The following is a 72,089-nucleotide window of genomic DNA, read 5'->3' on the forward strand; positions in this document are numbered from 1 at the left end:
TATAGAGCGCATTTGTGTAGGATTCAGCAGTTGTAACTGTATTGTCCATCTGCATGGGTGTCATGAAGTTCACTATTTCTGTCTTAAGAAGCATGAAGTTGGCTTTGGAGAAATTTCTTACTGTGGTTTCCTTAATGGGTGGTGAGGCTGGGATGTGGATATCAAGGGTGATTAGCTTATGGTTGGATCGGACCAACGAGGAGTTGACTTCAGGTGTGGAACACCAGCCACTCATGTTGGTAATGACTAGATCTAGGATATTGTTACCCCTGGTGGGGGTGTGGATAAGTTGATCTAGGGCATTGGAGTTTATGAATTCCAGAAAGCGTTGCGCTAAGGAGTTAGTACATGAATAGTTTTCCCAATTAATGGTGGGGTAGTTGAAGTCGCCCATTATTAGGGTGTTTGGTTGAACCCTAATATTTTCCAGTACATCAAGAAAAGAGGAGTGGGAATCTTGGGGCATGGTGGGGGATCTGTAGCAAGCTACAATTTGGATTCCAGTTTTGCCAAGAGTTAATTGCACTTGGATAACCTCTGAAGCATTATGCTGAGCAACTAGCCTGGAGGTGTGGATATCCTTAATGAATATGGACACACCCCCACCTTTGGTGTTTTGGCCCAGGTTAGATGGCCAAAAAGTGTGGTATGAGTTATAGCCTGGTAGTGCAGGGGTGCTCTCTGGAGCCTTGAACCAGGTCTCAGTCACTGCACAGATATCGATGTTCTCCATTTTAAGGAGTGCCTCGAGTGAGTGCATTTTGAAATTTAGACTTCTAGCATTGAGTAGCATTACCCTCAGTTTTTGCTTGCCTGTTCCTGTTATGGTGGTGAATTTGTTACTTGAACCCTGCCTAAAAAAGGCACTATAGGGGCAGCAAGAGCCTTAGCCAGTATCCAGAATCCTAGGGGCGACAGGTGCAGGCCATCTGTGGCAAAGCATTGGGGTCTGTCGACCATGTCATCCCAAGCAGACAGATATTGGATCCCCTTTGAATGACACCAGAAGCTTAGCCAATTGTTGAAATCGATCATTTTGTCCTTGTACTGCGGTATCATTCTGGGCGATGGCAGAATGCTACTCAGGGCTAGGGTCATACCTGCCTGGGCTACAAGATCGCAGAGCTCTTCCATGTCTCTTTTCATGTAGTCCAGGGAGGTACGTCTCAGGTCATTCAAACCAACATGGCCAATGACAGAGTCATATTTGTAATTGTTGTGGAGTGACCCGAGTGCGTGGGTTATGTGGCAGATCCTGGCAACCGACAGGCAGCTGACAGTAATCTTCTCCTTGTTTAGCCTGGTGAGCAGGACATCAATGTGCCTGACTATAGAGTCACCTATGACTAGTGTGTTGGGTATGTTGTTTTGCCTTATTGGCTGTGTTTGAGTGGCACACTGAATCTGTGGGCTATGTGTCATTTGGATTGTTTTGGGGGATGGAGGTTGCTTGTGTTTCTGCTTTGGAGGTCTCTGTTGCTTAGTGTAATGTACTTGTAAAAATTGGAATTCATACCAAATGTTATATTTGCCATATTCTACTGGTTTGCTTTCAAGTGACATCTTGGTGCTTTTCTCTAGGGGTTTCTACTAAAAATGTAGATAGATAGATAGATAGATAGATAGATAGATAGATAGATACAAAAGTATCACACACAAGCAAACACAGATATACATAAATTTGAAGCAGAAACATTGTAGCTGTTGTTGTTATGTCACCTGTATATTGCTGCATCAAGATGCAGATGTAATAATTAGATGTCAGCACAACTTGACTGAAGTCAAAGCTTTGTGATGTTAGTCATAGATAATGAAGTACCAATGAGATGCAAATGATGGCTAACATGCAGGAATTGTTCAGGGTACAGCACATTTTCAAAAATGTTCTGAGTGCACCACCTGCTCTTGCATAGAAGTTTAGTCACAACCCTCAGTAAGTGTTGATGTCTCCCTCATTAAATGTTGATGTTTCCTTTTGCAGTGAATGCTGCAGCTACTGGCACATCCTTGAACTGTAGGTTTTATACTGTAAGATTGTCCTCTCCCAAGTGCCTTCTGTACTTAGTATTTAGGGGGCATATGAAATGCTGTTGGGCTTTGCCACCTATCATTTCTTAAGTATAGAGCTGTAGATCCCATATGGATCAACTCCTGCCCCCATTTACCTAACTTAAAAGTAAATTAGAAAAAAAACTTCCAATGAGCACATAGTGCATCAGCAATGTTTGCATATAGTGCTACTGTGATTTGTACACTTTTACTGTTTCTTTCAACAATTGCTCTCTTGACAGAACATTTTTTTATGTCATAAAAATACAATTCCAAAATAAGTTACTAAAGAGAAGCCTTTATAAATGGTCATCGTGCATTACTTTTCAGTTATCTGGTAAGCTAAATCATAATAATTAACTAACTAACTTAAAAAAAGAAACACACCGAATATCGTGAAAACATGATGATCATCAACAACATAAGCATTAATTCCAAAAGAATGGATGAATTATGAAAGGTATACAAAAGGGAGATGTGTGCTCACTCATGTTATACTTTGACATTGACCTTGAGATTGAAGGGCAAGATATCAGAGCAGTCAATAACAGAGAAAGTTACAGCTAGTTCTGTGATTTTACAATCTTTCTCATGCTCTGAATGGTATAGTCTACAGATAGTGAACTAGTGAACTGGGAGGATATGAAAGTTAAATTTCACTTCTTTTTTTAGTGTTCTGCATAGTGTCTCATGAACCTTTGCTCTTTGTAGGTAAATGTCTTTAAGGCCAGCCTGCTAAGGAGAAAAAAGCAAGTATACACACCAGCAACATCTTACAATTTATACAATTACTGCAGCAACAGTTCTCAGAAAAAAATGCCCCCTTAGCCATGTTAACAAAGTCAGAGGATGTGTAAACATGCTTACTACAGGACAAATTAACAAGTATTTGTATGCATAATGTTTTACAGCAATGCATGTTACTTGCCTTCTAGGGGCAACCTCTATACACATCTCAGGTGCAGTGCACTGTCATACTCACTGAAATAATAGATGTCAGTTTCATCTTATTAGCTTTTTCAGTTTTTAATAGCTCATTTGGAATGTTTCCTTTAAGACAAGGGCACTTTTCTACGGTGCTTTTTCTTCCTTCCTTTTGTTTTGCACTTATGTCCATCTATTTAATTAAAAAGTACAGAATAGAAGCATTTTTATGATGCATGAAGACCACAGCCATCCACCTCTCAATGACTATGTAATGAAGTGCTGATAGTTTTCAAGTGCATAATTATTTCGATCATAATTAAATAAAGTACATTTTTCAGACTAAGTTATTATAGATGTGACAACACCAGTCATCAGTTGTTGACTTATTAACCAGGAAGTGCAATGGCAGAATTTTTCATACATCAGGCCTCTGAAAAATGTATTTAATTGAAAGTGCAGGACATTACTTCTATCCAGTTGTCCACAGCCTTCAAAACAAAACTGTTATTTTACAATGTATTTTATGGCATGAAACAGTAAAGAGTGTATTTAACAGAGACACAGCTGCAATTTGCAATGTCAAAATATATTGATAAGAACAAATTCATTATTTAGCAGTAGACTTTGATAGAGAATAAAAGAAAACCAGAACTTGCAAAAGCTCAATGCTGTTTCATTTATAAGCATTAGAAATTGCTGATTTCAGACTACTGATTTATAAAACAGGAGATTCATTCTGTTCAGCAATAAATCAGAAGCACTTATTAAGGAGTAAAGCGACCTTATGATTTTTAGTGCATTTATTTAGGAATAGCTGGTGGAGGACATGTTAACCATTCAGATGAGCTTTGGGTATGCCATATGAATGCTGGAATTTTTAAAACCGTTAAGCATATCCATGAAGCAGATATGAGATTACAATTCTTTGTTTACCATTCACATTTTACTTCAGATGTTTTCTGCAGGAGTTATCTGATCTCCTGATTGTACTGCTGTGTGATCTGATAAGGATAATACTGGGTGATTTTGCTGCCGGGGTATATGGTGAAATAGAAAATGCCACCATGGAATGTATTATTTTTTTAGAATTGTTCAGCTCCATTCAGATAGTTACTACTGAAACCCATAAGTATGGACAGTCCTTGGACATCGGTTCATAGGCTCATAGGTTGGTACTAGGTTATCGGCCCTAGGGCCTATACAAGACATAACAATTCCTTGTCTATTTCTTCCCACACTATTTACTTCCCTGGACCCCTGTCTAGCAGTCTGACTGATGTGATCCTCGGGGTGAATTTCCTTTCTCCCATCCAATTGTCAAGGTTCCTTTTGAAGAAGGCCAAAGAGGCAATCTGCTTGACATGTATGGGCAGTCTATTCCAGAGTCTGGGGAATCTCTGGGTCAGGACATGGGTTTTAGCTCGCGAAACAAATGATAGTCTATGTTCTGAAACACACAATAATGTGACAAGAATGTTGCACTGAGGATTGTGTAAACACAAGAATATACATGTTTCTGAAAAACATTATTAACAGTGATGAAGTTTGGATCACATGGGATCATTCAATACTAGTAACCACAGAGCACAAAAAATTGTCTCACCAAGTAGCAAAAACCTGTTCCAAGAACAATAAAGGTCTTCCTCCCACACAATTCCAAAAGGATAGAATCCACCAGCGAAGTTATATAATTGATTTATTTTCACACCAAACAAATAAAACAAGAAAAATCTGAGCGCTTTCGTCTCCCTTCGGAGACTTCTTCAGAGATGAATTAAAACCACAAAATACATCAGTTTATATACTTTATCTAGTGGGCTGGTCAATAGATTAATTAATTAATTAGCACATTTCTTTCATTTCCTTCTAAAAGTAAAATATACACTGTTTTCATTGTGTGTAAAAAATGCTATTTTCTACACGGAAAACTTTAAACTTTAAATTCAGTTATCAAATATCTGTCTACAAATTCAGTATAAATATGAAATGTATAACATTCTATTAAGTATATCAAAATATGTTACAATATATTAAATGAATTCAATAAATCATAAGTACAATTAATATACTTGTTGCATTGAGGAAAAAATAAATGCAAAAAGGTCAACACGACTTTCAGTACTTGCTCTAAAAAATGAATACAAAGAGGTCAACACAACAGTATATCCTATCAAAACCTTTCTAAACCTTAAGACATTAAACAGTGGGAGAACACTGTTAACATAGTAAAAAGGGAGCACTAATATCCTGATAGATATAATATAATAATAATAATAATAATAATAATATGTATATAAATAAATACACCATAATGCCAACTCTGCAAACCTTGTATGCATATATATATATATATATATATATATACTCTCTTATGAATGTATGTACTACTATTTGCATTAGTACTTCCAAAATTTCCAATAAATACCAGATGGATTAATACATCTATGCAGATCATCCATATGTATAAAAATGTATAAAAAGTGTATAAAAAGTATAAAAATATATATATATATATATAAGTAAGTATAAAATTATAAAATTAATATACAAACAATATATACATATGGAAATGTATATATATATACACACATAAATATGCATACACATAAATATGTACAAACAAAAAACATACATACATACACATGCACATGCACACATATACAAACACATGTACATACATATATATGCTCATACAAACATACACCCATATACCCACGTACACACACACACAAAAGCATACATATATACACACATACATCACGTCATTTATATAAATAAATACACCATAATGCCAACTCTGCAAACCTTGTATGCATATATATATATATATGGATGATCTGCACCTGTCACCACTGGGCTTTCGGATATTGGCAAAGGCTCTTGCCACCCCCATAGTGCCTTTTTAGGCAAGGCTCAAAAGTCAAACCCACCCCCATAGACAGCACAAGGAACAAGAAACTAAGGGTAATGCTGCTAAACGCCAGAAGTCTTAACCTCAAGATGCACGCACTCGAAGCTCTCCTCAGTATGGAGAACATCGATATCTGTGCAGTGACAGAAACCTGGTTCAAGGCTCCAGAGAGCACCCCAGCACTACCAGGCTATACCTCATATCATGCTTTTCGGCCCCAAAACCCAGACCGAACCACAAAAGGAGGGGGAGTTTCCATATTTATCAAGGATATCCACACCTCCAGGTTAGTGGCATTGCACGGAGACCATCTATGTGCAATTAACAGTGGGCAAGACTGCTTTTCAGTTTATAGCATCCTACAGACCACCCTCTCAAAGTCAGGAATCCCATTCGGCTTTCCTGAAAACATTGGAGAACATGAAGATCTCTCCGAACATCATTATATTGGGCGACTTCAACTACCCAAACATTGACTGGAAGCACTACTCAAGCCCCAGCACCTTAGCCCAAAGATTCCTGGAAATTATAAACTCAAATGCTATGGAACAACTAGTCACCACTCCCACAAGAGGGGACAACATACTAGACCTGATCATTACCAACATGGGGACTCTATGCTCCACACCAGAAGTACTTCCCTCATTGGTAAAATCAGACCATAAATTAATTTCACTGGATGTCCACATCCCGACCCCACCCCCAGCCCAGAAAACCACAGTGAAAAACTTCTCAAAAGCGAACTTCTCACTTCTCAAAACTGAAGTGGAATCCTTCAAGGCCCCAGGGCCAGTGGAAACTACAGCCCAAACTGCAGAATCCTATATAAATGCATTCTACGGACATCTCCAGGAATGCATGGATCATGCTATCCCAAACAAAACCAAGACCCAATCATCCAAAGGCAGGCGTCCAGTCTGGTGGACCCCTGCCATAAATAAACTGTACAACAGAAGGAGGAAGCTACTACATGATAGTGCAAAATCCCTAATAGGGAAGGCATCTCTGATCAGTACTAGCAAAAAATTACAATCCCTCATAAAATCCTCCAAGGCCAACTTCGAGAGAAAAATTGCACAGGACACCAAAGACAATCATAAGGCTTTTTCAGTTATGTTAGAAACCTGGGATGCAACTCCCAGACTTGTTCTGAGTTGATTCTAAATGACAAAAAATACACTGAACCCACAGACATCGCCAATATCCTGGAAGACAGGTTCAGTGCAAACTTCTCCACCCCTCCCCAAAAGAGCAAATATCTATCCCGGCAGAGGGCTGCCTCCCAAACATCTCAGATGCTCAGGTGAAGGCTGCCCTCTCCAAAGCAAAACACTGCTTCCATGGGACCAGATGGCGTCCCAGGTTGCGTCCTACATGAACTACAAGAGGAACTAATCCCTCAAATAAAACAGCTATACAATCTCAGCCTCACTACAGGATATGTCCCCACAGAATGGCGTGCAGCAACAGTGGTCCCACTCCACAAAGGTGGAGCATCTACGGACCCTGGAAACTATCACCCCATAAGCCTGACTAGCTTAGTCTGCAAGGCTATGGAGAGGATCATCATGGAGCTCATAAACAAAGACATTGGGGACCTACAGACACTAGATCCTACCCAGTTTGGCTTTGTCAAGGGCAGATCCTGCCTTTTGAACCTGGTTGACTTCTTTGAAACAGTCACCAAAGCCATAGATGAAGGGAAGGTAGTCCACACAGCCTATCTGGACCTTGCAAAGGCATTTGACACAATACCCCACTCGGGCATCATAGATAAGCTATCCAGCTTAAATATAAACCCTATGTCACAAGATGGGTCGCAAACTGGCTCAAAGACAGAACCCACAGAGTGAGAGTTGCTGGAGCCATGTCAGACTCAAAACCGGTCACAAGTGGAGTCCCACAGGGTTCTGTCCTGGGACCACTCTTGTTCGGTATATACTTTTCCTAGGTACAGGCAAACGTGGGAGGACTATGGCTCACCAAGTTTTTAGACGACTGCAAACTGGGTGCCATAATCAACTCTCCAGCTGACACAAACATCCTTCAAAAGGTCTCACAGAGACAGATAACTGGTGCCAGTGCCATGGTTTAAAGCTAAATGCCAAAAATGTATAGTCATACCCTTTGGCAAAAACAATGTGCCCACAAATTACCACATAGGCGGAAACCCATTAAGTACAGAGAAAGTTATTAGGGACCTGGGGACCCAAGTTGATAGCAATCTCTCCTTTGAAAACCACATTGCCAAAGTGGTTAGAAAGACCTTCTACATAGCCCACCTCATCACGAAGGGTTTCACATCTAGATCAAGAGAGGTAATCGTGCCCCTTTATTCATCCCTCATCAGGCCCATCATAGAATACAATGCCCCTTTTGGGATGTACCTTACCCGACACCTGCAGCAATTAGAAAGACCCCAAAAGTATCTCACCAAGAGGATCAAGGGTCTCAAACAGATGCCATATACTGCTCGGTTAAAAAAACTCCAGCTCTATTCAGTTGCATACCGCCTACTTTGAGGCGATCTATGCCTGACATACAAAGCTATGTCAAATCCAGAATTAATGGACATGCTCCACCTCAGTAAATCTAAATCCCTTAGAGCCACATGCTCGAGGGACTTGAACCTCTTAGGTTCATAGGTTCATAGATTAGTACTAGGCTAACTGTCCTTGTGAGCCATTTTCAGCCTAGCCAATTACCCCATGTAAGAATCAAACCCTGCACCTTATGCTTGTAAGGTAAACACCTTAACCATTACGCCAACCTCCCACCCAAAATAGGTTCATAGATTAGTACTAGGCTAACTGCCCTTGCAAGCCATTTTAAGCCTAGCCAATTATCCCCTTTGAGATTCAAACCCTGTACCTTGCGTTTGTAAGGCAAACACCTTAACCATTAGGCCACCCTCCCAACCTCAGCACAGAAATAAATAGAACTTGCTGGAGGGACAGGTTCATAACCCAGAGGCTCCCTTCGCTCTGGAATAGAATTCCATTTCATGTGAGGCAGAGCACCTCACTGAATCTCTTCAAGAAGAATCTCGATAAGTGGATGGGGGATCGTAGGTTTGTCCCAGGGATTACTCCTGTGTCACTATTAGACAGAGGCACAGTAAACTAAACCTTAAAAATGGGCACAGTATACTCAAATCAAGGGGTGGCGTAAGCCATACAGAATCGGGCTAGGCTTATAATTGCCCCAGGGCAGATAGCCTAGTATGAACCTATGAACCTATACATACACACACACACACACATGGAGACACATACCCCCACATGCATATACTGTTCTTAATAATAAATACTTTAATTTAATAATTTGATTTAATTTAATATGAATATCCAATATGATGTTGTAAAATGTCCACCTATCTATACAATATACTTTTATATATTAATATGTTAATATGTTATTATATCTCTACTTTGGAAATAATAAATATATATTATTATTATTTGATTATTGTTTCAATTCCTAACTTTTATTCAACTTTTTTACAGCCCTCTTAGGGTCAGCAGCAAAAATTTTTAAAAACGGGTGAAATAGATATGTGGTCATTTAATCCTTTCCCTCCACATGCATCCAAACGCAATTGCCACATCATTTCCTTATATTCTAACTTTGTTTCCAAGTCCCCACCTCTTTCAGGGTGTCTAACCTCTTCTAATACCCAGAATTTGAAATTAGCCTCCTTGCAATTCATCAGATGCCTATATAATGCATTATTCACATTTTGATTGTTGATATCCCTTATATGTTCGTATATTCTGGCTCTAAAATGTCTCTCAGTTTTACCCACATAATATTTTGAACACACCTTACAAAAAGCCAAATAAACCACACCCTGAGTATAGCAACTACTATAATTCTTAGCTTTCAAAGTAATTCCTACGCTAGCTATTGTCAAATTCTTTTGTTCTGCAATGAAAGAGCACTGGGCACACCGTCCACATTTAAAAGTTCCCTGTTTTCTATTTACACCTATAGCTGTATTGGTTTTATTAGTCTTATAATATTCCAGCATGTTCTTTATATTCCTATTCCTCCTGTAACTATATTTTATATTCTTCTGAAATATATTAGTTTTGCCATACATTCCATTAAACATCCCCCATGTTTCATCTATACATTTTCTTAGCCACCCCATACCTTTATGGTAAGTTAGTGTAAGGAAGGGTAAACCATCATTTATATTACTATTCTTACTAATTCCTTGTCTATTTTCTTGCATTTCATTAACTGTAGAAGTACCATTTTCTTCCAATACATCCGATAGGCCCCTCTTTTTAATAGTAAGTAATGGTAAATATCTGTTTTCATTTCTTCCTTTAAGAACATACTCTGCTACCTTATCAATAATTCTTGATGGATAACCTCTCTCCTGAAACATCTGTTCTACATTTTTAATTTCCATAATAAAATCACTGTCGCTTGAAATCATTCTTGCCATTCTAATCATTTGCCCTTTGACAACGTTCTTTTTTAAGAACTGGGGGTGATCACTACTATAGTGTAGGTAGGCATTAGAAAAATGCTTTTTCCGATAAATATTAGATTTATAACAACCATTATAATAATCTTTTTCTAATTGAACATCTAAAAAGTGGATGACATCCTTCCCAATCTTGAAAGTAAATTCTAGAAAATTAGTAGTATGACTTATATACCTTATAAATTCATCAAGTTGTATTCTCTGCTCCTTCCCATACAATAAAAATGTCATCCAAAAACCTGAAATATTTTATTATATGGTTTTTGTATATGCAAGAGAAGATGAAATTGAAATCCCAATGCAACATCACAATATTAGCATATATTGGTGCGCAAGCTGATACCATGGCAACACTTTCCTTTTGGTGGTAGTACTCCCCCTGAAAGTAAAGATAATTATATTTCAAAATAAGTTCCATGTTTTCAAGGATCACTCTATATTCATCATGTGTAAGACCATCCGTTCCTGTTATAATCTCATCAAACCATTTTAACCCTTCATCTTGTGGAATGACTGAGAACAGATCTTTAACATCAACTGTTAAGAATATATAATCATTATTATATGGGCAATTCACAATTTTCTTTAAAAAATCCCATGAATCAATAAGAATATGTTCAAAATTATTAAGAATATGCTTGACTTTGTAGTCCACATATATAGCCAAAGGTTGAGTTTTTGAACCCTGAGAAGACACAATTGGCCGCATAGGGGGATCTTCAATAGATTTATGTACCTTCGGAATTCCAAAAATAATGGGTATTACAGGTTTAGGAACACTGAAAAAATTATACACATCTTTGTCAATCAAACCTTGAAGGAGATTGTCCTCAATTATAAGATCAATTTTCTTATACGAAATATTAATTTCATTCTTTGATACGATCTCGTATTGATTCTCCTTGTCAAAAATATCCAGCATTTTCCTATTATATTCCCATTTGTCCATTAGTACCACCCCTCCACCTTTGTCTTGCTTCATCACTCTAACGTTATCATTTCTACCAAACTCATTTAATATATTAAACTCAGTGGGTGTTAAGTTACCTGTCATTCCCATATTAGTATCTTTTCGATTTTTATTATATAAATACCTAATGTTCTTCATGACACATTTTTCAAAATTAAATAATTCTTTCTGTAATGGTGGGTTGTAGGTACTAGATCTTTTTTAATTTTAATATACTGCCTTTGTTATCTTCATATTTTTTATCCTTAGAATTATGAATAAAATTTAATTTCCGTGTATATAACTTAATATCTAATAAGATATTGTCCAAAGGTGGCATACTACTAGGAACAAAACTAAAACCTTTTATAAATAAATTAAAATAGTCTTCACTAATCTGAATATCTGTGTAATTAAATACATTAAAATTGTTAAAAGAATTAATAATGTTATTATCATTAGTCTCTTGGTTAGTGCTCTCCTGTCCCCCAATTGATGTCTCATCCACATTACTTAAAACACTATTGGTAATTAATGTTGCGGTCTCCCTGTATACTGATTGTTGTTCTCCGCTATCTGTGCATATGTTGGTTGTACATTCCGGTTTCTTATTCTTTCTGATCTCCTCGGTTCGTCTATCTCTAAAGGGATAACATCCCTCCTGTTAAATCTATTCTCATTGCTTTCATATCTTTGATAATCAGTAGTGCCAGTAGCTTGAAATTCATTATAAAACTGTTCTCCTTCCCTAAATTCATAGTTCCTCTGATATTGATTATTGTTGTAGTACTTACTAGCAGAGTAAGGGTTTTTCTTTTTATAATTCAAATCTGGTCTCCTGTCACAATAATATGCTAGATTTAATTCATATTCCTTTAAATCTCTTTCTATTTTAGACAGTTTTCTGTTCATGTTAATGTTTGTATAATAATCAACATCCTGTAATATTCTATAATATATGTTTTTATATTCTTCTACTGAAAATAAAACATCAGTACTAATACTCAAATACAAGTTATCAATCTCTTTCTTAGTGTTTTCCATATTCACTTTGTTATATTTAATCATTTCCTTTAAAATGGCCAGCCCACAATCATTTAATATACCAGTAACAATTTTAAAAAACTTGTCATACTTCGCATTATTAGGATACTTCATAGGTTCATAGGTTCATAGGTTCATACTAGGCTATCTGCCCTAGGGCATTTATAAGCCTAGCCAGAGTGTGTTTGGCTTTCGCCACCCATTTTAAATTAATTTTGCTATCCCTTTTTTGAGGTTAGTATACTGTGCCTCTGTCTAACAGTGACACAGAAGTGATAGCCGGGGTAAACCTACGATCTCCCATCCACTCATCAAGATTCCTCTTGAAGAGAGTCAATGTGGGACTCTGCCTAACCTGGACTGGGATTTTATTCCAGAGTGAAGGGAGCCTCTGGGTTATGAATCTGTCCCTCCAGCATGTCCTATTTATTTCAGTGCTGAGGTTCAAGTCTCGAGCGTAGCTCAATGGGATTTGGATTTTCTGAGGTGCAGCATGTCCATTAATTCCGGGTTGGACATGGCTTTATACATCAGGCAGAGATTGCCTCTGAGCAGGCGGTATGCCACTGAGTAGAGCTGGAGTTTCTTTGACCGGGCAGCATATGGCATCTGTTTGAGCTCTTTGATCCTCTTGGTGAGGTACTTTTGGGGTCTTTCCAGTTGCTGCAGGTGTCTGGTAAGGTACATCCCAAAAGGGGCATTGCACTCAATTATGGGCCTGATGAGGGATGAGTAAAGAGGCACGATGACCTCCCCTGATCTAGATGTGAATCCCTTCATGATTAGGTGGGCTATATAAAATGTTTTTCTAACCACTTTGGCCACGTGGTTGTCAAATGAGAGATTGCTATCAACTCGGGTCCCCAGGTCCCTAATGACTTCTTCTGTACTTAATGGATTACCACCTATTTGGTAATTTGTGGGCACTTTGTTTTTGCCAAATGGGATGACTATACACTTTTTGGCGTTTAGCTTGAGGCCATGGCTCTGGCACCAGTTGTCTGTTTCTATGAGGCCCTTTTGGAGGATGCTTGTGTTGGCTGGAGAGTTGATTATGGCACCTAGTTTGCAGTCATCTGCGAACTTGGTCAGCCACAGTCCTTCCGTGTTGGCCTGTACCGCCGAGAAATATATACCGAACAAGAGAGGTCCCAGGACTGATCCTTGTGGGATGCCACTTGTAAATGGTTTGGAGTCTGACATGGCTCCAGCAATTCTAACCATGTGGGTTCTGTCCTTGAGCCAGTTTGCAACCCATCTGGTGACATAGGGGTTTATATTTAAGCTGATGAGCTTATCTATAATGCCCGAGTGGGGTATTGTATCAAAGGCTTTTGCGAGGTCCAGGTAGGCTGTGTGGACCACCTTCCCCTGGTCAATGGCCTTGGTGACTGTTTCAAAGAAATCGACCAGGTTTAAGAGGCAGGATCTGCCCTTAACAAAGCCAAACTGGGTAGGATCCAGTGTCTGTAGGTCCCCAATATCTTTATTTATGAGGTCCATGATGATCCTTTCCATAGCTTTGCAGACCAAGCTAGTCAGGCTTATGGGGCGATAGTTTCCAGGATCCGTTGAGGCACCACCTTTGTGGAGAGGGACCACTGTCGCTGTACGCCACTCTTTGGGTACATATCCTGTAGTAAGGCTAAGATTGAACAGTAGTTTTATGTTTGGGTTTAGCTCTTCTTGGAGTTCATGTAGGACGCAGTCCGGGACACCATCTGGTCCCATTGATGCTGTGTTTTTTGCTTTGGAGAGGGTGGCTCTTACCTGAGCAACTGAGATGTCAGGGGGGCAGCACTCTGTTGGGATAGATATTTGCCCTTTTGGTGGGGAGAAGTTTGCACTGAACCTGTCAGCTAGGATGTTGGCAATGTCTGTGGGCTCAGTGTATTTTTGTCATTTTGGACTAATTCTGAGCATATCTGGGAATTCCCACCCAGGTTCCTAACATAACTAAAGAAAGCCTTGTGATTATCCTTAGTGTCCTGTGCAATTTTTCTCTCGAACCTGGCCTCAGGCGATTTTACGAGTGCCTGTAGTTTTTCTAATACTGATCAGAGATGCCTTCCCTTTTGGGATTTTGCTCTATCATGTAGTAGCTTCCTCCTTCTATTGTATAGTTTGTTTATGGCTGGGGTCCACCAGACAGGACGTCTGCCTTTGGAGGATTGGGTCTTGGTTTTATTTGGGATTGCATGATCCATGCATTCCTGAAGGTGTTCATAGAATGCGTTTATAAAGGATTCTGCGGTCTGGACCATATTTTCCACAGGCCCGGGGGCTTTGAAGGATTTCGCCTCGGTTTTGAGGCGTGTGAAATTTGCTTTAGAAGTTTTTCACTGTGGTTTTCTGGGCAGGGGGTGGGGTTGGGATGTGAATATCCAGTGAGATTAGTTTATGGTCTGATCTTACCAGTGAGGGATACACTTCTGGTCTGGAGCATAGTGTCCCCATGTTGGTGATGATCAGGTCCAGTATGTTCTCCCCTCTTGTGGGAGTGGTAATAAGTTGTTCCATAGCATTTGAGTTTATAAATTCTAGGAACCTTTGGGCTAGGGTGTTGGAGCTAGAGTAATGCTCCCAGTCTATGTTTGGGTAGTTGAAGTCACCCAATATAATGGTGTTTGTAGAGACTTTCATATTTTCCAGTATTCTCAGGAAGGCCGAGTGGGGTTCCTGTGTTTGGGAGGGTGGTCTGTAGCAGGATATAAACTGGAAGGCAGTTTTACCCACAGTTAGTTGCACATGGATAGTCTCTGATGCTTCGTGCTGTGCCACCAACCTGGAGGTGTGGGTATCTTTGACGAATATTGATACTCCCCCTCCTTTTGTGGTTCGGTCCAAGTTTTGGGGCCGAAAAACATGGTTTGAGGTATAACCTGGTAGTGCTGGGGTGCTCTCGGGAGCCTTGAACCAGGTTTCTCTTATTGCACAGATATCGATGTTCTCCATGCTAAGGAGAGTTTTGAGTGTGTGTGCATCTTGAGGTTTAGACTTCTGGCGTTGAGTAGCATTACTCTTAGTTTCTTATCCCTTGTGATACCTATGGAGGTGGGTTTGCCTTTTGAGCCCTGCCTAAAAAAGGCACTATGGGGGTAGCAAGAGCCTTTGCCAATATCCGAAATCCCATGGGTGACAGGAGCAAGCCGTCCCTAGAGATGCATCGTGGCTGGTCGAGCATGTCATCCCAGGCTGACAGGCATTGGATCCCCTTTGAATGACACCAACACTTAAGCCAATGGTTGAAATTGATCATCTTGTCTTCATATTGTGGCATCATTCTTGGTGAGGGTAAGATGCTACTTAAGGTCAGGGTCATATCGGCCTGGGCTACATGCTCAGAGATCTCCTCTATGTCTCTTTTCATGTAGTCCAGGGAGGTACGTCTCAGGTCATTCACACCAGCATGGACAATGACTGAGTCATATTTGTACTTGCCTTGGAGTGACCTTAGTGCTTGTGTTATGTGGCGGATCCTAGCGCCCGACAGGCAGCTCACCGTGACCTTCTCCTTGTTCAGCCTGGGGAGCGGGACGTCAGTGTGCCTGACGATAGAGTCACCTATTACAAGTGTATCAGGTGTGTTGTTTAACCTTAAGGGCTGTGACTGTTCGGCACACTGGCTTTGTGAGCTATGTGTTGCACGTGTTTTGTTTTGGGGTAGCGGTTGCTTGGGTGTCTGCTTTGGAGGTCTCTGCTGCTTAGGCAGATTTTTATTTAGAGCCTCCGAGTATGTGTTTGTGTATTCAATCTAAGACCTTTAGGCACAATTTTTTCTTTTAAACATTTCTCAAAATAATTATTTTCGACTGCCCAGGCCTTATACTTCTGTAACAATATTTTAAATGTCTTACAATTGTCTTTAAAAGTAGGGACTTCCTGGTTCTCCTTTCTCCTTACTTTTTCGCTCATATTGTGAAATGAGCGATTAAGCCAAGTTCCGAAGTCCATATCCTTATATGATTCTGCTATTGGGAATGCTTTCCGTTGCATGTCCTGTCCCAGATTAGACCTCAGAACTGTAAAGTTCCTTGTGTTTGCATTTAACAGCCCATTCTCATCACCTCGCCGCTCTTTTCTGGCATCTGACGTCATCAATTCCGCGTCTAGTAGTCTCGGACTGCTTTGTGCACATGGAATCTCGCTGGCTGTACTTAAAGGTATAGCATCTGCTTGCGAATGCGCTTGTATTACCTTAATTAGTTCAGATAGTAAACTACTGGTATCCATGGCAGGATATCCTCGTTCACAGATCAGGTACCTCCCAAAGAGCAACTAGTAACCACAGAGCACAAAAAATTGTCTCACCAAGTAGCAAAAACCTGTTCCACGAACAATAAAGGTCTTCCTCTCACACAATTCCAAAAGGATAGAATCCACCAGCGAAGTTATATAATAGATTTATTTTCACACCAAACAAATAAAACAAGAAAAATCTGAGCGCTTTCGTCTCCCTTCGGAGACTTCTTCAGAGATGAATTAAAACCACAAAATACATCAGTTTATATACTTTAACTAGTGGGCTGGTCAATAAATTAATTAATTAATTTGCACATTTCTTTCATTTCCTTCTAAAAGTAAAATATACACTGTTTTCATTGTGTGTAAAAAATGCTATTTTCTACACGGAAAACTTTAAACTTTAAATTCAGTTATCAAATATCTGTCTACAAATTCAGTATAAATATGAAATGTATAACATTCTATTAAGTATATCAAAATATGTTACAATATATTAAATGAATTCAATAAATCATAAGTACAATTAATATACTTGTTGCATTGAGGAAAAAATAAATGCAAAAAGGTCAACACGACTTTCAGTACTTGCTCTAAAAAATGAATACAAAGAGGTCAACACAACAGTATATCCTATCAAAACCTTTCAAAACCTTAAGACATTAAACAGTGGGAGAACACTGTTAACATACTAAAAAGGGAGCACTAATATCCTGATAGATATAATATAATAATAATAATAATAATAATATGTATATAAATAAATACACCATAATGCCAACTCTGCAAACCTTGTATGCATATATATATATATATATATATATATATATACTCTCTTATGAATGTATGTACTACTATTTGCATTAGTACTTCCAAAATTTCCAATAAATGCCAGATGGATTAATACATCTATGCAGATCATCCATATGTATAAAAATGTATAAAAAGTGTATAAAAAGTATATATATATATATATATATATATATATATATAAGTATAACATTATAAAATTAATATACAAATAATATATACATATGGAAATGTATATATATATATACACACATAAATATGCATACACATAATTATGTACAAACAAAAAACATACATACATACACATGCACATGCACACATATACAAACACATGTACATACATATATATGCTCATACAAACATACACCCATATACCCACGTACACACACACACAAAAGCATACATATATACACACATACATACACACACACACACACACCCATGCATACACATACCCCCACATGCATATACTGTTCTTAATAATAAATACTTTAATTTAATAATTTGATTTAATTTAATATGAATATCCAATATGATGTTGTAAAATGTTCACCTATCTATACAGTATACTTTTATATATTAATATGTTAATATGTTATTATATCTCTACTTTGGAAATAATAAATATATTTTATTATTATTTGATTATTGTTTCAATTCCTTTTATTCAACTTTTTTACAGCCCTCTTAGGGTCAGCAGCAAAAATTTTTAAAACGGGTGAAATAGATATGTGGTCATTTAATCCTTTCCCTCCACATGCATCCAAACGCAATTGCCACATCATTTCCTTATATTCTATCTTTGTTTCCCAGTCCCCACCTCTTTCAGGGTGTCCAACCTCTTCTAATACCCAGAATTTGAAATTAGCCTCCTTGCAATTCATCAGATGCCTATATAGTGCATTATTCACATTTTGCTTGTTGATATCCCTTATATGTTCGTATATTCTGGCTCTAAAATGTCTCTCAGTTTTACCCACATAATATTTTGAACACACCTTACAAAAAGCCAAATAAACCACACCCTGAGTATAGCAACTACTATAATTCTTAGCTTTCAAAGTAATTCCTACGCTAGCTATTGTCAAATTCTTTTGTTCTGCAATGAAAGAGCACTGGGCACACCGTCCACATTTAAAAGTTCCCTGTTTTCTATTTACACCTATAGCTGTATTGGTTTTATTAGTCTTATAATATTCCAGCATGTTCTTTATATTCCTATTCCTCCTATAACTATATTTTATATTCTTCTGAAATATATTAGTTTTGCCATACATTCCATTAAACATCCCCCATGTTTCATCTATACATTTTCTTAGCCATCCCATACCTTTATGGTAAGTTAGTGTAAGGAAGGGTAAACCATCATTTATATTACTACTCTTACTAATTCCTTGTCTATTTTCTTGCATTTCATTAACTATAGAAGTACCATTTTCTTCCAATACATCCGATAGGCCCCTCTTTTTAATAGTAAGTAATGGTACATATCTGTTTTCATTTCTTCCTTTAAGAACATACTCTGCTACCTTATCAATAATTCTTGATGGATAACCTCTCTCCTGAAACATCTCTTCTACATTTTTAATTTCCATAATAAAATCACTGTTGCTTGAAATCATTCTTGCCATTCTAATCATTTGCCCTTTGACGATGTTCTTTTTTAAGAACTGGGGGTGATCACTACTATAGTGTAGGTAGGCATTAGAAAAATGCTTTTTCCGATAAATATTAGATTTATAACAACCATTATAATAATCTTTTTCTAATTGAACATCTAAAAAGTGGATGACATCCTTCCCAATCTCGAAAGTAAATTCTAGAAAAGTAGTAGTATGACTTATATACCTTATAAATTCATCAGTTGTATTCTCTGCTCCTTCCCATACAATAAAAATGTCATCCAAAAACCTGAAATATTTTATTATATGGTTTTATACTTATGATTTATTGAATTCATTTAATATATTGTAACATATTTTGATATACTTAATATAATGTTATACATTTCATATTTATACTGAATTTGTAGACAGATATTTGATAACTGAATTTAAAGTTTAAAGTTTTCCGTGTAGAAAATAGCATTTTTTACACACAATGAAAACAGTGTATATTTTACTTTTAGAATGAAATGAAAGAAATGTGCTAATTAATTAATTCATTTATTGACCAGCCCACTAGATAAAGTATATAAACTGATGTATTTTGTGGTTTTAATTCATCTCTGAAGAAGTCTCCGAAGGGAGACGAAAGCGCTCAGATTTTTCTTGTTTTATTTGTTTGGTGTGAAAATAAATCAATTATATAACTTCGCTGGTGGATTCTATCATCCAATACTAGCCAAATAGATGCAAAAAAATCCAATAGAGTAATGCAAGGAAAAAATACAAAAGTAGTGCTAACCAATGAAATAATTACATCTAGAATTACAGTGTCATGTACTGAGGGGCACAGGTTCATAAAATACCAGGTTTAGAGGGAGAAACTAGAAACATATGGATTAAGGAGACCCAGACAGGTTCAGTACTACTGAGAGCAATAGGGCTAATTAATAATAAAAAAAAATAATAATTTACAAGCACACTTAAATATGCTACCACTACATCTACCCACTTATCAAATATAGAAGGAGGCAGTTCAGGATATATCACAAGTGCTGAGAAGATCGTTATTGGCTTATATCAATGGCTGAAACAATACTAATTTCATGAACTCTAATTGTACTTAGACATAGGAATGAGGTCCATGTCTATCATGGTATTAGAAACCTAAAACATGTGAAGTAATTAAAAGTGAGCAGTATGCTCCCATATATTCCAAACTTGCATCAAGTCCATGGTCACTCAACCTTAGAGAAAGGAGAAATTCCCTGTAATAGTGCACTGCTGTCTTGAGGAATCACACTTGTTGCACCAGTAAGAGTTAACTGTTATGATTCCTGAAGAACCATGGATTGAGGAACCTCAGAACAGAGAAAAGTTGAACTTGGTATCTGCAGATCTAAAAGATGAAGAAGTGAGAGAACACATATTTGTGAGTGGCTTTAATTTGCTCGCAGCTGAATGGACTGTTATTATTTCATTGTTTAGGAAAAAATAAAATGGTTGTGATAATATTTTCATTTTAATATGACTTCACGTTTGCTTCACATGAAGCCTAAACTATTTAAGTGCATTAGCACAATGAGCAGCAGCGCTCAATTCAGGATGCATGCTGCTTATCTCACTTACATGTTTATAAGCACCTTTTCGTGGCCAGCAGAATTATTGGTGGCAATGAAAACGTGCAGAAAAGCTCAAGTACACAACATAAACAAAACCGCCTGCCTATAGACAAACCTATTTTGCGAGCATGAGCAGACAGCTTATACGACATAAGACCAAGTTGATTTAAAGAATTAAAATGCAGGAAAAGTTAAATGGGGGGAATGTACACAGAACATGATGGAATTAGTGCAGAAATAAGTAAGAGGGGGAGGGCAAATGAGCTAAATCTACTCTGAGAATGCAGTGTAAAGAGCTTAACTCACAAAGAACATTTTTAACATAAATATTTTCATATTGATGTAATAATTATTCCTGCTAACAATCCTTAATATATGTACATAAATAAAAACAGACAAGCTAACAAAGAATGTGAGGGTATAACAGGGACACAAAGTAATAATATAATAAAGGGGAGTAAATGTGATATAAATGTTAATAAAATGCTGAGTTGAAGTAATAGTTCTCAAGGAGAGTAGATATATTAGGGGATATTTGCACAGATTGCAGTTATTACATATAATATATATATATATATATATATATATATATGAAATTCCAACAGTATTCTCCATGTCATCATGTGTAAACAAGACGAAATGAACCCTAGAGGTGTCGTGTCGTACACATCAGAAAGCAACATGTTTTTACCATTTGTTATCATTTGCAACCACAGAAAGGGGTACATTATATTAAACTGGCATATGTTGTTTATTCATATAAATCCTAAATAGTAATATAATAATCCTCGAACTACACAAGTGACAAATTACAACACAAATCTGATGACAGTTCATTAGTTCAAGGTCTCCAGTCATAAATGGGACACAGCTACTATGTGATAATACTGAGCATGCTCACAAGAAATTACAGTGAACACTTCCTTAAAAGCAGGTAAACAACACAAACACACAAAAATTTGTCATAACACAGGCTCAGTCATGCTTTATGATGATCTTCTATCATTCCATACAGTAAGAAATATGCAAACCCTTATTGCCTATATAGCTCTACAGTGTGAAGAAAATAATTACAGTAAATGTTTGGATGAAAACAAGCAATACAGATTATTATTATTTGGAAAACAAGTAATGCCTGTGAGCAATAAATAGCATACTCAACATTTACATTTTCTAGACTCAAACACATGCCAGGCCAGATATCAGAAAAATGCAAGTTAATTGTTATAAAATGAATAAAAACATTTTTGAAAAAAAAAAAAAGAAAAATGCATATCAACCATGATGCCACAGAAACAGGCATATCATCTGTGTCATTAAGAACACCCTTGAAGGCCTTACACCACTTTCTTGTTGTAATGGATATGGATCCCCTACCTTGGTGTGTGAAGCCTTAAAAATGCAGCTGTCTGACTGTGCCATAACAACTCTCTTTTCCTAAGCCAATATTCTCTGACACACTTCTCTGACAGGCAGACAGACAGATGTCACCTGATTTAAACCTCAGTGTATCATACTACACACTGTACAGACCTGTATATTGGCTGTGTCTACCACAGGAAACAGCAATGGAGTTTATAACAGATTACCAAAATTAAAGTGTGCAGTAAGAACGGACTTTTGATGATAACTTACTCAATATTAATTTGTCAGAATGACATGGGTGGACCTAAGTTAATGGGTTCATAGGAGGTTACTAGGTCAATAGCCATAAGGGCTTTACATGCCTAACCATGAAAAAAACAGTGTGCTCTAATTGACCATAGTTAGATGGTCAATGTTAGCAGAGCAATTATATGATCAGCAGTGACTACCTTTGTCTGTTTGGGATATAGGTGCCACTCCTGGGGTGAATTTATGGTCACCCATCTAACTGTCAAGGTTGTGCTTAAATACAGTCATTGAGGAACTCTGATTCACATGAAGCAGGAGCTTATTCCAGAGGAGATGCAATCTATCTGTCTCTACAACATATGTTGTTAATATCGCAGGCTAGGTTGAGAGCCCTGGAGTGAGTGACTCTTGTCCCATTTGATGTGCAGATATGCAGCATTTCAGTTAGGGAAGAGTCAAAGACTACTCTGTAGGCCAAGCACAGGTTGCCTCTTAGCAGTCTGTATGATACAGATTGCAATTACAGGGCTTTCAGTCTTTTCTTGTAAGTCACATTTTGGAGGCCCTTCATTGTCTTGGTTAGAAACCTCTGTGGTCTCCCCAGTTACTGAAGGTGTCTGGTGAAATACATAAGGAAGGGCACTGTTCTCAATTAGTGTACTGATAAAGGGTGAATACACTGGAGATCTAACCTCCTTAGTCTTGTACATAATACCCTTATTCATGAGATGCACAAGGTAGAATGTACTTTACTACTATGAACACATGGTGATCAAAGTTTTAGATTGCTATCAACCTGTGTTCCCAAGTCTCATACCACTGGTCTTGAGCTTAGAGGAGTCCTATTTATATCATAATTAACAGGGGCTACTTCTTTGCCAAAGGAAATAATGAGACATTTTTGCATTTAGTTTTAATGTGACTTTGGCAACAATCATTTTTCGTCATCAGTCCTTTCTATAATATGTTTATATTGTTAGAGGACTCAGTGGTTGCACGCAGTTTGCAGTCATCTGCAAAGTAAATCAGCCACAGGCCCATATTCTTTTGTCTCAACCTCAGAGAAATAAATTCCAAACAGTAGAGGGCCCAGCACAGATCTTTGTGGTACCCCACTGGTAACTGGTCTACTGGTGGAGATGGACTCCCCAACTTTGACTGTGCGCTCTGTCTGTAAACCAGTTGGCTACCCATCTAGTGATGTATGGGTTAATCCCCAGCTGGGAGAGAGTTTGTCAATAACTGTGTTAAAAGTCTTGGCTAAATAAAGATAGGCAGTATGTACTGCTTTGCCTTCATCCAGAGCATTGTTGACATTCTCAAATAAGTCCACCAGGTTTAATAAGCAAGATCTGTCTTTGACAAAACCAGATTGGGTCAGGTCAAGAGTATGAAGGCACCTGTGTCCTTTTTAATAAGGTCCATGATGATTATTTCCATAGCTTTGCAGATAAGGCTGGTTAGGGTTATGATTCGATAGTTTCCTGGGTCGGCTGATGGACCGCCTTTGCGCAATAAATTTACTGGAGCAAAGCCAATGCACAGGCTATAGTTAAAAAGATTGACAAGTGGTTCCCCAAGGTCTTGATTTGGACTGTTTATTAAGCAACCTTTGATGTAATCTGGTCCCATAAAGGCTGTGTTTTTGGCTTTGGAGAGCACTTTTATGACCTGTACTTTGGAGATACTCAGTAGAGGACTGGTGTCAGGAATGCTTTGGGGTATGGCTGGTGGGGACAGGAGGGGTGAAGTTATTGCCAATTCTGTCAGCTAGCAAGTTGTCAATTTCCTCAAGTTCAGTGTGAGTGGTACTGTCTACTCTAAGTCTGGCACCCTTTTAGGTTTCAGATGTAGCTAAAAAAGTCTTATGGCTTTCTTTAGCTTAATTTAAACTCATAACTAGTGGTAGAGGACTTTACAAGATATCTGATTTGCTTGTTCAAGCTGGGGAAGGTATTCCTCCTCTGTTAAGTAAGTTCCCTCTTGTTCTTAGATATCAGTTTCTTTCTTTTGTTGTATAACTTGTTTGTACTTACAGTTCACCATGGTGACTTGTTTTTCCAGGACCTAATTTTAGTCCTGTGAGTTACATCCGAGTTAATATATTTTTTTGCTCCTGTGGGGGGATGTCATATCTGATCTTTGCTTCAACTGAGACTGATTTATGGTTTGATCTTACCAGGGAGGACAACACTGAGAAGGTAGTGCAGTGAGCCCCATGTTGGTGAACACTAGGTTTGGGACATTTGAGGTCCTTTTGGGAGTTCAGGCCAACTGTTCCAGGGCATTTGAATTAACAAACTCCAGTAACCTCAGAGTGATCATGTTTGTGCTCATGTAAGTCACCCAGTTGATGGAAGGACAGTTGAAATCTTCAATGACTAAGGTGTTTGGCTGTATACTGATTGACTCTAGCAAGACCAAGTAGGTGGTGTGCTTCTACTGGTTCATGGTGGGGAAACTGTAGCTAGCAATGATGTGGTAGGGTATTTTGCCTGTAGTTATTTGTACCTTGAGTTGCTCAAGAGAGTTGCACTGTTTTGCCAGTTGAGGCGTATTTGAATTTAATGAAGATGGATACACCTCCACCTTTGGTTCTTTTACGCTCATTTTAAGGTCTGAATGTGTGAAAGGCTTTGTAGCATTGTATGGCTGGGATGCTCTCTGTTGTCTTGAACCAAGTCTCAGTGACTGCACAGCTGTCAGCATCTTCCAGGTGAGGAGTGCTTCTAGGGAATGCAGTTTACTGTTTAGGATCCTAGCATTAAGCAACATGCTCCTGAGTTTGTCTCTAGATGATTTCTTTACATCAGAGGTTTTGTTGTTTTGACATTGCATAAAAAGGGCACTATGGGGAGGAAAAGCATCTTTGCCAGTATCTGAAAGCCTTGAGGAGACAGGTGAAGGCCATCTCTGGCAAAGTACCATATCTTCCCAGCCTGTCAGATACTGGATCTCCCTGGAGTGGCACCAGAAAGTAAGCCAATTGTTGAAATCAATATTTTTGTGTCTGTATTGTGGCATCATCCTATGTGAAGGTAGAATGCTGCTTAGGGTAAGGATATTCCTGCCTGTGGCACATAATCTGAGAGTTCAATCATGTCTCTCTTCATATAGTCCAGAGACGTACATCTCAAGTCATTCACTCCAGCATGTACTATGATGGAATCATAATGGTAATTGTTGCTGAGAGAATTTAATGTGTGCACGATATGATGGATCCTGGCACTTCTCCTTGTCCATCCTGGTGAGGGGGACATCTGTGTGTCTCACTGTTGAATCACCTATGACTAGGACATTAGGTTTTGAGGTGGTTTGCCTGAGGGACTTAATTGCTGAGACACTGATATGTGTGTTATGTGTTGTGGTGTATTCTGTTCATGTACCAGTATATGTAGACTGTTTGCTCTTGCGAGGCCTCTGGTCTTTTGGTAGGCTTTTAGTGAGTACCTCCACATATGTAGGTTTATGTGTCTTGACCTTATCTTGTGTAAATGCAGAGGTGTGTGTGCTGCCAACCTGTTTGTTGTATTGTTTATTATGTGAAAGGGCAGATTCTAGTTTCATGGTAGAGTTACATCCCTCACATACTGTATTTGTTTGCTTTAGGAGCAAGTGGTTGTCAGTATACATGAGGCAATTGTTACATTGCCTCAGGATGCCCATGTCAATCAGGCTGGCTGGAAAATGTGAGAAAACTGACTGTCCATAATAGCAGGTAATACTTAAGCACTCATTTGTGAGAGGCAAATTAGAGCAGCTATTGCTCTGGCATTAACAATGGCACTTATTTTATAGAAGTTCAAGGATAAAAAGTGGGGCAACACTGCTCAGTGATCAGCTGAATAGCCTGCAGTGGAGAATTGCACAGCTGTGTTGCCCAGGGAATCTGGGAGGGTTTCACTGACTGGTATCTAGGAAAGAAATAGTTTTTAGGCATTTTTGTCTATACAAGGCACAGCTAACCACTGTTGTGCGGTGCTCAGGCTTATATGCAAGTGAAATTATACTGTTTTAAACTAGTCTGCCAATAGGAAATCACACAATGATCCTTCCTCCAACAATCCCCAGTGCAGACAAGGCTATAGCCACAATCTTCAGCCTCAAGGGTGCAGAGGATCCCTTCTTAATGTAAGACAGCTGGATTTGAGTTCAAGTGTTTGAAAAAGAGGCTAGGTTCAGGCTGTTCAGCATGTCTGGGTCTAGTCTATGCTAACTTGACAATATTTTAATGAAAAATAAATGTAGACACAAACTGTAAAAACAGTCAAAAAGACACAAATTGATGCAGTAAAACAGTGAAATACAGATGAAAAAGTACAAATCAAACTCAAAATAAGCTTAATTTGTTGTTAGCTTTGCATGGCTTGGATTCAAGCAGAAATACTCTGGACCTCTGGCAAAGAAATGCCAAATTCAAAGCAGTTACATTTAATTGAGCTTAAACTGGAACAAAGACAATAGGCACAATAACCCTTCAACCAGAAAATCCCAGCTCAGAAGGGCAGAAGCTACCTTCTCCTCCCAGAGGGTTGCTATCTATATCATAATTAACAGGGGATACTTTTGGCACCAATCATTTGTTTGAGTCAGACCTTTATGTAATATGTTAACGTCATTTGTGGACTCTGTGATTTCAGCCTGTTTACAGTAATCTGCAAACTTAAGTCACAGGCCATCTACCTTCATCTGGACTTCAGAGAAATACATTTCAAACACTAGAGAGCCCATCACAGATCCTTGCTGTACCCTGCTGGTAACTGGTCTTCTGGTAGAGGTGGACTTGTCTACTTTGGCAGTGTGCATTCTGTTAGTGCACCAGTTTACTACCCATCTAGTAATGTATTGGTTGATCTAAAGCTGGAAGAGCTTCTGCATGATATGCAAATGTGGGAATGTCACAAAAGCCTTGGCTAAATCAAAATAGGTGGTGTATACCATTTTTCCCTCATCCAGGGCTTTGATAACATTCTCAAAGAAGTCCATCAGGTTTAATAAACAACATCTACCCTTGATGAATCCAAACAGCATTGGGTCAAGCGTTTAAAGGTCACCTATGTCTCTCAGCATAAGGTCCAAAATTATCCTTTTCATGGCCTTGCAGATAAGGCTGGTTAGGCTTATAGGTCGATAAATCCCAGGGGCAGTTGATGGACCTCCTTTGTGCAAGGGGATTACTTTTGCTCTTCTACACTTTCCCAGGACAAAGCCAGTTTTCAGGCTATGGTTATAAAGAGTGCCAAGGGGTTCTGTAAGGTCTTGTTTTAGATTGCTGAGCAGCAGCCAGGGATGATTTCTGGTCCCATGAAGGCTGAGTTTTTTTCCTTGGAGAGAGCTTGTATGATCTGTTATTTGAAGATACTGATTAGAGGACTAGTGTTGGGAATGATTTGGAGTATGTCAGGTGGGGATAGGGTGGGTGATGTTATCCCCAAATCTGTCAGCTAACAGGTTGGCAATTTCCCCAGGTTTAGTGTGAGTGGCATCATTTACTATAAGTAAAGTACACAGCTGGGTATTCCTTCTTCAGTTACTGATGTAGCTTATGAGTGCTTTGCATTTGTCTTTAGCTACGGATGCTAATTTAGACTCATAGCTAGCCTTAGATGACTTAACAAGATATCTGATTTGCTTGTTCAAGCTGTGGAGGGTATTCTTCCTCTGTTGGGTTAGTTCTCTCCTGTTCTTAGATATCAGTTTCTTTTTTTTGTTGTTGTATAACTTATTTATACTTACAGTTCACCACACTGGCTTTTTCTTTAGGAAAGACATAGTTTTGTTCCTGTTAGGTATGGCCAAGTCATTGCATTTGTTTAAGTGGCAATATAGGAACATTGTGTATTTCTCTGCAAAGGAGACATTGTTGTGTATGTTGGCAGATACTCTGAAACTATTTATACCATTGTTTAAATGCAATAGTTTGCTTTGGAGAAATCTTTAAGCTTTTTTTTCCTGTGGGGGTGTCAGGTTTGATCTTTACTTCAAAAGAGACTTGCAGTCTGACCTTACTAGGGAGGGCAACACACAGGGGCTAGTGCAGTGTTGCCCCCTGTGTGGGTGAGCACTAGGTCCAGGACATTTGAGCCACTTATGGGGGTCTGGTCCAACTGTTCCAGGGCATTTGAATTAACAAAGTCCAGGAACCTCATAGCAATCATGTTTGTGCTCGTGTACATCTCCCAGTTGATGGAGAGATAGTTGAAAACTCTCATGACCACAGTGTTTGGCTGTATGTTGAGTGACTCTAGCAAGTCCAGGTAGGTGGTGTGCTTCTCTTGATTCATGGTGGGGGCCCTGTAGCTAGTGATAATGTGGAAGGGTGTTTTTCTATTGTTAATTGGACCTGGAGTTGCTCCAGAGAGTCATACTGTTTCACTAGTCTTGAGGTGTAGTTGAATTTGATGAATGTGGATATACCTATACCTTTGGTTCTTTTATTCATGTTTTGGGGTCTGCAAACATGAAACACATGGTAGCCTTGCATGGTCAGGGTGCTCTCAGTGGCCTTAAACCAAGTCACTGTGACTACACAAATGTCAGCATCTTCCAAGGTGAGGAGTGCTTCTGTGTTTAAGCTCTTAGCATTAAGCAGCATGACCTTTGTTTATATTTAAAACATATAAAACACATCACTGTCAGAACCTCTCTAAACTAGGATGGCTGGAATTACCCCACCTAATTCAGTACTATCAGCTTACACTTGCCCACAAAGCCCTTTACCACCCTGAAAACATACCCATGCTCTCCACCCTTATAAAACCCTACAACAACTTAAAAGCCCTACGCTCTTCTAATAAACTACTGATTCAAACTTCTCTTTCTAAGAATACAGCAGGTGATTCAATATTTTCAAACTCAGTTGGTAAGATCTGGAACCAACTTCCTCCAGACCTTGCAGCCCACACTTCTTTTACACTAAGACTAAATTGAAACTCTTTCTTACTAAACACTGGCTTTGTTCTTGCATCAATCCCAGTTGATCTAGCTCCTCTATGACCTTCTATTCTCCTCCTTCATTCCGCTTAAATTCTCCCAAATATATTTCTTCAATTTATTTTCTATTTCCTGTCGACTTAATAACTATACTTCTCTAATAACACTCATCTTAACTTTTTTTAAAAAAACTTAATTCTTCTCTCCCTTCTCTTACCACTTCTGTACTTAAATAATTTCCTTGTCTTTCTATCCCCCTCTTTGTAAACTTCCTGAAATTGTTGCTACTGCCTTTCTTACTTGTGACTTATACCCATACTTGACTTATAACCATTGTGATAATTTTGTATGTACTGTTTTTGTGACCATGTAGTAGATAGCGGAGCTTTTCTCCTCGGGCCTCCACTGAAAATGGACTTGTATCCAGTTGGACTAGCCCGGTTAACAAATGTAAAATAAAATAAAATAAAATAAATTTAGTGGGTTTCTTTACCTTGAAAGTTTTGTTGTTATGACATTGTCTAGAAAAGGCACAATGGAGGAGGCAAGCATCTTTTCCAGTATTCTAAAGGCTTGAGGAGACATGGGAAGGCCCAAGGATTGGTCTTGGGGCCTCTGCTGTTTGATATATACTTCTCAGAGGTGCAGGCCAAATCTAGTAGGCTATGGCTGACCATGTTTGCAGATGCCTGCAAGCTGGGTGCTGACTTCAATTCCCCTAGTGATATGGACATCCTCCAAGCGGGTCTTACCCAAACAAATGACTGGTGCCAGAAACATGGTCTCAAACTGAATGCCAAAAAATGTATCATCATCCCTTTTGGGGAGAATGACATCTTCACAAATGATCACATTGATAATAAGGTAATAAGCATGCAATCAGTCATGAGGGACTTGGGAACCCAGGCTGATAGCAAACTGAATTTTCACCACCATATTGCCTCCATTGTACAGAAAGCTTTCTACATAGCCCACCTCATTAGTAAGGGTATCTCGTCAAGGGACAAGGTGGTCATGATATCCTTGTATTCTTCCCTTATAAAACTGATTATTGAATACAATGCACCTTTCAGCATATACCTCACAAAGCACATGCAGCAGCTAGAGAGACCATAGAGATTCCTCACCCAGAGAATCCAAAGCCTCAAACATCTACCCCACACATATAGACTAAAAGCCCTGTCCCTCTACTCAGTCTCCTACAGACTCTTCAGAGGTGACCTCTGTCTGGCATAGAAATCAATCTCAGACCCCGCCCTGATGGGACTGGTGCATATCCACAAGTCAAGCTCTACTCTAGTAACCCACATGCAAGACCTCAACCTGGTCTGTGACATCAACAGGATTTATTGGCAGGACAGACTTGCGTCCCAGAAACTCCCCCTTTTGTGGAATAGACTCCCTGTCCACGTAAATCAGAGTACCTCATTAAACCTTTTTAAGCGCAACCTGGAAAACTGGATGAGGAACAGAAAATGCACCCCTGGGATTCCACCTATGTCCCTGCTGGACAGTGGCATAGGGTGCTGAGTTGTTGGAACATGGGATAAATTCTTGGCTAGGCTTGTAAGGGCCTCAACACCAATAGCCTAGTAACTTCCTATAATCATATGATCCTATAACTATCAACCATGTAATCCTAGGCAGATAGATACTGGATCCCCCTGGAGTGACACCAGAAGCTAAGCCAATTACTGAAATGAATAATTCTTTTGTCTATATTGTGGCATCATCCTCAGTGAAGGTAGAATGCTGCTTAGGGCTAGGGACATACCTGCATGGGATACATAATCTGAGAGTTTGGTCATGTCACTCTTCATATAGTCCAGGGTGGTACTTCTCAAGTTATTTACATCAACACATACTGTGACAGAGTCATAGTGATAACTATTGCTGAGTTATTTGAGTGCTTGCATGATGTGATGGCTCATAGTCCTTGAAAGGCAGTTGACCGTGACTTTCTCCTTATTCAGCCTGGTTTGGGGGGGCATCTGTTTGTCTCGCTATTGAATTGCCTATAACCAGAACATTTGGTTTTGAGGTGTTCTTCCTTAGGGGCTTAATTGCAGAGACACTGACATTTGTGTTGTATCTGATGATGGATTTTGTTTGTGTACAGGTATGTGTATATTTGCCCTTAGGAGGTCTTTGGTCTTTTGGTAGGCTTTTAGTGAGTACCTCCATGTATGTGGGTTTTTGTGTCTTGACCTTCTCTTGTCTGAGAGGGAAGATGTCAATCAGGTTGGCTGGAGAAATGGTGAGAAACTGAACATCCGTTAAGGAAGGTATATATTACAGTGACTACTGGGGATGGGTAGAATGGACCAGGATTTGCTTGTTAAGACCAACAAGGCTGGCTAAGTATGGAAGACCATGTCAATGCCTTAGAAAGTGCATCTGGGTTGCTCACTGAGTAGCGATGCACAACTGCATATCTCACAGAGAGGCAGTGCAGCTAAGAAGGGTTCTCTAGAAGGTATCAAGGGAAAATGTTTGATTCTAAGCATTTGTGTCTATACACGGCAGCACTAAACCCTGTTGCACAGTGCACAGCTCTGTGCAAATGCTGTACTTAATTCAAATAAAATGAAACAATTGCGACACTAACTAGCCAATGGGAAGCCCAAAACTGAGCCTTTTACTAACAATCCCTGACTCAGATGTTTCCTGGGGTGCAAACTTCTGCCACAAGAGGTGCAGGAGGGCCATCTTAATGTAGGATGGCTAGTTTTTAATGCTTTGTATATCCAAATAGCCTAGGTGCAGCAGATGTGAATCTAGTCTATGCTATGAGATACAGCAGCACTAGGATTTCAAGGTGCAGAAAATAACAGTCAAAGCAGCAACAACAGTAAAAAATGGAACTGCAGTTAAGCAGAAGACAGTTCAAAAGTGTAATTCAAGCTTTAAATATGTATGCCTTTGATTTACCTTAAATTCACTCCAGGTCTCTGGCTAATTCAACAAACTTTGAACAGCTCTGCCAAAGCTGAGGCAAGCAAGCTAGTCAAATAAGCACTCCAGCTAAACAAATATGGCTCCAAAAATTTATTTTCTAGGTAAAGAGGAATGCTGCTTCCTTGGTATTTGCACTATTTAGCTGGATGTTATTCACTGTCTGCAAACAATTTTTATTTCTAACTTTTCTAACTGGCCATAGCCAAGACATTTTAAAACTCCAACAGAACAAAAAAAAAACTTAAAAACTTAAAACACAACAAATATGATACAACTAAAAGATAAAAAAACTAAACCTAAAAAGAAAAACTGCAATTCAAAATCAAATGCAGAGATCAGCAATAGTCAGGCAAGAAAGCAGGTCAAATAAGCACTCCAGCTAAATAAAGATGCCTCCAAAAATTTCTAGTAAAAAATGAACATTGTTTCTTAGCTTATCCCACTAATTAGCTGGATGTTATTCACTGTCTACAAAGGAATACTTTTCTAACTTTTCTAATTGTCCCTAGCCAACACCTGATGCACCAAATGCAATATAAGGAAAAAGATAAAAAAAATGGAAGCAACCAAACCTTAAATGAAAAACATCAATTAAAAATCAAATGCAGACAGAGATCAGCAATAGTCAGGCAAGCAAGCAAGTGAAATAAGCACTCCAGCTAATTAAAGAAGACTCCAAAAAAAAGTCTTAGAAAGAATGCTGTTTCTCAGCTCCTCCCACTAATTAGCTGGACGTTGTTCACTATCTGCAAAGGAATTCTTTTCTAACTTTTCTAACTGACCCTATTGTTTCTTGGCCAATGAACATTTTTTGAGTTGTTTTGTTGACACATTGTCCCAGAATTGAACCATAATCTATCAGTGATGATATCTTGCACAGCTCACTACTCAGTCCATGTGGAGAGCAGAACTCACACTGCAGCATTTACAAAACAGCTGTGTCACTGTCATGAAACTATATAATGTGTCTACATTTGTTTCTCCAACGTAAAAAGGTATACTAATAGCTTAATGCAGTGCTGTTTGTGGAATATCAGTACATTCATATAACGTTCCCTCTGCTGGAATCGAGCAGCAAACTAAATAAATACAATTATGGGCATGTGTATGAGTCACATGCTGCAGAGTGGAAGTCTTAGCACAACTGTTAGACTCCACCTATGCGAAGTCATTGCATCATATGACTGAGTTGCAAGCAAACTAATATGAGATTAAAAGGATGGGAGAGACTTCCAACTGTAATTGTACACATTATAAGTGTGTACTACATCATTAATGCAAAATAGTATAAGGATACATTGTGCTTACCGTCACTCAATGTGTGTTATGAACACTTGACTATGTGAAGACAGAAGCTACATGATATTGTGACAGATGAATACACCATGGTGCAATTTTTGCTACAGCTATGAGATATTTAGGTATTTGAAGGCATGACATCATATTACTGTGGCAAGAGATATGTGCATTTGTAATTTGTTTAAAAGAATGTTTCTATATGTCTGTTTGTCACACAAATTTGTTTGATGCCAGGTATTCCCAAACATTTGTGATGCATAAGTCAGCTGTCACTGTGATGGTAGAATGTCGAGCATGCACAATGTGTAGACAGTTAAGGATTTCAACACATGCCTAAGCCAAACAGTCAAAAAAAAAATTCTCATTTCCTCGCAAAACAGTTGAAGCCTTATTTATTCTCTAAGGAAAGCCAGACTTCATAAAATAGCACCATTAGTATTTAAAGGGGAATTTCTCTGTGAAACATGAACAGAAGTTCGTGTAAGAGGAATCACCAGCTATACATGCAGAAAGCAGGTATCTTGGTGACAACAATGTTACCTACCTGCACATTCACAGTTATACTGACAAAAATGAGTCTAAGGATCAATGGCTAAATTTAAACTGACAACTTAAGATCACAAGTTACAGAACACTGCCTGAATTGCACACTCCACATGAGATGCTTTGCAATTGTGACAGTGCACATTTGAAAGGATGCCATCACCGTTGTCTAATAGGGTGATGTTTCTGCTAAAAAGGAAATAAAGTGGTCGAAGAGCATAATAAAACAAGACTGTTACACATCCAATATGCATTAAACGTTTTCTGCACACAGCACTACAGAGAAGCACACAGACAGTAGTCAATCATTGCTGCATTTAAACCACCTGTCTACTTAGTTACACACTGTCGATACTGGAGTATTAACAGGCACTGCCACAGGGTAAGTCATATTACAATTGTGAGGTAGTTCAGTTTAGAATGCATGAGATGATCATTGTGTTTCCAAAACTGGGTTTTGCCTGGGAACATTTTAACTTTATATTGTACTCCTCTGCCAGTGAAATCATGTCTACTAAATGGCAGCTTACATAAGGGGTGTTTGTACAGAACCATTTGTATGTTACATTACAGTACATGCAATCACACTATTTAAGCACTGTTGGATTTGTACCCCCTGCTTGTCTAATGACAGAACCTAGAGAACCCAGTATTAACCGCTTGTGCCACAAGAGAAATCTGATTTTTATAGTGAGAGCTATATGAAGAGATTAGATCTACTAGATACAGTGCATCTGTTGAATAAGCTATATGCACCTGACATTTAAACCATGTGTACAAGTTCACCACTGTGAGACTTGAACTCCTCCCTACTTACACAGTCTAGAGAACACAGCATTTAGTGCAAATGCCACAAGAAATGTTTGACTTTTATATTGAGAGAGTGCACTTATGAAAGGATGACATCATCAGTGCATTGCAGAGAAGATGGTGTTAAAAGTGGGATAACGTGCAGAGGGAACTGTGCCCAAAATTAAAAGTTTTCTCATGAGTGGAGGTGGACACTGCACATCTGTTGTTAAAGCTTTACTTATCCAACACTAAAATCAGACACACACTTGCAGACAAACACACACACACACACACACACACACACACACACACACACACACACACACACACACACACACACACACACACATATGTTTACAACTGTCAGATATGAACTGCCTATCTAACTAGTTATACAATCTAGTGAACCCTGTATGAATTGCAAGCTACACAGGAAAAGACTGATTTTAATGATGTGAAAGTGTACATCTGTAAGAATTAAAACTTCACTGAAGTGTGGAAACTGTGAAAAAGTTACACACAACTTCAGCAAAGTTCTGCATATAACTGTTGGAGTACAGGTACACATTAACAGAGATTGAGCAGCATCACTGTTGAATCCAGAGACGCTGTTTTCAAAATTCCATTAACTAATACAGAAACTGTACAAGCTACTCATGTAATTCTTTTTTGTAAATTTTTTAACTCTTTTCCCTGGAGTACTTCTTCCAAGCTCATTTGTGCAGATAATGACAAAGGATTTGCACATACATAATCATATTTTGAGGTATTGATGTTAGAATGGGACTTAGCAGTAGTCCACTGTGCTCCATATCAGCCTTCACACTAATCAGCAGTATAGATGTACAACCATAAATTAATCTATTAGAATACAGAACAGGCATGTGTTATGGTCATGTTTCATGAGTCATGGTTTACACATTTGTCATGGATGTTGTATTCTTTCACTCCTTATATGTATGGTATATGTCTATTCTAAAACATATGATGGACCAAGCATCTTACTGCTGATGGAAACAGGGCTTATGGAAACAGTATTGAATCAAGGAGGTTAATCTGATGACACAGAAGTGTTGGAGAGGCATATGTTTGGAAACAGGGATACACACATGCATACTAAGAGACTAATATATGGTTCAGTTCTGCACACATTTGTGTTGTGTTATCCTGCATTTACTGACCTACATAAATTTACAAAAATCAAATTTATGGCTTTTCCTAACACCACAAATTGTTAGTGATTCTCAAAATAAATTGTAGAGATGACTACAACAAACATTAAGATACAGAAATGTGTACATCCTTTGAAACTATGTCAACTTCAGACTATTGCTGTGTACAATAAAGTATTTGCAGTATGGATGAAGATGGTGTAGGAGAGTAGAAATATGGTGAGAACATAAGGATGATACTGTCGCTTGTCAACATATGCAGCATAATTACAGACATAATGGTAAGATGTGAAAACATTCTATAAATATATATACATGGGTACATCTGGATTTGAACCCTTAAAAGTATACAGACAAGAGGATTATCTCAGCTCAACACATAAGAACTCAAGAGTTGCTAAGTTTAACTGATTCATTTCAAAGGGCATTGACAACAGATTCAAGCAAGGGAAATGTAGACATCAGCCTTCATTACTGTAAGGACAGGTGTAACATCACATAAGGTGTATATGACATGTATCAGCCAAATACATATGTTACATGAACTGTCTCACAATAGAACTATCAGTCTATATTTCCCTGATGCAGCAGAGATAAGCACATTTGCAGAAGTGAACCATTATATTGTGGTCAAAATTAAAATCTAGAGTTTTTCCCATAAGATATGACATGACATTTGCTGTCACTCAGCATTTGTGCATGGTGCCAAGCTCATTACAGATACCGAAGACAAGAAGTGCAAGCTTTTCTATGGGCTATTTCTGGTCATGTGCATTGTATGTTCTTTTATTTTTTACTAGATTAAATGTGTGAAAAACAGGTTGCTAGGACAGTGGTGAAAATGGGAAGCAGCAGAGGGTAGTACACAGGGTAAAGAATACATGCATTTGTAGGATGGTGGTGGGACAGCAGCAAAGGTATCCACTTCTTCACAATTTAAAAGTAAAATTGTACATGGACTTTCAGTCACTTCACAAGGGAAGGGTAACAACAACAGAATAATGTTGCATAGCCAATTTAACCAAATCAAGTGTGTCAAGATGACACATAGGCAAAAGGGAAAGATATGTATGTGGCTTCATATTTTTTGGTGAGACAAGTGTCCATTTTTTTTTTTTTTTTGAAGAGAACGAAAAGCTGAGGAAGTTGCTTAGAAATGAGAGGGTCAGATATGTAGGTAGGGGAGTTTAGGTAGCAGGTACAGACATACAGGCCAAACAAGACAGGCGTATGATGATGAACTCAAAACACTGAAGGACACTATGATTGTTCATAGGTAGGGGGACATTGGAGGCACATCAACATCCAGCCTGAGAGCAAAGAGAATCTAGTCCTCACCCTTAGAACTGCCAGCATTGTCTCCTGTGTTAGTTGTCTGGGTCAGTGCTGGACATGGCATCAATTTGGCAATACGACACAGGACTTTTTCAACTCTGCCAATTCAGGCACTGAGGTCCCTCTTCATTATGCCCTCCACCAGACCTGTCAGCTCCTGATTGGTAGCAAAATCACCACCTCCACTAGTACTGCTCTTGGAGGGTACTGCTGCACCAGCAGCCATGGCAGAGTTACCTGATGCAGGCAGAGCAAATAGGGTAGGAGTTGTGGGGACAACTCTGACAGGTTGTGACCCCGATGTCATGGGTATCTGCACTGCCTGTCGTGGTGCTGCCTGAGCCACATGTGGAGGTATGGTGGTGTGAAATGCAAAGGTCAGTCTGGTCCCCTATGATGATGGTCATTTTTAAGCAGCAATGTATTAAAAATAAATAAATAAATGTATTTAAAAAAAAAGGGTGAGGAGAAAATTAGATCAGTGGCATATCACATGATTTTATTATTTCAGTACATAAAGAAATATGAGTGCTAAATGTGTACACATTTTCCATATCCAGATATGATTAAAAAAACTTGGGGTTCAGGCGACTGAGTTGTTGTGGGTTCCTCTAAAGCTACATGTCCATGGGTAACAAGGTGCTGCCAGGTGCCACACCAGAATGAAAACTCAGGAAAATTCAGAGGAGAACCAATGTCCAAACTATTATGGTAGTTGGCCAATGTTAAGTAATATATTACTTCCAATGGAGATTATGCGATTTAGAATTGTACCTTGTGTGGAGGTTTCCAATACCATTTAAATCAACAGAGAATAAAAGTGAAATCATTAAGTTAAACAAATGAAATAGAATGTTTAACTTGGTATACTATTTCATTTATTGAAAAAAATGTGAGGCAGATGAGTGCTTTGTTACATTCTGAACATAATAAAAAGCTATATTAAACCCACAAAGCAACAATTTATGAGATGTCTTCGAATTCATCAGTCTCTGTGAATATGTGTTAAAATATTGATAATATTACACATACCTTTTTTTCCTAGATCCCATGCACGAAAAAAATCTGTCCTATTATGTTAACCCCGTATGTGATTTATCTATTGTATTAACAGCATCCAACTGTTGATCTGACTGAATGAAGTCTACTCCTCTCTCTAAAGTTATCCCTCACAGACATGATACAGGGTATATGTGGAGCCTACTTGGTCAATTAAATGGCATCAAGTCCAAACAAGAAGTAAAACCAAGAGATCCTGAGGTTCACAAAGCACACATCATTCATAGGATAGATACATTAAAAAAATATCCATCTGCTAAGTGAAAATATTCCAACACTGACAACCCTACCACACATAACATGTCATGAGAAAGCACTCAGTCTCTTCAACCCTGAAAGAAGATACCTCATACTAATAAGCACTACTGTGACACCTATCTAAACATCTACATTTTTCAGTCAACCCACACACACACACACACACACACACACACACACACACACACACACACACACACACACACATGGACATGTGCATGGCATACATATGCACAATGAGAACAGGGAGCAGCAACGCTCTTTAGTTTCTTAAAACTGAGAAACATCTGAGCTCTGTTGTACTAATCACATTTTGGTGTGTGTGCTGCACATCTGGTTGATTTTTCTGGTCCAGTAGACATATGGAAATGTTTAAGAGAATATTAACACAACAGTTATTGATACTTTGGAAAATGTTCTAATTTCCACCTTTAGCAGGCTACATCATACACACTGCTAGAAGAATGCTGTATTTTTTTTCTAGAAAAGTGTTTGTTCACACAAACTGTCAAATCACTCTTTCAAACAGAACTGTGCAATGGTTCTGACATATTAACACATGAGGATCTGTGATAAATATACATAAAATTTGACTGGAATACTTAGACAATTTAAAAAACATTTCATCATAACTGCCAGTTTTCAAAACATTGTCCTGAAATGTAGAACTCTCATTTTGTGGATTCTTTTCACATAAACCACCACAGCTTAATTGTGCAGTTCTGCCCTAATGGTTAGCCTCAATGGTATTAAAATGGATATCTGTCTCCCCAAACCTGTGCCACTGGGATTTAGAACTCTGACTGCTGCATCATTTATGTTGATCTGAATAGCATCTGTAAAGTGGAAGAAGACACAGATGAGCAACCCATGCTGAATCACCCATTTCAGGACAATGAATTAAAAGGGGACTGCTATGGGGGCATCCTCTCAATGGAGGTCAGTAGGTGATATCTGGAAGCAATGAGGAAAATTGTAGGCTGAGCAGCATGACCCAGGCAGCAGAGTCAAACAGGAAGAAGGATGTGAGCACTGTGCATCTAAAATGCATATTATTTTCCAAACACAAGGGGTGGGTACTTAAACAGATATCAGAAAGTGAAGCCAGCAGTACATGAGGGCCATCTAGTACCTGACTCTTGCCTTCACTCAGGACAAAGATGAGGATGATGATGATGATACACTTCAATCAGCCTTGAAGGAATCACACCACCTCCCTCTACCACATACCTCTCAAAATTTTAGAGCAAGAAATCTGTACAAATCCATAAATAATGGGGGGGGGGGGGCAAAGGACCGAAAAGTAGGGACAATTGTTAAATATTTCTCTTACAAACTAAAAAAACTTAACAGAATAGCTATTTTTTTTCTGAAGGGTATGAAGCCTGAAATTCATATGTATGTCAATATTTTCTGACTTCAATTGTCAATAGTTTGTCAACGATTTGCCAGAAAACTACAATTTTATATAAAATGGAAAAAAATTAGAGTGAAAAATTGGGACATTCTGTGAAAAATTGTACAGCTGAGAGGTATGCTCTACCAACATACCATGGGTGCTGATACCAGATAAGATAGTGTAAGAAATGTAGCATTACAGAGTCAATGGATTTATGATGTGCTTAAGTTGAAAAAGATAGTAAAAGTATTACCTCCACCAAAAAATTCTCTAATATCTCTGCTATGGTTTAACTGTTAGGACTCTAGCTACATAATTTTGATATCTGATTGCAATAAATTGAAAAGTGTCAGTACTGTAAAACTTTCTTTTTTACCTAATAAACAGTATCATGTAACTGTATATATTTGTAAACTGAAAAGAGGAGTGATTCCAATGAACCACTTCTAAAAAAAAAATTAGACATGAAATAATAGAATAAAATGTCATTGCTAATAAAGAAATCTTACACACAGCTGAAACATTCCTTTTTTTTTCAATAATTTTTCTTTTTCTTTTTACATTAATAAATGTCACAGATAAAAACCATCTTACAACATAACCGTATATATATGTTATACATTGATGTCAATACCACAGGATATAAGTCATCTAACATATCTATTTACGCTATGTACTTGTTGCCTCACAGTAAGTCGCTGTCCGGTTCGATTCTCAGCTAGAGCATCTTCTGCGTGGAGACATGCGTGAATGGGTGTACCTTCATTGAAGGTTGTGCATCAGGGCTGGTAACTCGGCATGTAAAAATCAACTGCCAATCATTAGCAGACCGGAGTTCCACTGTGGCGACCCCTAACCGGGAAAAGCCGAAAGACGCAACAACATAGATGCTTTCACTGTTAATTCCACAGGTATACAGACAGTATATACATTCGTAATATCCAAGTTATTATTTAATATCTGAACTTGTATGTGTTCTTCGGTTCCATTAGAGTGTATTTCTAAGTTGCTGTGTGATGAATTATGCTAATGTGATATTAAAGGTCTGTTCCCAAATTACTCTGGATTTCATGTTTTTGTTTCTATCTATTACTATTTTATGAGCTAAAAGGTGTTGTATATTTATCGTATCTAGCCATTTAAAAGCTATATACAGTTTCATTAGCAAGAAGATTGTTAAAAGTGTATTTGCTTGTTTTCTTGGTATGTAGGGTGGGGGAATGTGTAATAGAGTGAATTCCCAAGTTAATGTTGATGTTTGATAACCCCTTTTTTGTAATTGTACCTTGAGAGAGTTCCAGAGTTTATAGACACATTTACAGCTCCAAAATACATGGATTAAGTCAACTATCTGGTCCTTACAGTGTGAGCAGAAAGGTGATTTTGATGTGTTAAATTTGTGTAGGATTGCAGGTGCAAAATATGCATTACTATTGATCATAAGCTGAGTGTATGCTAACTTTTTTAAGGGTATAATCTTCAGTGTTGGATCGATTGCCTGGCTTATTTGCTGATCATCTATGGATGGTTTATTTTTTCTCCAGTAGTTAGAGAAGAGGAGGTCTTTCTGGTATTTGATTTCATTTATCATTTTATATGAATTAGTAATCGTTTTCTTTGTTGTGATAATAGTTTTCCAAAACCTGCTACAAGTTTCTATGTCACTATTGGTCATAGTAGCATTTTGGAGGTAACTGGAACACAGTTCTTTGATTTGTCTTAGGATTATTATGTGTGATTTAGGGAGGTTTAAGTTGGTTCTTATTTCTTGTATTGAGCAGTTAAGGTAAGGATAAATATCTTGGATTGATTTATCTTTCAGTCTGGGAAAAGGGACTAAGTACAGCATCTTATTGTGGGTCTATATTAGATCAGCGAACGTTTAAACAAGCGAATGCTGATTGTTTGACCTTATTTTAGCAAATGTTCAAAATATCGAAGCAACAGAAACCCAATTTTTTTCCTAGGGAAAGAATTTGGTTGTCTGTTTCTGTTGGTTCGGTATTTTCAGTGCTGTGGTGGAAAGTTACGGGTCGGATTCAGGTAAGTGTACGATTGTGTGGATGTGAGTGTTAGGGTGGGTTAGGTGAGTTAGGGTTAGGGCTTGGGTTAGGTATGTGTGCGATTGTGTGGACATGAGGGTTAGGGGGGTTTAGGTGAGTTAGGGTTAGGGAGCGGGTGAGGTGAGTGTGCAATAGTGACGGACCTTAGGGTTATGGTTTGGGTTAAGGTAAGTGGATAGTTAGTGGTGTGTGCATAGTTTAGTGTAGGGTTAGGTGTCAGATTTTAGGTGTATGTGTGTGGATTTCTGTTTGTTTGGTGTGCTTGTGTTGTGTGTATGTGTTTTGGATCAGTGGTTTTTTTTCCCTAGGAAAAAAATCACTGATCTGACAGTTCGAGATTGTAAGCTTTCACTTACATAAGGTCAATCAATCAGCGTTCACTTTTTTAAGCATTCACTGATCTAATATAGACCCTCATAGTTTATTTTTAAATTTGGGTTTTTATGAAGGGGTTGCAGTATTGTCATGGCTAGTCCAAGGTTCAAGAATTGAAAGAGTTTTTGAATATTTTAAGGGCTCTATAATGTTATACATTTGTATTTCTTTCTGATTCAGGAATGGAAGTGCTTTGGGATTAAAACCTAGAACTTTAATATATCTATAATAGATTGTCACCCAAAGAGGAGACCAATTTTCCATTGATGGGTTATGTTCAGCTATTCTTAACATTCTGTTAGTGTTAATGATCGAGTAGTACATTTTAAAATCTGGTAAATTTAGTCCTCCTTTGTTTTTGGGGAGTGTTAATTTTGGATAGTAGATTCTGTTTTTTTTGGGGGGGTTCCCATATAAATTTTGCTAGGAAGGTATGAATTTGTTTGAAGAATTTATTATGTATTATTGTCTGTGATGTCATGAATATATACTTAGTCTAGGTTGTTGTTGTTGTTGTGTCTTTCGGCTTTTCCTGGTTGGGGGTCGCCACAGCAGAACTCAGGTCCGCTAATTATCGGCAGTTGATTTTTACGTACCAGTTTAGTCTAGGTAAAATGTTCATTTTGATTATTGATACTTTGGCCAAGAATGGTAGTTTTAGGTTGTTCCATCTTTTACAGTCTTGCATTATGTTTTGCCATTTAAGGCTTACATTGTGTTGGTAGAAGTTTTTATTATTCTGGAAAAAGGTGATTCCCAGGTATTTAGTTTCTTCTTTTATTTTTATTGTGTTTAACAATGGTATTAGTGAGATGAGTTTGGGTGTTTTTAGGGGAACAATATTAGTTTTGTTGAAGTTTAGTTTGTAGTTAGACATAGCTGAGAAATGTTCAATTGTAGCTATTATTTTCTTTATATCTGAATTTGGTGTAGTGCAGTATATGTTCAGATCATGCGCAAATGCAGTGAGGTATATTTTGAAGTTGTGTGTTGATGGAGGATTGTGGTATGTGTTTTGTTTAATGTATAGGAAAGTGGTTCTTGGTACAGCTTAAACAGGAAGGGTGATAAAGGGCATCCTTGTCTTGTTCCATTTTTTATTAGAATCCTATTAGACCAAGTTTTTTTATTTTATAGAGATGTGTATGGGTTGCTATAGAGAGTTTGAATGATCTGAATGAAGTTATTGGGTATATTAAAGTAGGATAGTATTTGGAGTAAGAATTCTAGGTTAACCCTATCAAATGTCTTGTGGGCATCCACTACCATTGTGTAGATGTTGATATTGTATCGGTTAGCCGAGGATATTAGTGCATCTAATGTTAATGTACTGTCACTAGTCTGTCTATGTGGCATAAAACTGGATTGTTCTGGAGATATGATTTTCTCTATCAGATTTTTCATTCTGTTTGCAAGTATAGAGGTAAATATTTTAGTATCTATATATAAGAGGAAGATGGCTCTGTAGCTGTTGGGGGTTTGGGGGTCTGTGTGTTCTTTTAATATAAAGATGGTTTTAGAGGCATTAAAGTGGATATCATTTATTTTATAGTTTATTATGTAATTCAGTGTATAGTATAGTAGTTTGGCTATAAAGTGGGAAAATGATTTGTAAAATTCTGATGTGAGTCCATCCGGACCCGGAGCCTTATGCACTTTTAAGTGTTTGATTGTTGTAATAATTTCACTGATGGATATCGGTTCAGTTAGTTTTTTTTGTTGGTCTAAATCTAGTTTAGGGAATTTCAGTTTTTGAAGGAAAAGAGTTCTATCTTCCTTTGAGGTTTGTAGTATTTGTGCTCCATATATTTGAGAGTATATTTGTTCAAATGTTTTAATAATTTTTACATTTTTGTGTAGTTTTTGTCTCTGTAGTTTATTTCTGATATATTAGAGGCATTTTTGTGTTGGGAGATAATTCTGGCCAGAGCTCTAGATGGTATTTGAGCTTCTTCTGCATAAGTGGCTAACATTCTGGCTTCATAAAAAGATAGGTTTCTGGTTTCTAACATATATAGATCCCTTTGCAGTTTTAAAAGTTCTGCTTCTGTTTGGTTCTTAGGATTATTTATTAGTTCTTTTTCAAGATGCTCTATTTTCCCTTTCAGTATATGTTCCTCTTTCAGTTGTATTTTTTTTATAGTATTCTGCTTTTTTGATAAACAATCCTTTGATTTTTGCTTTGGTTGCAGCCCATTCTATGTCAGTTGGTACTTGGGAGTTAGTGATATTTGTAAGAGCTATTTTTAGTATTGCTTGTTTCTTTTATTACATAAATTTTGGAAAGTAAATTAGGGTTTAATGACCATTTATGACCCCTATTCTCTAAATATATATTTTTGTCCCAGTTAATGTTCAGTGTGATTTTGGAGTGATCTAAAAAAACCTGGTATGTATAGTTATTGTTGGGTCCATGTTAATGAATATGTCAAAGATTAAGAAGAAGTCTAACCTTGACCACATTTTGTGGCATTGCGAATAGAATGCGAATTTCCCTGTTTTATCTTCACTGTTCCCATATTTAAAAGGGTCATATAGTCTGAAATCCTGTTTGAGTTCATTAAGGGCTAACGTGGCTTGTTTACTATGTGATTTGGTCAGATTAGATTTATCCTTTTCTGGGTTTCGATATGTGTTCCAGTCACCCCCATTCACTAGGTAGTGATCTTTAAATTGGTTTAAGGTTGGGTATAATGATATAAAAAAAGTGTTGTTGGTTATTACAAGGTGCGTAAACATTAAGTACCATTACAGGTTTTGGTATTGTAGGACTAGTAAATGTTATTTAACACCATATTCCCTCCTTATCAGCTTTGGTTTTAAGTATTTTTTCCTTAAATATTTTTTTAATTATTATGACAACCCAGCACTGTTTTTTTTCCCTTCTGAAGCTATGAGTTGACTTATCCATTTCTTTCTGCTAATTTCTGCCAATTGCTCTGCAGTCAAATGTGTTTCTTGTATTAGTATGAGGTTGGCTGTGGTTTTTAATGTATGGTGTAAGAATAGTTTTCTTTTCTTCTTGTTTTGGAGCCCTTTAACATTCCATAATTCTATTTCCCACATTTATTCATTAGGTGTAATCCTTAGATATGTCATGTATATTAGTTTTGTTTTGTTATCATTGTATATACAATGCGGACAAAGCTGAACATACTAGTTTCCCTCAACAGAAACTGCTACTTAATGTCCCTAGCCTCTTCCAACATACTATTTATACAATTATGGCATTGCATTTAAGGCACAGCTTGTATTGTTTTTGTCTTGTGACTTATTCTTTCTAATAGTATTTTTTAAAACAGCATATTAATATACATTCCTCAGTAAATTATAACAATATATGTACCATAGTAATATCGTTAAACAATCAGTCTTGTCATTTTTACATTTTTCTTTCATTTGACTTCTTTTTCCTCCCCTTTATTTATTCAGATTTTGGACTTCTTTGGTGCCTGTAATGTTTTTCCACATCAGTCTGTGAGAGTTATAAAATACATACTTGACACCTATTTATCAGGGGTAGGAAGTATGTATATAGAGGGGAAAAAAAACAGCTTAGCCAAACAGTCCTTCTGCTATAGTTAAAATATTAAGGCTATATTTACATTATCACAAGATTGTTAGGTTATTTTACTATTTTCCTGAGATTACTTCTCTCCAGGATCTTTTAACACATTTAACACATTTCTAGTATTTACATAAAACATTTAACATTTTTTTCCTTTTCTTCCCAGTATTAATCTATGAGCTAGCCTGTTTCTGACAGTTTATTTTTTGCCTATTATTTAAGGCTGGATTTTCATTCACCTTCATAGTACTGGGTGTACTGTTTTAGTGAATGGCTCAGTTCAACGGTACCTTATTTCTTATTTCTTCAAGGTTTTGCTTGCAGGTTGGTTGACATATATGGTGCAGCTTTCTTCTTTTAGCTGGTGCAGATCCATTTTTGTTTTTCAGGCAGTAAAATCATTTGGAGCTTGCTGAGATCCATTTTGTCTAACTGTTCTTCTTAATGGAGCCCTCAAAATCATTGGGGGACCGATTTTGCAGACCAATGACCCAGGAGGAGGTTCCTTCCTATATTCGTGCATCAGAAATGACAGTTGATTTTTCCTACCCAGGTTGTACTTCCTTTTCCTATATTCCTGATGGCCCACATCATGGATTTAAGGGCCTAGACAGCAAGGGAAAGCTTTCAGAGTTGGATCCCAGCTAGAGTGCTCGTGAATGGGGTTGTTTATCATTTTTTGTGGATTTATTTTGTTTCTGAAGGTGGAATTTGCTTGAAAACAGCCAGGAATGTCTCTTTTGCCTCTTTGGGGTTAGCGACCATGTATTTAACCTCTTTGATGTAGATGATTAGCTGATTTGGATATTTCATCTGGAATTAGATTTTTTTTTTCTATTAGGAACCTGCAGTATGGAGATAGTAGTTGTCTTGCTTGTCTTATTTATATTGGGAGGTCCTTAGCAAAGGAGATTGTATTATTATTCCAGGTGAGTTTGCCTTTTTTCTTTGCTGCCAGTATGATTTTATTTACATCTTGATAGTTTCATATTTTAATATAGACAGGTATTGGTTTCAGTGGTGTTTGCATTTCCCTCAGGTCTCTGTGGGCTCTCTCTATTGTTATTTGCTTCAGGTTCCTCTAGAAGGGAATTTATTATTTGCTTAATTGTTGGTATTAGGCTGTAATGAGGTACAGTTTCAGGTATTCCTCTGATGATGATATTGTTCCTTCGAGATCTTGCTTCTAGGTCTGTTATTTTTGCTTGTAAGTTTTGTATTTCATTGTCATGGGCATCAGTTCTTTGAGAAATAGAGTCTATTTTTATTTAATTTTCTATTATTTTGGACTCAGATTTTTCCATTCTGGATATTATTTGGCTGAATGAGTCACCAATGGTTTGAAATTGTAATGATAAGTCCTTTATTGCTTGCTGGATAGGTAATAAGGCAGTTTTTATGTCTTCCAGATTAGCTGTCAGGTCTGTCTTGGATTCATTTGTAGTTTTAAAGTTGTCAGTTTGTTTAGTTGTCTTTTGTCTTTTTGAAGTTGTGTCTTTCTCAGGTGAGGCTACTACTGAGAATTTGGTCTTAGTTGTTGTTGTTTCCATATTATTTTCCTCTTTTGACATCTTGCTGTATAGTGTTTTATCAATCTTGTGGTCAGATGCAGGGCCTTAGTAGCACATGGCTTAAGCTGTTATTCATAAATCTTAGTTAATCCTGCTGTTTCTGAGCTGAATCTGTAACTTTTTCTTCCTCTTTTGTTTGCTGGATGATATTAGCAGTAAATATCTACAGTTATTTCTGTATTATTAATTCTGCGTTTGTTTTAATCCAGGGTACATCAGAGAGCTAGGTGATAGCAATGTTCACAGAGCAGTGGCCATTTTGAACCCAGCTGAAACATTCTTAAAATTAAAGAAGAGGTAGTTGTATCTTACAGTACAACTACAACGGTAGAGTTAAAAAAGTTTAACTCATTTGGAGTGTTCATTGATTAAATGACACCCTATGAATCATATGACAGTCACCAAATCAAACAATACTGTGCAAAAAGGATCCAATCAAAATTCCATTGAAGAGCTACACATGACAGTTGCATCATGCTATCATGCTATTGATGGAGGTAGAACTTATACAATGTGTTGCTGTTTTATGCACTTTTTTGTAAAATGTATTTTAAATATATCACCCACTGGACCAGACATGTCATTGATAGTGCTGGATATCTGAATGAAAATGCTTGGCTATTCATTTAGCCTGCCTCAAGTTGTACAAATATGCACAGTAGGAAATAGCCAGTTATTCTTTCCCTCACTATAATTGCTCTAGTAGTTTATATTAACACTATTTGCAAATTTCTGTCAAGAGTTTCTTTAGTCAACAGTTTTTTTAACAACAACCGTTTTAAAATTTATTGTGTACTACCCACTCTGTGCTATTCATGGTGGTAAGGGAGCTAGAGCCAATCCTATTAAGAAATGTCTGACTATTTTTTAATGCCTGATCAAATTCAAGCAATACAATAAATATAGTATCGAAATCCAAGTTCTTATTTCTGATGTTATGGTTTGGAAGGCGATATACATGATACTTTATATAGATAGACAGATAGATAGATAGATAGACAGATAGACAGACAGACAAATGCATGTGTTTAGATAAGATATAAATTTAGGTAATTACATGACATGTAATTGATTGATCATTTGGTTGGATCCTAAATAAATAAATTCAAATGTCTGAAAGACAATTTCATTGAATCATCTTTTATTCAAATTCCAAATAACTGAAACCTCCATATAAAGTAAACATTGCCTAAGGGAAATTGTTTCAAAAATATTTTTTGCTTAGGGTTAAGCCCCCTCTGCACCCCCATGTAGAAAGCTTTGCCCATCCTTACTTAAATATACTAATTCTATGGTCAAATACTAGGAAGAAAAGTAAAAAAATCTTGCAAATAACCATTGTAAATGCACAAATAGAAAACATACCAGAAGCAGTAATGTTTAGGTAACACAATCAACAGATAAAGATTCTTCCTCTATTTCTACATACTGTACTTCTGTATTTCAGAATTAGGCTTTAGTATTTTACATTCAACAAAGTGGAATGTCAGTCCAATTGTAATCATCTAAATGTTCTTACATTCATTTCAACACACTGAACTGCATTTTAAAGAAAAAGTAATTTGTGCTAATAAGATACATCTAAATTTAAATCTATAACTATATATGTCTATTTATATCTATCTATTTATCTATTTATGTATGGAAAGAAGTGTGTGTGTGTGTGTGTGTGTGTGTGTGTGTGTGTGTGTGTGTGTGTGTGTGTGTGTGTGTGTGTGTGTGTGTGTGTGTGTGTGTTTGTGTGTCTGAAAACAAGCCACTCTCTATTCTCATGTCAGCTGTATAAAACTCAATAAATTTCCCTCTGAATAAGTCATGCAACTACTTAGAATTTAGATGACTTTGCTTTTTAACTCTTCTGCTTTGAAGTAACTTTTCTCACACTGTTAATGTCAAAAATACGTCAGCCTGCTGTCAAGTATTATTGTCTAGAAAAGCACTGAAGTTAACTTCAGTGACATCCAGCAGTTCACGCCTACCACCCACTTTTAGGTACTCTGTTTTTTTGAATTCAGAACTGCAGTGAAGGGTCCTTTTCTTCCTGGAGGATCCTAGATCAGTACTGTAAAGGCAGTTCTATTAAAGCGTGTGTATTCGTTTGTGTTCTACTTATGTCGCTCAGTCATCAGTTTGTGTTCAGTGCATAGCTCTCAGTTTGCCCTTAAAGCTTAAAATGGGCAATTACTAGAAAATAAATTAATGGATGTAGTCAAGGCTTGATGTTTTCTTTTTGTTTTTCAATCAGTACTTAACTTATTGCTTTATTCATTGCAGCAGCTTTATCTCACGAAATGTTAATATACATAAAATAACTAAAGTTCTTTCTGCTGTAAGAAGTGCACTTTCCATCTGAGTATGTAATTATTAGTTTTTATTATGTCTGCTGCTTGATGGTGTCTCTGTTCTGCAGTACTTTCAAATCTTTAATTTTTTTGCATTACAAATTACACTGGATAGGAAGTCATGAATATTAGCCAAATGCCATCAGTCAGTGTACATAGAATTCAGTAAAACATCCATTTCTCTTTTATTTCTTTAAAAGCTGCAATGTGTTTAGTCTTAACTGCACAATTGTTAATGATTTCAGTGTTTGTATAGGCCTAGTGACACAACCCTTAATTACTGCCGTTACCTGAATAATCACATACTGCCAAAGCTTTCCTTCCTAATACAAGCACTTTGCTGTAATTTTATTCCTTATTGCTGAAAGGATCACCCAAGGTCATTGTGGTTCACTGAATGATTATTTCGTCTATGTATGTAGACCATAAAACAGATCAGGAAGTTTTAAAAGTAACATCATACACTGAGCTCCCATTACAGACAATATCCAAAGATGATAAATGAGCTTCATTTTTAAATAAGAGCATTTGGTTTGCCTCAACATATATGTAAATTAAAAGTTTTCTTTATCTTGTCTTCACTGACTAGTGATAACGACTAATAAATCTTTTATTTACTTCTTGTATACAGGCACTTAAAGAACTATCCTTTGGGTAGCATGTAACTAAACAGCGGCTTTATGATTCCTCTTTAAAATGTGTTTTATATATCTATAGGATTCAGATACTAAGAGCAGAGCTGAGCCCCCATTATCGAAGAACGCAGTACTTGTGTCTTGTCATGCATATAGGCAGTTCTAGGACAGTGAAGAGATATGCCTGTCAGTGATTATAGTAGTGGCTTGTCTAACCTTCTTACAATGCAATGGTTAGTAGGGATGCCTCATAGCACTGTGTTCGTTAGTTTGATTCATTGGTGGTGCAACTTGTTATTTATTTATTTATTTGCCATTTGTTAACCGGGTTAGTCCAACTAGCCATTTGACCCATTTTCAGTGGAGACCCAAGAAGAAAAGCTCAAAAAACTACAGAAACTTTACAATAATGATTAAATTATTGTTACAATACAGTAAATGATAAGAGATTAACAATATTTACACTAGAAAAAAATGAAAAGAGATATAAAAAATAGAGTGATGTAGATATACAGTAAATGTATAAAAGAATCATGTATATGCAAAGAAAGTTTAATAAGTTAAATGTTTTTTTTTTGTTGAAGTCTGCTTGGCCTCCTGCATACATATAGGCTATACCTTTACATCTGGTTTCCTCCTATATCTCAAAATGTCTAAAAGCAGGTGAACTGGTAATTTCCTCTAGAAACACACAGATGTGTGCATAGCTTGGATGTGAATCTCTCTCTCTCTCTCTCTCTATATATATATATATATATATATATATATATATATATATATATCCTAAGATTAACATGTATCCCATGCAGAATTTGTTCACTGTTTTACGTCTGCTGCTTCATAGGGTAGACTTCATGTGTTTCATGACCCTCAACAAGGTCGTTAGGAAATGAATGCACAGTTGCTATGAATTTAAGTGTCAGTATGCTAGTGCATACAGTTTGATGGATTGCAATTATTATGTCTTTTAAAAATAAGGCATTCATAAGTAGCACGGTGTTAGCATAACAGAAGCGAAGTTTCATCAAAAACACATTACGTTATTGCATGTAGTAATAAACATAATGCATGAAGTATGGACAAGTATGTTGAGGGATGATACACTTCTTTGTCTTAGCAATGTTTCATCTTTGTTAGAACAATTATTGGCATGGTTCTTTTCCACATTTATCCAGAAGTTAGTAAGTCCTTGGCTGGACTTTACCTGCCAATTGAAAGAGACAGAGGTTGCTGCTTCAAGAAATCTATTTGTCATTTACACCTGTTTACAGCTTTCTCACTCATTTCACCTTAATGGATTTCTGAAGTCATATACATCAAGGCTCATTTGTGAAAGCAAGCCTGTACTATCAAATGATTTAACTATTTCTGATATTTGATTATTGCTTACATATCTTTCCTAGGTCATGTATCCGTAGCAATCATCTGATGAAATATGCAGTTACATGTCTCCTTAGCAAATGATAGTTACTTTTATATTCAGTTTTCTATCATTCTTTCATGTCATGGTAAAGTCAATGATATGTATTCTTTATCAGCTTGTTGTAAATTTCATTCAGTGCAAGATGTAAAGTCTCAGTGTTTAAAAGCTTAATTCAAACAAAGAATATCAACACTTCTTATTTCATAGTATTTATTCCTAAAATTCAGGTCACCAGTGAAGTCTCTAGAACACCTCAAGTCACTGTTGTTCAGCCTTGACTGGGTATATAACCAGTGATTAAATGATTCAAGCTATTAGCCTTGCTGTTAATACTGCTTCTGCATATATCTAACCTTGTAGCCAGTACACCATTAAGCACACTTCATAGTTTATTATAACTTGAGAATAGAAAGCCAGATGCCTTTAAAGTTTAAAAAACTAAAATAGTTGATCTAGGCTTAACTGGGGCATGATATTAATGTTAGAGACTGAATCATACATGACAGAAAAAAGACACACACACACACACACACACACACACACACACACACACACACACACACACACACACAAGGCCAGATTCATGAATGGCTACATTTAGTGCTGCTATTTCATATTCATGAAACAGCAGACCCTCAATACAAGGGTAAGTGGCAGAATATGCTAAAGAAGGCATAACTGGCCAAATTACATGCTAATTAAGCCAACATGGCAAAGCTATTGATGAGTGTATAAAGTGACCATGTACACTTAGTGCTCCTTTTTGCCCCAAAATCCAAAACTCTTTAGAATTCAGACATGATTACACTTAGAAAAAAAGTGTTACGAGTTGCTGCTGCTATCATTATTCTGCATGTGCAACAGGATTGAATCAAGGTACTGCTGCTGCTGCCAGACCTTACCATCGACTACAAACACAGAAATGTAGAGAGATACAGGGTGGATAGGGAGACATTGGAGAAATATGTAATCTTTGCCGCCCCCACCTGAGGCAATGGGGAAATTGTGGAGAACCTATCTCAGTAGAAACAAAGGTATGACTAGCATTATGTAAACCAGCTACTGGTACTTTTCAGAGAGCAACAAGGTGATATATTAGGGGTGACACAGGCCTCAGCTTCCAGAATATTACATTAGTTTCTAAATACAATGCTGCAACATGCAAGGGATAATATATGTTTCTCACTAACTCCAGGGAATAGAGCAGCAACCATGCAACAATTTTATACAATGGTACACTTCCCTGAAGTTTTTGGGGACGTAGATTACAAATGCATAGACAAAAAAGCTGCACCTGCTGAAAAGGAAAGGAGGTAAATTAACAGGAAAGGACACCAGTCTATAAACTTTCTGTTTGTCTGTAATGTCCAAAGGGCATCTTCAATGTGTGTGCAGGTAACCCAGGCAGTTTTATAACTCATGTATACGGCACACTTGTGAGCTCTAGACAAGGTTTGCTATGAGCGATTTTCCACAATGGCATCTAATAGTGAATGTAGGTTATGACATGGAACTATGGTTCATGACAGCCAATTTTACCAAGAAAGGATAAAACAATTCCCATGTTCAAACCAGGAATATTATAAAACGTATTTGTTTGGCTCAAATCAAGGCTCTGGTGTCTAGACACATTAGGAGGTGCCCTGCAGTACTAGCCAGCCTCCTCTGCCCAAATACTTAGAGTATGTGCCATGTTGCACAGTATAATTGTGAGGAAACAGCATCAGTGAGGACAACAAAGGGTAGGTCACAGTTTACAGGACCCCAGGCAAGATCAGGGTTTCCAGCAGATACAGATGAGGAGTCTGAAGGACAACCACTAGTTGCATATAGTGTTGGCAGACATAGGTGGTCACAGTATACCATGGTTCTGGCATAGAATCAAGAATAGTACATATATTTATTACCCAAGGAAAAATCCTAAACACATACAAAGATTAATTGAAACTGATGCTTGCAAACATCCACAACCTTAACATAACCATGTAATGGCTGTGTGTTGGCATCAGACAGAGCTAACCCCACTAGGAAACATCTTGTAGCAGCATTATTAGCAAGGTACATATCTCAGCTTATGGACATAAATACATTCACATATAACAATAATCAGTTATGTACCTGTATGAAAAAGGTATATAACTGACTATTCTCATATGTGAATGCATATATGTCCATAAGCTGAAACATGTCTCAGGTCTACAGTAATGTTAGACTATCGTATGACTTATGGATGCAATATACAGCTATGGATTTTGACCAGTATTGTGCCTCACTATTTCAGTTGACCAATGAACATAAATGAACAGTGAGCAGGTCAATGTTAGCATCATTTGTGCGAGTATAGCAATACGAAATAATTAACTATCTACTTTCACTGCATTGCTAAGAATACTAACACAAATACATTGAGGGTCAACAATTACATAACCAATAATTCACAATCCAGTATTAACAATAAGGCAAACATTTCTTCTGCAATACATTAACATTAAAGTAAATTTCTGAGTAAGGAAGCATTAGCTATCCATTCTGTGCATCAAACCTATGGGCAACACCACCAATAAAATTATCCAGAATCTTCTGGTTGCCGAGCACTAAATAACAGTCTACACAACTATGTTCATAGTCTGTCATTATGATCCAATGACTAAAAACACCTGTCTGTTCACCAACCATTCAAATCTGCTGGGCACTCTCTGTACTTATACATGTTTCTAAGGCATGGAATTCCTTATCTCTATCCATCAGGTCAATACCCTCTCTCCCATCCTTCCAAACCATTCTGATATACTTCCTAGCCAAATTCTGGCTCCATTCTTGCTCAATACCAAGATAAACTGTACCCTTAAATCTGAATAAACATCTATTTTTATCTTACATCTCCTTACTCTATCTTCTTCATTTACTTCCTTACTTTTATCTATTTCTCTCCCCTGGCTTTCTATCTAAATGTACCACAAACCTGCTTTTCTCCCACTTCGTATTGCAGCGCCTGTTTGAATTATACTAACTTACCTTAAATTTCTCTATAAACGTTTCTCTACCTATGTAATCGTCATATAGCTTGTATCTATTCTTAAATAATGTTTTCATATTATGTCTAATTTGGTATAATATTTTAAACTGCATTTTTTGTATTATTTTTAAAGACTTATTATTGTTCTTAAAATGTTTTATAATAGTTTGGAGCTTTTCTCCCAGGCCTCTGCTGAAAATGAGCTCATAACCAGTCCCACTTTCCAGGTAATCATGTATCAATAAATAAAATTAAATGAATAACAACTCTAAGTCACAAAGAAATGTGCAAGGGGCAGGGCACAGTAATCATCACTAGCACTGTTGATGGTGAGGATACAGGAGGGCAACCCTGACATCAAAGAAATGAGTATGTATAAGTTAAATCAATTTATTCTACAGCCCAGCACTTGCTCAAATTTCTCAGTAAGCACTAACAAACCTTAGCACTACACCCCCTTATACTACCCAGAAGTACAAGGCTCCCTATTTGTCAATTCTGGACATTCAATAAATCAGTTCTTTAAACCATCCAGGCATGTCCAAAGCGCAGTTTCAGGTATACTCTCCAGTCCAGCTGGTGAATCTGGGAATCTTAAGGCAATGTTACAATTGCCTTATGTACACAGACAACCCTCTCCTCCTTCCAACAAACTGAAATATATTTGAGAGATGCAACTATACAGCCAAACTGGAGGCCGAGCTTTCTCAACCCAAGACTGGCACAGTCAGTCAGAAGGAGAAGGAAACCACTCGCACCACACAACCAGTCTCACATAGACCAATCGCACCAGCAAACAAGACACATAAACTCACAAAAACATACTCAGAGGTGGCTCTAAATAAAAATCTGCCAAAGCAACAGAGACCTCCAAAGCAGACATCCAGCCAACTGCTACCCCACAACAACTTTCACGTATCACATACTTCACAAAGTCAGTATGCCATGCAGTCACAGTCCCTAAGGCTAAATAACACACCTAATACACTAGTAATTGGAGACTCTATTGTCAGGCACACTGACGTCCCACTCACCAGACTGAACAAGGAAAAGGTCACTGTAAGCTACCTGTCGGGTGCCAGGATCCACCACATAACACAAACACTCAGGTCACTCCACAGCAGGTACAAATATGACTCTGTCATTGTCCATGTTAGTGGAATGACCTGAGACATACCTCTGTGGACTACATGAAAAGAGACATAGAGGAGCTCTCTGATCATGTAGCCCAGGCCGGTATGACCCTGATCCTGAGTAGCATCTTGCCCTCACCAAGAATGATGCCACAGTATAAAGACAAAATGATCAATTTTAACAATTGGCTAAGCTATTGGCATCATTCAAAGGGGATCTAGTGTCTGTCAGCCTGGGATGACATGCTCGACAAGCCATGTTGCTTCGCCAGGGATGGCTTGCACCTGTCATCCTTAGGCTTTCAAATACTGGCTAAGGTTCTTGCCACCCCCATAGTGCCTTTTTTAGGCAAGGCTCAAAAGACAAACCCGCCTCCATAGACAATACCAGAAACAAAAAACTAAGGGTAATGCTACTCAACACCAGAAGTCTAAACATCAAGATGCACGCACTCGAGGCACTCCTCAGTATGGAGAAAATTGATATTTGCGCAGTAAAAGAAACCTGGTTCAAGGCTCCAGAGAGCACCCCAGCACTACCAGGATTCAACTCATACCATTCTTTTTGGCCCCAGAACTCAGACCTAAATACTAATGGTGGGGGAGTATCCATTTTCATCAAGGATACCCACACCTCCAGGTTAGTGGCTCTGCACGAGGCAGCGGAAACCATCCATGTGCAACTAACAGTAGGTAAAACTGCTTTTCAGTTTGTAGCCTGTTACAGATCACCCACCTTGTCTCAGGACACCCACTCGGCATTCCTGAGAACATTGGAGAATATGAAGGTCTCACCAAACACTATGATATTTGGGGATTTCAACTACCCAAACATTGACTGGGAAAACTACTCAAGTCCCAACTCTTTCGCCCAACAGTTCCTGGAGTTTATAAACTAAAATGCCATGGAACAACTGTTCACCACTCCCACAAGAGGGGACAGCATGGGAGCTCAATGTTCCACACCAGAGGTAAACCCCTCATTGGTAAGATCAGACCATAAGCTAATCACAATGGACATCCACATCCCGACCCCACCCCCAGCCAAGGAAACCACTGTGAAAAATTTTTCAAAAGCAAACTTCACACTTCTCAGGACCGAGGTGGAAAGTTTCAAAGCCCGCGGGCTAATGGAAAATGCTACCCAAACCACAGAATCCTTTACAAATGCACTCTATGAGCACCTACAGGAATGCATGGATTGTGCCATCCCAAGTAAAACCAAGACTCACTCCTCCAAAAACAGGAGACCAGTCTGGTGGACCCCAGCCATAAATAAGCTATACATCAGAAGGAGGAAACTATTACATATTAAGGCAAAATCCCAAAAAGGGAAGGCATCCCTGATCAGTACTAGGAAGAAACTTTGATCCCTCATAAAATCATCAAAGGCTAGCTTTGAAAAAAAAATCGCCAAAGACTCTAAAGATAATCATAAGGTGTTCTTTAGCTACATCAAGAATCTGGGTGGCAACTCTCAGATCTGCTCCGAGCTCTTGTAAAATGGCACAAAATACACTGAACCCACTGACATTGCCAACATCCTGGTGAACTGGTTCAGTGCAAACATTACCCCCCCCTTCCCCCCCAAAAGGGCCAGTGTCTATCCCAGAAGAATGCAGTTCCCCAGACATCACAGACACACAGGTGAAAGCAGCCCTCTCCAAAGTAAAAAACAAAGCATCAATAGGACTGGATGGTATCCCGGGCTGCGTCTTATATGAGTTCCAAAATTAACTAAACCCTCACATAAATTCACTGCTCCAACTCAGCCTTACCACAGGTTATGTACCCAAAGAATGATGTACAGCAACAGTGATCCTGCTCCACAAAGGTGGTGCCACAAAGGATCCCGCGAACTATCACCCTATAAGCCTGACTAGACTGGTCTGCAAGGCTAAGGAGCACATCATCATGGGTCTCATAAACAAAGACATTGGGAACCTCTAAACACTGGACCCTACCCAATTCGGCTTTGTTAAAGGCAGATCTTGCCTCTTAAACCTAGTTGACTTCTTCAAAATAGTTACCAAAGCCATAGATGAGGGAAAGGTAGTCCACAAAGCCTACCTGGACATCACAAGGGCCTTCAACACAATACCCCACTTTGGCATCATAAATAAGCTTACCAGTTTAAATATTAACCCATATGTCTCAAGATGGGTTGCAAACTGGCTCAGGGATAGAACTCACATGGTCAGAGTCACGGGTGCCATGTTCGACTCTAAACCGGTTACAAGCAGTGTCCCACAGGGCTCAGTCCTGGGACCCTTCTTGTTTGGTATATATCTCTCTGAGGTACAGGCAAACACGGGAGAACTGTGGCTTACCAAGTTCACAGATGATTGCAAACTGGGAGCCATAATCGACTTGCCAGCTGACAAAAGCATCCTCCAGAAGGGTCTTACGGAGATGGATGCCTGGTGTCAGAATCATGGCTTCAAGCTAAATGCCAAAAAGTGCATAGTTATCCCCTTTGGGAAAAACAAAGTGCCCACAAACTACCACATAGGAGGTAATCCACTAAGTATGGAAGAAGTAATTAGGGATCTGGGGACCCAAGTAGATAGTAACCTCTCCTTTGACAATCACATTGCCAAAGTGGTTAGAAAAACCTTCTATATAGCTCACCTAATCACAAAAGGGTTCACATCTAGATCAAGAGAGTTCATTGTGCCCCTCTAATCATCACTCATCAGGCCCATAATTGAGTACAATGCCCCATTTGGGATGTACCTTACCCGACACCTGCAACAGCTGGAGAGACCTCAAAAATACTTCACCAAGAGGATCGTGGGCCTCAAACAGATGCCGTCTGCAGCACGACTAAAGAAACTCCAGCTCTACTCATTTGCTTACCGCCTACTCAGAGGTGATCTCTGCCTGATGTACAAGGCCATGTCTAACCCAGAATTGTTGGACATGCTCCACCTCAAGAAAACCAAAAACATTAGAGCTACACGCTCCAGGGTTTTAAACCTTAGCACAACAATAAATAGGACATGCTGGAGGGATAGATTCATATCCCAAAGGCTTCCCTCGCTATGGAATAGAATCCCATTCCATGTTAGGCAGAGCCCCTCGCTGACCCTCTTCAAGAGAAATCTTGATGAGTGGATGGGAAATTGTAAATTTACTCCTGGGATCACTTCTATGGCCCTGATGGACAGAGGCTCAGGAATCTAGTCTAAAAGGGAGGCGAAAGCCAACACATTCTGGCTAGGCTTATAAATGCCCTAGGGCAGATAGCCTAGTACCTACCTATGAACCTATGAACCTAAGAATACAGTTGTCAGGGCCATTGGCAAAATATTTATAGCAGTTTACATTTGTGTTTAACTTCTGAGTGTGTGTGTGTGTGTGTGTGTGTGTGTGTGTGTGTGTGTGTGTGTGTGTGTGTGTGTGTGTGTGTGTGTCTGTGTGAGGTAGTATGGGTAAGTTATTTTTCAATGTGTGTGTGTGTCTGTATGAACACAATCAAGCACTGTGCTAGCACTACTTTTACATCTGCAGAATAAGAAGCATCTAATACAAAAGTCTACTATCCAGTTTCATTCAACCCATCCTTCTCACTCTCTGTGTCTCTTCTCCCCTACCTTTCTCTTTCTCTCACTCTCTCTCTTTCTCTCTCTCTCTACACACATATATATATATATATATATATATATATATATATATATATGTGGTTGTGTATAAAATGTAAATTACTGTATATTATTTAATTGTAATGCATTCCTGGAAGGTCAGCAGTAGACACACACAGGCTGTCCTCCACATTAGCACCAAGAACAACAATTCTGTGTCAACCCCTGCAGAGCTATCTGGATCTCTGACAGTAGACAGAAACTACTCTGTCTCGGTTAGTAGTGGTGGTGTTGTAGCAGGGCCACCCACAGTAGTAATTCATTCCTTGGCAATTGCAGCCAGATTACATTTCACATTTTTTTATCATATCTCTGTCCCAGTGTATGATTTTTTTTTTGATAATTTTGGCCATGTCCACTGGATGAACTGACATGTTTGACTCCCAGATATAGTCACAGGAGGGCATATGGCTTCTGACTTTGTCTAAAAGGAACACACCATGTAACAGTAGTGCCTGGATGACAACTTCATTCTCAGCAGTGGTGTATAACATTTTATGGGGTCCAAATCTTTTGGGCAGCATAGCCCTCTATGAGATGAAACATAAGAAAACTAAAAAAGGAAATTAACCAAAAAATGATTGTTAGCAAATGAAATGTGTATGAATGTATGTAGCCAATATGAAAAAAATAATGTAAAAATTAAGGCACCCTATGAGTTCACACAAGTTAACACACCCACCCCCCCCCCAAAAAAAAATAAGGAAATGAAAAACAATGCTGAATGTTTCTTTGGAGATTTACTTGTGTTTAGGACAAACAGATATATATGACAGAATTAAAACAGTTGTTGGGCTACACATATAATATCCCTGCCATTGCTAATAAGTTATATAACACTCTTCTGCAATATCTGTTCATATTTCCAAAGAAAAGTTTCCATAATGGCAGGTAACATTTACTTTACAAAAGAATTTAACGCAAAGAAATAACTGATATAAATGGTTATGCAACTGCAATGGACAAGCAATGCAGTCAGTAAACAAATGGGACATTGTGCAACATAATCTATCAATAAGGTAAAAATAAATAAATTTGGAAAGAAACAGCAGCATGCATGTAAACCAACAATTCAGTAGTTAAAGATGAAAAAAAGCTTTGTAATTCAAATAACAGTATCGAACTCTGTGCAGTCTCCCCTACAACTATACAAGGTCCTTGCCAACACACTTAGCTTTATATAGTACAGATTAAGCCCTCTGTGCACTACAAATCTACAACTCAGGTGTGAACCCATTCACATTCACAAATTCCATAATCTGCATTAAGTGTTGAGCAAGTAAACATGGTGTAAGGTCCTAGATGGTTGTGTCCACATGCACTAGCACTGTAAGGATGATCTTTGAGAATTATTACTTGCAAGTGGGAATCATTAGTTTGATATCAGAAATAATCAGTGTTTCACACACTTTCCTCTTTGACATATATTAACTGAGGGTGTGTCAGGGAGAAGAGGCTTACTGAAAAGCTAAGGATTACATTGATCGACTTAGGAGACAAACATTCATATAATTTTTATGAAGTAGTTATGACCACAATGTTGTGCCTCTGAGTTAAAATTTGTCTGGAAGTCTAAGTACTTTATTCATTGAAGCAGGTATCAAAAGCAATGCAAATGAGATTGCATTCATGCTAGGAAAGCATAAATAAGGGAATTATGTTCAAATAAAGAGAATGAAACAACTGCAGTGTTGTAAATATTTGTTTAATTTTGTTGGAGAAAATATTAGCTTAACTGTTGCAAATATCTCATTCGTCCACACATCTACTGGCAAATTGCAAACGACAACTTTCAGAAATTGGTTATCTTGCTTCTTTAATGTGAATTGATATAATGTCATATCTTGATTATATGTAATCTGATTTTTCTTCTTCCTAATATATGTTTGTGCCTGTGGCAAATAATGAAAATAATCACAAGTTTGTGTTGATAATATCCTGGTTTGATGGTTCAAATCTACAGATAGTTCTGTTTGTGGGAACATAGTGATGTTTAAGGAGTATATGTTCATGTTACATGACAACAAAGATGAGAAAACATCAGAAAAATATACTTTACACAGTTATTTCATAATGTTTCTCTTTTTTCCTCCCTTCTTCATCTTTTGCATGCTGTTTGGCATTGCACACTGGTCAGTGGTCACTAGTAATGAACCCCAGTCACATTCTAAGGTAAAAACTTACAACTTTAATTTGGAATGCCATCAGTAGGACAACTGATACTCTTGCCAGTGTGCTGCTGTCAGCACTATTGGACAGTGATGTGTGAAGACATTTCACCAGACAGCTAACTACCTCTGTGGCATAAGGTGTAGGTGAAGTAAGCTTAGAGAAAGAGGACACATAATGCAGGGTTTAAATGCAATTTACAGACATTTTTGATTAGGTTCAGAATAAATATTGATACACAATGGGCAGGATTCACAAAGCCTCTGTGTAAGAGTTATAACTCATACACGGAGGCTGCAGTTAAACGGAGTGATGTCAGCATGCTCTGCATATTCATGAGAGCATGCTGAATCACACCAAAGGCTAACATGGTCCGTGTAAGACAGTAGGGGGCATGTCCGTAGGCCGAGCCCTGTAAGCGGACACGCCCCCAGAAGAGTAAAAGTGCCCAATGTAAACACCCACGCCAGAGTCCATGGAAATGTGAATAAACACAACACAACACATGTCCCCACAGACTGCGAACATAAAATGTACAAATGAACATCACATAATTTTTTTTTTAAATTGTAAAGATGTTTAACCGTGAGTGCGCTCGTTTGCATGGGCTTGCCCGTAGAGCAGCTACAGTTAGCAGTCAGTGGGAAAGCATATAAGAACTAAATATGCAAAGTAAACCAAGAAGCAATAGCGTAGCAGTAGAGATGTTGGATGAAGAGCAGGCATTCAAGGTTCGAGCCCCCACAACACCCATTTTTATTTTTAGCAAAATAAGCACGAAACAAGTCCCTGACAAATATGTACACATAAAATCACATTTTATGTAAAATGTAATGAAATATCCCATTTATATTGAAGAAATGTGAGGTAACAAAGCAATAAAAAATGCCAGATGTGCACATAGCTGAGCTACAGTTTAACAGAGTGAGTGCATCTGCCCATAGGTGAGCAGTGGTTTAACTGGTGCAAAATGAGTGCCCATAGCTGAGCAGTGGTTTAACATGCTGAATCTATCTGCCCCTAGCTGAGCTGAGCGTAATATACATGTCGATAGCCAAATGAGGCTTAAACCAGCGTACCCCGTTTGCGTGGAGCTGCGCACCGCGCAAACAAGCTAACCGACGGGCAACGTTGAGCAAGACGTATCAAAACTGCCTTTACACAGACACACCCCTCAGCTTGTCTAGACAGTCATAAAAAATAAAAAGTAGTGGCCAGGTTCGAACCCAGGATACTATATACCATAGTCAAGGTACCAAACCACTAAGCCATGACAGCAGTACCTATAAATGCAATAATAGCTAATATATAGGAATGAATACAAACTGGAGCATGACAATGCTGGTTTACTGAAGTTGATACAATTCCAAAATGGCCAATCACAGATATGTGCGGGAAAAACAGACTATATAAGCCCCATAGGTGGGAATACACAGCATAAACGATTGTAGAACTGAACTGCAGCCAGAATGACAGGAGTAGGAGAGGGTAGTTGCTTTCGAGCACAGAGGTGGGGCATTGAGGAGTCCAGGTACATGGTCTGGCTCCTAGTCCACAATCATGAGGCCCAACTCACGCAGGGCCAGGTCCTCTGGGGAGCATACAGGGCTGAGGCGTGGGACCGGTTGGCTCATGATCTCACCAGTGCCACAGGGATTCCAAGGACTGGTGAGCAGGTCCATCACCACCATGCGGACCTGAAGAGACACAAGCAGGACCAACTGAACCTTTGGATCCAGGAGGCCCGGCAAATGCCCAACGCCCCACTACTGAGTAAGTTACATTTAATTATGTAAGTAAGAAATTAAACTAGCTGATATTATGGAGATGTGTATTCCAATATTACTTCATTTATATTACAGCTGCAGGTGTCCGTTCTGCGAACCGCAGAGCCTATGGCGATAGGCTGGTGCGGTTGCGCCACCAGGCAGTCCAGTAATCCAATACCAGTAACTGTAAAGAAATATAAAAGTATGACAGTCAGCAAAAGAGTGCAGTGTAGTCACTAAGGAATAAAATGTGCAAGTAACAGTGTGAAAGTGTCTGCAAGTATTGCTTGATTACAAAAGTGTGTTGCAGCCTGTAAGCCAAACAGAAAAATGAAAATGTCTGACATAAATTCTGAAATAAAAATGCCCCACCTGTAAGAAAATAGTACACAACCTGCAGCAGGCTGAAAAGTATAGCTGCAGAAGATGATGAAATCACATGTGTGAAATATATCCCTGTTGAAATACTGAAACATGACAAAAGTGAGACTGCTGGAAAGGATTATAATAACTACAGGTAAAACATGTCAATAAAGCCTAGAAGTAAGTACCATCCTGAATAGTAAAATGACAACAAGTGAGAGAGTGTGAGAAAGTGTCATGAATCCAGCAATACAGTAGTAATAACCCCTGAATAAAGTATACTGCAGTCAAGACAGAATGAAATGCATGTGAGAATCCAAACTAAGCAGCAAAATCTGTTCAAAGTGTTGCTGCATCTGGAATGTGTATCCCAAAATCTGGATATGTTGCTCTCAGTCTGCAATATGCAGATAGTATGATTGTCTGATATACCAAACATCCACACTTGTCTACAGCTATATAAAGGAAATGTAGCAGGATGATATAGCTGAACAAAGCTAGATATGAAAGTGTATGAAGAACAATAAAATGTATATTGATGTTGCAGTAACAGTCCTATCACCAAGATGAAATAGTTATCATATAGGAAACTGTAGTTAGAACAGTAGTGTGTATATATCTGTAGCTATTAGAAATGTACAGCATATGTATTGGCATTTGAAGGTGTTAATATTATTTTGTTCATCCCACCCTATAACCACATATAACCCATTCCACATGAAAATGGTATGTGCAATCACAATTATCACCCCTGGACGTTTGTCCTGTTGGGTCATATATATTTGCATGTCCGTTGATGCATCTGCCCTGTTCATACATCCAAACCTGATGGCCTGTTGCCATCAATTAACCCTGCATGTTGTTGGACTGTGTATTGCTGTTCAGATTATGCATGTGTTATGCACGCTGTTCAATGGTGTGAATATCTGGGTGTTTGGTTAATGGGAATACTAATGCATGCTGTTACAACTAATTGTGAATGGTATTATATGTCACTAACCCAAACTGTCATGACATAATGCAAAACATAGGACGACAGGGAAGGCGGGTTCCAGCGGACCCACCTCTCCCACCTCAGCTGGCGAGTGCACCTGGCACTAGTGCCCAGTCTGGACCCTCCACCGGTGGCCCTGTGCCACCTGCGGGTGGAAGCGCTGCAGGGGATGGGGCTCGCCCCCCCCCTCTGCAAGTGTGGCCGGAGGAGAACCACCACTCACCCTCCGTAGCATCCGGACTGAGGTGAGTAGGGAGATTCGGGGCTCTGTTCTTGAGCCCCTACGCCAGCTTGAGGCACGGGTGGCACAACTTACGGGCATGCCTGTTGCCCAGCCTACACTGCCCCCAGCACAGCCCCATCCTGGGCAGTGAAGGAACAGTGGCAACTGCCTATGGGTGGGGATATCAGTTCCACTGTTGCCATCTGTGGGCTCATTGGCTCTGGATATCCAAACCTCCATCCCCGTCAATTGTGTAACCCCCCCACACGTGTCATACACCGCCCCTGTATGCATCTTGTTTGTCTTGTCTGTTTACCTACCCAACCTACCTCCCCAGCTGTACCGACTTCCTTCACCTGACATACCACTCTCACCTGAAAAAAAAAAAAAAAAAAAAGAGCACTCTGTACCCACAAAAAAATTACGCCCCATACATAGCTGCCCATTCCGCATACATGTCTGCTGGACATGGAAACTATCAATTACAATTGACTGTACAACAAGTATTATTGTTGTCCTGACACCTCTCTCAGGGGTGGAAGGTTTCAAATGTCACACCAAATTACATACATATGCACAGCTGTTGCTGATGAAGAAATGGGCAGCTAAGGGCCTTACCTACATCCCTCCTGCAAATCCCAAGCTTGTTTCCCTACTGTCTTACCCTCTTTCTGACCCCTTTTTCACCACTTTCCTGTCTCCCCATTTTCATTTCTTTCAAAGAAAATAGCGCGGGTGTGCGCCAGAGTAAGCACTGTTAAGCGGTTGTAAGCGGGTGTGCGCGTATGTGCGCGGAGCTAAACGCCAGTGCGCATGCATGACTCCGCGCAAACCAGCGCTAACCCGGTTACAACTGCTTAAAAGTGCCTTAGTCACTTTGATTGACAGGTCCTGTACTCAGTTCAAAAGCAAAATAAAATCCCACTGTCAGTCCCAAACCCAGGACCTTGGAAACACTAGTCTGTTTGACCTACCACTAAGCCATGACTCTTACGCAAGAATATTGTGCTAAAATAAATATAACATGTAATAGTAGGGATGAATGTAAAGGGAATATAGGATGTGTAGTACCCAAAGCATGTCATGTAGAATTACTGTCAAAACTACTGGATTCCCATAATAGTAGTGTGTGAACAGAAACAGCCATGCTGGTTGTTAGCTTGTAGGTAATAATGTCAGTTAATGTACATATATAAATGTATGTATATGTACATATATATATATATATATATAAATATATATCTATATATAGTTGTAGGTGTCATTGTGCATACACACTTACTACAGGGAACAGGAGAGAGGAATGGAGAAATGTGAATCTACAACACAGCCTGAATCATGAGAGAGATACTTACCTTTACACTCACAGAACAGTGTCCACAGCATACCAGCATGGTCCCTGCCCTTACAATCTGAAACGGCAACGCCTATCTCACATACCCTTTTATAGCACTGACCTGTAATCACAGTGAGAACTGCAATCAGTACACAACTGGCTGTATGCAATTAGCAAATGCTGGCTTACAATTGGTGCAGAGGCCATCACATGGACCTATGCAGATACCTACAAAAGCATCCAGTACTAACACTCCACACATGTAATACATTCATTGCACTGTCTGGAAGCAGACAGAGGGAGAGAAAAAACTGAGAGAGAGAGAACAAAAAAAAAAAAAAACCCTACACACTGTGACTCTGTGACTCTAAGCTGTCAGCAGTGACAGTAGCAGCAGGAATCAGAAGCAGTGGTAACGCAACCAGCTGCAACAAACACAGGTAATGCAAAGTAGCAGCTTAATAGTGTGCATACTGTGAACCCTCCAAATGTGTCATAGGTCTGTATCTATAGGTATGTCCATGTGATATGTTGTGTGTACGTAGTTCCACCAAAAGGGGATGACCATACATTACATGTCAATCAGTGTTATGCCATGATCCTGGCAGCAGTTGTCTGTGCATTGCCCTCAGCAATGGCTGTATTGACTGCTTTGAAAGGTCAGCCAGGTTCAAAAGGCAGGATCAGCCCATCACAAAGGCACACTGGCTGGGAACAAGTGTCTGCAGGTACCCGATATCACTGCATATGCATCCTATACTGCATAATTCCATAGCTTAGCAGACCAGGCCGGTTATGCATATGATGTGGTAGTTCCCAGGGTCAGTCAAGGTGCCTCCTTAGTGGTGTGGGACCACTGTCACTGTATGCCACTGTCCAGGTACATATCCTGTAGTGGCCAAGATAAATTATCAGTGTTATATGCGGTTGTATGTCCTCTTGGAGTGCAGGTAGCACACATCCAGGGATACCATGAGGTCAAAGTGATGCTGTGTGTTCTGCTCTGCTGAGGGCGGCCCTCACCTGGACATGTGAGATGATAGGGAGGTTACATACAGCTGTGATAACTATTTCAACTGGTGGGGGAGAAGGAGGGGATCGTGCACCGAACCTGTCTGCAAGACTGTTGCCAATATCTGTGTGTTTGGTGAATGTTAAGTAGGTGTGTATTAACACAGAGCATATCTGAGGCATTTGGTCCATATGTGTAACATAACTGAAGAAGGCCTTGTGGTCACCCATAGTGTTTGTGGCCATTTCCGTCCCAGAGTAGGCCGTCGCCGTTGTTATGAAGGACCGTAGCATAGTACCAATGCTGACCACAGATGCCTTCCCTTAATGTGAATGTGCTCTGTCCTGCAGTAGCCCCTGCTATTGTTATACAATCTGCCTCTGTCTGGGGTCCACCGGACAGGATGCCTAACCTTTGTGCATAGGGTCTGGGTTAGAAATGTGTGTGCAAGTTCCATGCAATCTGTGGCATGTCCATGGTAAGCATTTGCAAAGGTGACAGCAGTGTGGGTTGTGGCTTCCACTGGCCCAGTGTGCTGCATGGATACCATCTCAGTCCTAACAAGTGAATAACTGTCTAATCACATACATATCAAAGTAGTCTACTGTGCTGGTGGTGGTGGTGGGATATGTATATCCAGGCTGAGTAACTTGTGTCCACATCACACTAGTGGATGGCGTCCCACATACAGTACCTTGGGATGAACCCCCAGAGTGAGGTTGTGCATTGGATCTGTCAGTGTGTGCTGACCGATGGGGCATGCTACTATGTTGTGTGGAATGTGGCAGGTATTGTTGCACAGGTGTTGGCTGAGCACTGATATCTGGCCATGTACCTGTGTATCCACCACAACACACACGCATGCAACATATGGGAGTAGTAGTATATCACTACACATGAGTATCATGTATAGTATGTGTGCCATATATTGCTGACATAGTCTGCTGATATCCTGTTTGTGTTCTCTTTCAGGGAGATGGTGCGTCAGTGTAATCCCACCTACTCTGCAGCGGAAGATGAGGAGATCCACCAGAGGCTGGTGCGGGAGTATGACATCCTGTTTTCCTGCACCAGTCAGAATCAGCAGGAGAGGGCTGCACTGTGGCAAGACCTTGTCCGTAGGGTAAATGATATTGGCACGCATAATAGGACATATGAGCAGGTACGACATCACTGCAGTGATTTAATCCGGTGTCCATCAGCGTGCATCAGATATCCACAGGCAACAGGTTGCCACAGGAGTTGGGGTGGCCACACATCCCCCCCTCACCAGACTGGAGGGGCTACTCCTAAGTGTTGTGGCTCCAGCCCCGGAACAGCAACAGCAGTACACCTGCATCATGATGGAGGCTGGATCCACACAGCAGCATGACATGGAGCGTGCAGGTAATATGCCATATGTACACTTGACTGTTCTGTACACTGTTAGTTTATGCATGTGTAAGGTGTGTCCGTGGTATGTATCTGTCATCATAGTATGTAATTGTGCATGTGTGATACTGGCAATATCAGCAGCTGACGTGTGAAAGGCAACTGGTGTACTACTGCACTGTATCATATGCAATATCAATGGCACAGTTGTGCCCACTGACATTAATCTCATCATTTCTGCAGGTCCCTCCGGGGTTACAGCAAGGCAGGCCATCCATGCTGGTGAGTGTGTTTAACATAACCTATAATAGTCCTGATAATGCTAGTAACAGTAGTGTAACTCAGTAGTGCTCTGTGTGTATACTGCGGGGTGTGCATGTGTGCAGGTGTGCCTGTGCCCATGTGTGCATGTGTGCATGTGTGCAGGTGTGCCTGTGTCCACGTGTGCATGTGTGCATGTGTGCCTGTGTCCACGTGTGCATGTCTGCATGTGTGCATGTGTGCCTGTGTCCATGTGTGCATGTGTGCATGTGTGCATGTGTACACGTGACCATGTGTGCATGTGTGCATGTGTCCATGTGTGCATGTGACCACGTGTGCATGTGTGCATGTGTCCATGTGTGCATGTGTCCACGTGTGCATGTGTGCATGTGTGCATGTGTCCACGTGTGCATGTGTGCATGTGTGCCTGTGTCCACGTGTGCATGTGTGCATGTGTGCATGTGTCCACATGCGCATGTGTGCATGTGTGCATGTGTACACGTGATCACGTGTGCATGTGTGCATGTGTGCATGTGTCCATGTGTGCATGTGACCACATGTGCATGTGTGCATGTGTCCATGTGAGCATGTGTCCACGTGTGCATGTGTGCATGTGTCCACGTGTGCATGTGTCCACGTGTGCATGGCTGCATGTGTGCATGTGTGCCTGTGTGCATGTGTGCATGTGTGCATGTGTGCCTGTGTGCATGTGTCCATGTGTGCATGTCTGCATGTGTGTCTGTGTCCATGTGTGCATGTGTGCATGTGTCCATGTGTGCATGTGTGCATGTGTCCATGTGTGCATGTGTGCATGTGTGCAGAAGGGCATCACTGGTAACAATGTCTACAGACTGTAAACTGTGTTTCCTGTCTTCCTCCCACAGGTTCTGGTGCTACTCTGGTGACCTGCAGCAGGGAACCTGAATCTTGTGCCATGGGTACTGGTAATGATGATATTTGTGTAATGGTACAGGAAGGTGTGTCAGGGTCCGCCATTGGTCAGCCAATTGACAGTACACAGCTGTCAACCCCATCATTGCGCACAGTCATCCTGCCAGTACATCCTTTGTCACCATTGTCCCTAGGTGATGGACAGGATACAGTGGGCATAGACCAGGGTAAGGTGGTACCTGTGGCACATGCCTCCCCACACAGCAGCCATGGGCAGGGTCCTCCGATGGTACCACACAGACAGTTGCCCATGGGTTCTTGTGGGAGCATCCGTGGGCATACTGCCTCTGGCCGACATGCCCAAAGAGGTCTGTCAACCTCAGCTATGTTTCGGACTGTTATGCAGGCACAGTCGTGTATGGAAAGGTACACCAGACAGGGTCTGAGGGAGCTGAGAGCATGTCGCACAGCCATGACAGACAGTATGCGTGACATTGCGGATGCTATCCATAATTTCACCGATGTCATAGACAGACGTTGTGGGGACATATTACAGCAGTTCTACAACCAAATGTCCATGAGCCAGGGCAATGGTGGGCGTTTGCGGCATTGACGTGGCCGTATGTCGGCAACAGCAGCAGCTGGCAGTTGGCGTGGATGACAACAGGCTCGCGCACACCCCCATAGTGCCAGCAGCAGCCCCAGCAATGCTGGGTCTGTGCTGTCATTGGAACGCCCCAGGAGACCACGTGAACGTGGGTCTGGACAGTCCCAACAGGGACCTGTGACCAGTCAACACACTCCCGCTTCTGATGACAGTACCCAGTCTGGCTTAGTACTGGATACAGTCCATAGCACCCCTGCCAGGCACAGGTACCGTGTCCGTGCCCACAGACACTGATCTGTATGACCTGCCAGGTTCAGTCTGTGGCTGTCCACAAACCCCTGTATATGGCAGCCATGAGGTGGAACTGTGTGCGTGCATACACACATGCGAAATGTTAACACCTAGGGCGACCACATACACGCACACACTGCACCAACACTGCCCCACCCTGTACTGCTGCCCCTCACCAACACAATTGGTGGTGTCAGTGGCTGACTCAGGCATACCTAATTCACACCCTGTGCATATGATGACACTGTGCCACCTCCTGCAATCTCCAACATCATTGCGGGAACAGGTAAACACATTGCTGATGCACAGGGTGACTACATAGAAGTGTATTAGTAGTATCATGTTGGTAACAGTACAGTGGCTGCTATGACTGTGTGTATATCCCAGCATGCCTGCTGCAGTAACTGTATGAATGTCCTGAATTGTTATCTGCACCCATAGTACATACCAAAGTGTAACAGCTGCACATAATTGCATGCCGGTGGTAAGGTTGTCAACAGATAGCCACATATATGGGTAGCACAGGGGGGAAGCTAACGCAAGTAGTGATATGCAATGGTGGACATGTACAGTAATGGTGTCAAGTTGCCCACAATGACTATGCAATGTGGATGTTTGCGCATGTAGATATGTGTGCAGTACCAATGTAATCCAAATCACAAATAACTATGACATAATATCAGTTCTACCATGGGCATCTGTGCTGTGTATTCCTGGGTACATGTTGATAGTGCCTACATATTTGCATTGTTACTTACTGTTATTGTTATCCCTTCTTTGTTGTACAATGCACTACTTCCAGCCCTGCTTACTGTAGCTTTGTTTGCATGCATGTTTGCTTGGGGTTTCCCGGAACACTGCTTACACCTGCAATGCAGAGTTACAGTGCTTCTGTAGACTCCTAGTGACATTTGCATAGTGTACGATACGTATGTCAACTTTACACATGACAGAACATCACTGTCTGTCCTGTACGCATGTACATTGCCTGTGACACATTGCACATGTCATACC

This window comes from Protopterus annectens, chromosome 5.part0 (genome assembly GCF_019279795.1).
Source record: "Protopterus annectens isolate FY-2018-M chromosome 5.part0, PAN1.0, whole genome shotgun sequence".
Taxonomy (NCBI): domain Eukaryota; kingdom Metazoa; phylum Chordata; order Ceratodontiformes; family Protopteridae; genus Protopterus; species Protopterus annectens.